Below are 63,181 nucleotides of genomic sequence, written 5' to 3'. Positions count from 1 at the left end.
AACGACGCCAAATTCCGGAACGTCTTAATCGCACTGGATGGCTCATCAAGAACATGGTTGAAAAACACGGCATTTTCTCGACTACGTGGGAGCGTTTTAAGAGCGATCTACCAGGAATGTGTAGACGCGTCCTGCAAAAAAAAAGCACAGCTCTGGCTTCAGTCCTGTACTCAACACACCAAAGAGGCTGTGAAGATGTACGTAGAAGAACGAGTGGTCCTTATCAACGGAACCGACACCGCCATGGCCTATGGTGATGAGGTCAACTCACTCATGAGAGGTGCCAAAGACCACCTTTGAGCCGAGCTTGTGCAGAACTCCCCTGGGACAGTTTATGAGCTTGCCGCTAAACGTGGACGATCGAAAAGGCCACTTCTACTGTTCTCGCACGCCGCCCCCAGACCCAGCCTAAGAACGACGATCCAGCCCCAGGAATTGCGATGCCTGCAGGACTTGTCCCCACCGCCCGCTGCGCTTACATTGCGGCGAAGCCGGCCACATTATTTGTGACTTATCGGTCCTCGTGGTTTTGCCATTGACGCACCCGACCACGCTTCGGCCAACGCCGGCAAGAAATCGACGACTACCTGCGTCGAGAGGAGAATGTGCATAATTACCTTCCTTGCTCACCAACGCCGTCAGCTCCCGCTTTTCGCCGCCACCCCGCAGCTACGCAGCGGCTCTTCGCGGAAGGCCCCCATCCCTCTTAGCGGAAACTAAAGGCGGCAACCTCTGGAGATCAGATTACTCACCAGCGAAGAAAACTACGAAGACCATCCATCGAGCACACCGTATGAAGGCGGCGTACCCGAAATCCGACGCCGTACACCTGCGGCCTTTCCTGCGGCCTTGAGTGCGAACGAACGGACACTACAATGATACGTGGCAATAAATAGGTCGATTGGCGTCTCAGTTAGAGAAGCCAGGATGTGTAAAATTGAGGTTTGTTCCAGCTGGAAGAACATTTTCGGCAGAAGAAGCTAGGCTGCACCATCTCGCTTCTAAAAGAAGGCGCCTCCTGCTCCAAGTGGACTAAAAAAGGGGGCACAAAAAAGGACAGTGGCACCCGGGCGCCCTACAAGAAGTTGACGCCCCACTCCCACTCAGGAGCCGCGGAAGAAAGCGTCGGCGTGACTTCGCTCAGGTCTAGATTAAACAGACAAAAAAATCTTCCTGGGGCCCAGGAGTTCCACGATGAACGAAAAAGGCCCTCGTCTCCAGCTCTCCCATTCTTTTTAACTCCTGAGTAAAAGTCCTTTAGATTCCAGCATTCGATAGGTTCTCTTTACGGTTTACGGTATTTTTTAAGTATCGAGCATCGTTGAAATAAACAGTGCTCCACAAATATATCTTTGATACTGATGCTCCGATATTTTCGTTTTTCCGAACCAATACCTTAAACAAATGCAAAATTTTATCGAAACATAGCATAGAATATACAGGGATCTTCCAGACTGTCGATGGTTGGTTTACGCGTAGATTAAAATGAACGCTAGTTTGCGATAAATCGGCGCTCCCAATGCTGCTTTCTGAGAAGTACCTGCAGGGTGCACTGAAATATTAGCCACAGAAACGGCAGTTTTGCTTGGCTCTAGGAAATTTCATGGCAGAAGCTGATGTTGGCCCAAATAGCATAAACATAGTGATCAAGAATATTTCAGATTCCTTGGCATGCATCCTAATTGTGCTGACACCAATTCGCAGTAAAATATGTTGCGTCGAATTTATCTCAAAAAGAAAACGTTAATACGGCCGCATTGCCTTCGAATCAGCGCAAGAATACTATCTTTTTATTACAGTTAATGAAATATTTAAGCACATAATTTGTAAAGTTTAATTGCCTGAGCATAGCGAGATTTCTATGCAGAGCTCATGCGGAGACGCTTTATTAGCACTAACCAGGGGATGAAGCGTTCTTCATTTTACTCGTAAAGAACATTATTTAAAAAGGGAAATTTAGTACAAACCCGTGACGATGTTCCTTTACCTCGCAAACTGAAGATCCTAACAGTTTCTGCGTTTATAGCCGGCAGTAGAGGTCTGTATACCACGTCATTCTTCCACGTCAGTATTCTACCTCAGTATTCTCTCGTTTTTTCCTCTACTGCCTTGTCCAGTGACTTATCACGATCGTGAAGCTCTCTGCGATCTTTTTATTTCTCTTTCAGTTTGCACAAGCAGTGCCTACCTGAGAAAGGTAAATGGCGATAAATCTCGTATGCACGTACATTATCCTCGCATGCTATTTGCACTGCGTTGTTTTCAGCAATTATAATATTACCAGAAAGCAGTCTAGAGTGCTGCATACGTTTAACATCTTTCAGTGTTAATGCTAACAGGTGCAACTAGGTACCATAATTCCGACCATAGCAGAAAAAGAGCTCGGGTAAGGGGAGCTAAATAAAAATTAAATAATTTATTTTTACAAAAGAAAGCCACTACGAAGAGCTAGGCACTAGCGCAAAGCGCCTGGTGAGCTCCGATTGCTTGCAGGTTTTAATAGAGTTCAACAGTAGGAAATTTGTTTAAGATCGGAGGCAATCATGTATGCTCATCACTCCCATAACCAGGCTGAACTGTCCTGTGTTTTGGCACTCATTTCGAATGAGTTTCGCATAGAGAAGGCGAGCAAGAACTGTGATTACGTGGAACGACTCAAATGCCCTTATGTCATTTAAGGATGTAAATTAACTATGCATAAAAATTAAGGTAATTAGTAGGGAATGATCATCCCTAGGGCTTTCAGTCAGATATGCTACCCCGATGTCCCTGAGATATGAGCGTTCGACTGAGTTAAGTGAGATCTTGCGTCTTTTTCTTTGAGGCATGCTGTAATATGCCTACTGATGTATGCAATGCGAGGTTCAAACAACATATATTCCGCTCATATAGAGCGCCAGTTTTTGTAGCCTGTTTCAATTGAGGTACAAATATTGCGTTTCCAAAGAAGCAAAATCCTCGTACTATTTTTGCGAAAGGTGACCACGGAATGGGATTTGAATCCTAGTGCTTAAAAACGCACTTAGGACTGCTAAATACCAACAAGTGTAGAAAAGTAATACTATGGTTCCTGTCACCTTAAATAATTAAGTACTGCTACAAGTGCTCTAATATACGGCCAAGAGACATACGTTGTTCTTCCCCTATTGAAAAATCCGGTACCGCGGCAAACCGGATTTTACCGGAACATATCGGTTTCATACCGGTCCAGTATCACTCTCATACCGGCGAGACCCGTCCGGTTTGATCGCTATACCGGTTCATACCGGTCCGGTATCGATCCCAAACCGGACAGACCGCTCCGGTACGGAGCTCATACCGGACAGTCCATTCCCGGTTCGAAGCTCAAACCGGACAGACCAGTCCGGTACGGAGCTCAAACCGGACAGACTAGTCCGGTACGGAGCTCAAACCGGACATACCTGCCTGTATTCAGAGCTATATGTGCTGCGGTTTTGGTGCTTGGTCTGCAGATTGACTGTTGTACGCCAGCAGATATTTTTAAGGGGAAGGGGGGGGGGGGGGGGGGTAAGCGTGCGCATAAGTGCGATAATTAGGGGTGTGCGAATATTCGAAATTTTCGAATATATTTCGAATATTATATTTTTAGTATTCGAATTCGATTCGAAATCCAAGTATTCGTGTTGTTTCGAATATTCGACCCGACGCGAATATTCGTATCTAGCCGAATATTCATTGTGAGTACCGGCGTGCATTTCGGTCCACAAGACCTATCGACAGATATATAACAACATGGCGGCGCCTACACGGAAGGAAAATTCTTTCTTCCTCCAAGGGCCATGCCGTTGCTGACTGCGCTGGTGAGCTTTTTTGTGGTTATAACTGCGAAGCTGGTATAGTCAGAGCTGTGCACGAAGTACCTCGCAATACGTGCCAGGTCAGTGACAAGTGAGAAGAACCTCGCAATACGTGCCAGGTCAGTGCCAAGTGAGAGGGCATTTTCTGTGGCTGGAGGAGTCGTTTCAGTTAGAAGGGAACTACTTTTGTCTGACCATGTGGTGCAGCTGGTTTTCCTTCACGACAACCTTTTACGTCATCCCAGCAACGCGCTTTTGTGCTGATGGCAATCTAGCCTTAATCAATGCTGTGTACTAGCCATCTTCTCTGATATTTCCACTCTTCTAAGAATAATGTTCCAGACTTTGATACTTTTTGAGCAGCCACACACACCTTTTGTGTTCATTTAATAATCGATAGTTGAACTGTGATGTTCTTGGGTGCCCAAATAAATGTTTTGTAGTGATTAAATGCGTCTATCCTTGATTATTCGATATTCGATTCGATATTCGGAACTAAGTATTCGTATTCGATTCGTATTCGAAAAATTTGATATTCGCACACCCCTAGCGATAATCAACACATACACGGTTTTGTTGAAAGGGTTAGTAAAAGAAAATGGCTAAGCGTGGCAAAACATGCAGTTTGTGTATGCAAGGCGGGGGCTGCATGAAGGCGAATGGCGCGCAACCGCCATATTGGCTTCCCGTGCAGCACCCTGACAAAGCCAGGGCTGCTGTGTGCGGGCAAACGGCTAGTATACATCCGCCAGCAGTCTTCGTAAGTCCTGCGCAGATTACTCTGGGTTTCACAGTGCAGAACTTCACGACTGGCTGATAAACATGGCGAGCCTCCGGTGACTGCGCCAGAGGCTCCAAAAGGTTTGTTACTGTCGCGTTCATTGCAGCAGCTTTCTTAATGTTCGCTAGCGGCAGTCTGTAGCGACGCATCGGTGAAATAAAATTCTTGGTTTTCGTGCAGGAATTCTTTGCACTTCTTCTTCATCAAGTGATAGTCCATTGATAACGCAACTTGTCCAAGCGCCATCGCGAGCGGCCCCACCCTTCACTCCATCAGGAAGACATACTAATCACAAATCGCCCAGAATATTTCTATCGACGAAGAAAAGGTTAATTCAACGGAGCCGGCAGCTTGGGTGTTCCCTTAAGGGCGACGCTTCGTGCTAGCTAAAAAATACAGCGCTCGAGAGAACAAAATAAAAACAAAAACCGCCTGTAGAAACCTTACACGAGTAACCCGTCTCTTCGCAATTTTTTTTAAGCTTTTTTTTCTCTCATCACTACCTTCTCTGCTTTTCCTGGGTCTGAGAATTCTCAAGGCATGCGCGCTTTCCTTTCCCCCCGCTCTGATGTCAGCCACTTTGACCGCTGACCCCTCCGCATTCCTCCGACACTGAGACGTCTCCTTTCTTCCCTCAACCAGTTCTGCACCCTTCCGTAGTCGTGTAGCCGGACATGTCAGCGTGCGCTGCTGCGTTTTATTGCTGTTGCGTTCGTGAGTGCTGGCTAGGAAATTGCTTGTCATCGTGATACCTAAATCTTTGCGCGTCGTGACCTGCTGTTGAAGCAATAGGTCGCTGCTGCGTGCCCAACTGTAGAGGAAACTATGACAACGGACCAAAAGTGCTTGTGTTTTAGTTCCCAAAAGACTCACGTAGGATTACGTGGGAGCGTGCTGTTCGCCGCGACGACGTCGACATACGGACTGTGCGAGATTCTAAGGTACTGTACGTTGTGTCTGCGCATCGAAGCAATCGTTGAAGTCTAATAATTTATCACGGTGCTAAAATATGGACAAGGTGCGGTTCTAAAATTCATGGGACGCGATGTTTGCCCTAGACTGCTGGTATCTGTAAATATATCTTTTTCTCTTATGTACCAGGCAGTGTTCTTGTGTGGTTGAAAGATACAAATTTTCAAGTTCAGGGCGGGCGTTCATGTCATGGTTAAATAAATATGCCTATGAATATCATCGAATTTTGCATTGAGCATACATACACTAACGAGATATATTCTTGCATCTTGATTCAACGTTTCGACTATATTTAGTGTGCGTAGTGTTTTGGCTAAAGAATGCTCAGTATATTTAGGTAATTGAAGCGATTCTATGCATTTGCGCAATGAATAAAGTAATAATGGCCGTAAGTAGCATGTCACAGTGCTCAATGCATTATGTTGTGTGTCAGTGCCCAATTAAATGATAAGCTGGGGGCATTATGTACTACCAATCATATTTACTTCTCAGCAGGTGCTTTTGACTACTTCATTGGCCAGCACCCTGTAGAGACCCCAGCGCCGGTAGATGGTCGCAAAGAGTTAAATTATTACCTCAGTGAGCTGGTTCAAGACATGCGAAAAAAATAAACATCTTTTGGACTTTTTGATGCATTATAATACTCACCAAGCTACCAATACTTGGTAAAAGCTGGGAGCAAATAACACAATTGCACATCGACTGCAATACGAGTCGCTGATAATCGCAGATTACCAATTTCTGAGGCTCTGTATATTGCAGCATTAGGCATGTACACTTATGGCCCCAGTTTTTGGGCAGATTTAGTCCAAGTGGGATATATTTGAAGCATTTTATTCCTGTCTTTGTCGTGTGATACAGGGCCCTCCTGTATAATACGGGCCTAGCCTGTAGAATACAGGACTGTCCTGTATGCCGGTATGAATTTTAAACCGGAACCGCATACCGGGTTATTGTACAGGATTTGCGATACCGGATTACCATAGTATCCTGTACAAAACAGGGGAGTCCTGTATTAAACAGGACTGTCCTGTTTTATACAGGATATTCCGGTAATCCGGTATCGCAAATCCTGTACAATAACCCGGTATGTGGTTCCGGTTTAAAATTCATACCGGATTTTTCAGTAGGGTCTGTATTTCAACAAAGGCATCTTCTGATTCCTGGAGGCACATTTGGTTAATAAGGGACAGGTTTCAGGGGATTTTAATTCTATCAGCTGTGGAATGAGGACTCAGATACGCTGGACATTGAGCCTTATAACTAATGTTTATTGCATTACTCGGAGGTTACATTTGCTGGTCACTAGTGGCTACATGTTTATCTCTTACAGTTCGTTACCAAGAGTCAGTACGAATAGTTCGTCTCATAACAGCAGGGATGGTACTGACTCCTGTAATAGCATCTGACAGCGGAGTGAACTGAAGCCTATACCCCTTTAAAAAAACGCCGCGCGTTTTAAGAAACGTGTGGGCGGCACCTGCGCTGCGTGGCCACACAGGAATACACGGCCACCTCATGATAACCAGATGAAGTTAAACGAATCATACGTTAAGCAGGGAAATTTACCGAACTACACGGTGGCGCCGAAATCTTTTCGACGAGGAAAATGGGCGCCAGGAAGTATCTTAGCTCACTAGAAGCTAAATATTTCCGCACATTAAGTTCACCTCCTGGAGACATCAAGGAAATAGCTGATGGGAACACAGAGGCTGTAAACTGCACGCTCTGGACGCCTGAAAAGCAGACACTGCTACTCGTTCACCGTAATTATCACGTGTACGCCACAGGAAATGAACTTTGGCCATCGACAGCTTGTGTGTTCTTAACGTCTACATATCCTAGGCATCCAATTTCGCGAGTAACATGCCATGCATTATTTGTTTTTGACATTAAATTTAGCCTATAAATATTTTCTAAAAAATAAATATTCCGGAAGGGTACACCCCAGGGAAAGTAGCAATGCATATGTATCTCGGCAAATTGTTACCGTACGATATTCATGACAGCGACAAAACTAAAGGAGAATCTTAAAGCAGCATCCCGAGTGTTAGCTGTCGAGCCAGTTTTCTTCGATTGAAACGTATTTTTTTGTTCTCCAAATAATAAATCACAGTTTTGGAGACCAGTTGCTGTCTTCTAGGTATTAATGGCAAAACCTTCAGGAATATAGAAAGTTTCAATCAACCCCAGTCAGTTTACATTTCGCGTGCGAAAAAAAACATTTTACATTATTTCGACCAGCGTGCTGATATTTTTGGCACTGAAGGCTTACGGTTGAAGGCATTTTCTTTATTTTGGAAAATTTATGAAAAAGTACGCGTTGTCGTGTAAAAATGCTCATCCTTCGTATCTCGCCCTAAGGAACAAATAGGGCACCCGATAAAGTATCCTTAAAGAAAACACAACTTCCATTGTTTCTCCTGGTGGAGCACCTATCATTGTATTGCAGTTTTTGGTTCCGGACCCTTGGTTTTGTTTTGTTTTTTACGAAAGAAAATGGCGCAGAATATGTCTCACATCTCGGTGGACACCTGAACAACACCGTAAGGGAAGGTATAAAGGCGGGGGCGATAGAAGAAGAAGACGATGATTAGTGGGCCGGCTGTCTGACACCGGTCCGTAATTTTCGGTTTTATTTTCTCACTTCAGACGTTTTTCAGTTTTTTAAGCGGAAGCCTTTAATGTCTCATCGTTGTAAGCAGCAGTTGTCGACAGAAAATGTCACGCTTTTCAATTGGTGGAAACGGTCGTGACGTCACAGTGCGCGAATTTCAAACGGGGACAATTGTACTTTGGCTAGTAACCATGCAACCAATTGAAGGGATCGTATAGTGATGCCCCAAGTGGGACTGAGCTTAGTTAATTGCTTAATTACCTAATTAGCTTTACTAGTCAGGTCATATAAATAAATAAAACCGATTAAGAAATTGGTCGAGCTCAGGATTCGAACCCCGGTCTTCGGGTTGAGAGACAAGCATGCTATCCACTCCGCCATGCCAGCTCGATGGTTTGGAATGAACAAAGGCGCGTCTAGTGAATACGGTGTCTTCGCTCACTGTCATCCTCCTCCAGTCCCTTCCGGCGAGGTTTAGGTGTCCACCGACAAATGAGAGATAGATACACTTCCTTTCCTCAAAAACCAATTTACCGACGAGCGAGGCGTAGAACCGAATGGGCGATGGCGTTCTATGGACTCCTTGGCAGCGTTGCAAGACGCTGTCGCGTTCCACTCTTAGCGGCGAAGCTTAACATCTTAACCACACATTAGTGACCACACTTTAGGTCAAAAAAGTGCCCCCCTGAATTTTGTGAGACAGTTACTGCGTAATTTCCTTTCCTCAAATACAATTTTCATTTTCTTCATTACGGCTCCTCTTTATCTATCTTCTTTCACTCCAACTTTCTCCCTTCCTGTAAGGTGCGGTTCAGGTGTCCACCGAGATGACAGAGAATTACTGCGCCATTTCCTTTCCTCATAAAGCGTTGCGTTCAAAGGGCAAGGCATCGCTCCGAACGGGTGGTGGCGTTCCGTGGACTCCCTGGCAGCGCTACAACGCGCTGTCGCGTTCCACTCCTAAAGGCGAAGCTTAAGCGTCATTAATTAGCAGTTAATTAGTATTTGGGTATTAATCAATAATTAACCATTAATTAGTGATTTGTCATCACTTAGTAATTAGTACTCAATTATATGTGACGCCACCAGTGCCACAGAAACAGCGAAGGTGGTGCGGAAAACGCTTCCGCCTCTACCCACTTTAGACAGTCAAAGTGCCCCCTGAATTTTTTGGCGTGTGTCCTCGACCCGCGACGACCTGGGGGTCCCTGGCCGCCGGCAAAGCACGTCAAGCGACCTCCTCGTCGCTGTGTGCCGTATCCACGCCGACACAGAACATCACCAGCTGAACTCCATGCTGCAGTGATGGCAGCAGCGGCAGCGGCGAGTCAGCAGCCCCTGTAGTTGCGGCTGCAGACCAGGGCCCGGCAATCAAAAGACTGCGCGACGACGAAGCCAGCCACGAGCCTCTGACCGACCATCCAGACGACATGGACCAAGCATCGTTTATAGTTGCCCGGTACAAGAAAAAGAGAGCTACCGGTGTTCCTGTAGTCTTCAGGCCCACCGAGGTAGGAGGAAGCCTATGGAAAGCCAACCCTAACATTGTGGCTTCGGCGGTTGTAGCATCGGCTCAAGAAAAAGGCCTCAGCCATCGCATTCACAAGGACGGGAGCTTAATGGTTACAGTATCGACGCTGCCGGCCCCCGACCGTCTGCTCACGGTAACTAAACTGGCTGGAGTGGCTGTAGAGGCCCGAGTCCCATACTCTTACACGGCAAGTTATGTCAAAATACAAGATGTACCTGTCACCTACTCAGACGAAGATCTGCAGGAATATCTACGCGACCAAGGCGTCCTTTCAGCAAGGGGACTAACCGCCTACACTCCTGAGGATGGTGGAAAGATCAAAGACGTACGCCATCGCAAAATTATATTGGAATTCGCAAAAGATCCGCCGCTACCAAAACGAGTAACGCTTCGGTTCCTTAGTTATCCTGTAACTGAATATGTCGGAGCAGCACCTCAGTGCTATAAATGTCAGAGGCATGGCCACATATCAAGACACTGTAATGGCCCCGTGCGCTGCAAGGTGTGTGCTGGCCTCCACTCGCACAAAAAATGCACTTCGAGAGCGCAACCTAAATGCGCTAACTGCGCTGGCCCACACCCTGCTTCCTATGGAGGGTGTTATAAAAAGAAAGCAACTACAGTTGCTCGCACTGCAGAGCAAACACAAGGGAAGCCCCCTAAGCGCCATAAACCACCACCTAACCCCGACGTGGTTTTCGCGACTAGGACAGCTCTTTCCGAGAAACAGTCAACACATCGTGGCAAAGCAGCTGATAAGACCTACGCAGGTGCGGTAAAAAATAAGCGTAGGAAGTCCGTTGGCTCTTCTCCTTCATCAAAGCTGCTGCAACTCACTGCACAAAACCCGACAAACAGCGTCAGTCGCTCTGAGCCTAAGGCGCCACAACATGACAGGAAGGTCAGCGACAGGCAGCTAACCGGAAGCTCTGAACGAGATATCACATGCCTACAGATTCCGACGCTGTTTGCAGCCATCAAGGCTCTTATCCGTGCAAACCTCTCCTCAGGAGGACTCCGAGAAGTAGAAGCTGTCCTTGCAATGGAGCCGTTGGTGTCGGTCTCCTACGCTCCGCAGGGGCGTAATACCACACTTCAGTAATCATGGCTTCAACAGCGAGAACTTCACCACAGCTTTCAATCCACAACATCTTTCGTACATGCATCATTTTCCAGTGGAACGCTCGCGGGCTACGCTCTAAACTCTCGGATTTCCGACAGCTCGTGCGAGCGTACCACCTCCCCTTCGTAGTCATCTGTGAATCACGCGTCGAGGAAACTTTCCGACTCCATGGATACTATTTCCATCATTCACAACGACCAGATAACGTCAGCAGATTGCTGATAGGCTTTCGCAAGGATATCCCGGCCTCATCGGTTGATGTCCCGCCTCACAGCGACATTGAATACGTGTGCGCTGTCACAGTTATTGCCGGACAACAGTACACTCTGATTGGAGTATATATTGAGCCAGGCACGCCAATTGATGCTTAGAGACTTGAAAACTTGTTAGCAAGGACGCCCTCTCCGCATAATATTTGCGGAGACTTCAATGCCCATAATGAAATTTGGGGCAGCTCACATATATGTTCCCGAGGTGCCAAGCTTGCAAAACGTCTCTCCAAACATTCAGTTCAGCCATTAAATTACGGCAGCATAACCTACCGGCGAATCCCGACGACTACCAGCAGCGTCGACGTGACATTTGTCAGAAGTTCATTCGCCCGCAACTTTGGCTGGTGCACTGATTTGGAGACACGCGGAAGCTACCATTGCCCAATCCTCATATCAGCTTTCCGTACGCAGAGGAACCGAAAGAAATTCCTTATAAAATCTAGACTGGGACGCATACAAGGACGCTGTAAGCAGAGGAGTTACTGCGGCAACTCGCAATGAGGAATTAGCATCGACAATGCCGTGCTGCCTGAGAGCGAGTACACAAATTACAGCTAAAATGATAGCCTACCTTCAAATGATGACACATTTCAAAGGCTTTGCGCTCTACGCTGGCGAGCTGAAAGGAAAGCTCTGCGCACCAAAACCCTCGATGACCTACGTGCATGCCGACGGGCATGACGCCACATTCGACGCTACATGGATAAACTCAGTCAGCAAAAGTGGCGTGACATTTACTCTACGCTGGATGCGCGCCAACCAGTAACCAATATTTGGTGGATAGTTAAAGGTATGCGAACGCCACTTCAACAACTGCACCCCTTCGCTGCACTCTCCCTTCACGAACAAAAATCTATAAAAGAAGTCTAAGCTTGATTGATTGATTGATTGAAAACATCTTTATTTATTCAGTATTTTCAGAACATGTGGGTGGGCCGCCTAGTCCGGTAGTCCATTGGCTGCTGCTGCTGCGGTGGCCCTCCCCACCAGCCAGTGCTCACGGTCAGGATCATCGCTGAGCAGAATAGCCTCCCACTGCTCCTCCGAGGGGTTGGGAATGGGGTCAAGTAAGGGATTAAATTGGCATGCCCACACCATATGGTAGAGGTTAGCTACCTCTCCACAGTGTGGGCACTGCGGAGAGTATAGTGTAGGGTACCACAGGTGTAATTTAGCTGGCGTTGGGTATGTGTTGGTTTGTAGTCTCCTAAGGGTGTTCTCTTCTAACTTATTGAGGGATTTGTGTGGTGTTGGGTACTCCTTTCTGGCTGTTCTGTACGGCGCGAGATTGTCAGTATACACTGCTAAACCTATCAGGTCACGGCACCCTTCATGGTCATCAGGGGGAGACGCCCGGTATAGAAGAGCTCGGGCATGCCTGTGAGCGGCTTCGTTTCCTCCTGGTAGTTCCAGGTGACCGGGAAACCAGATGATTGAGGCTTGGTTGGGTGGATGCTTAGTCAGCAATGACAACCCTGACTTATGAATTAATCCGGAATTGTAGTTGCGACAGGCGTTCTGGGAATCAGTGAGCACAACGGCGTTGGGGTTATATGCTACAGCTAATGCAATAGCTGCCTCCTCTGCGTGAGTGGGGTTAGATGTTTTCACCGAGGCGCAGTTAACCATCGACCCTGAAGGCGTTGAGACTACAATAGTCATGACTCCATTCTGTGGTCCTGCTGCGTCCACGTAAAGGGTGTTAGTCTGCTTGTCCCATTTCTTCTGCAGGGCTTCCCCTCTTGCCTTCCTCCTCTCGATGTTATATGCGGGATGCATATTCCGCGGAATGGGGTGCACGTTGATGCGTCTTCTTACATCGCGTGGGACCTCTTCCCTTTGGTCAATTGTATAGGGCTGATTAACATGGATCTTCTCGAGCAGTTCTCTGCCGGGTGTTGTGAGTGCGAGCCTATTGAGTTGTGAGAGCCATTGTGCTTCCCACATCTCTTTGAGGGTATTATGTATTCCTAGAGCCATGAGCTTGGCCGTTGGCGTGGAGTTCGGTAGCCCCAGTGCCGTCTTGTAGGCTTTCCTGATGAGTGTCTCCAACTTTTCAATTTCCGACCTGGAGAGGTTAAGGAATGCCGTCCCGTACATTATCCGCGAGATCACGAAAGCTTGCACTAAGCGGATGGTGTCCCTTTCCTTCATGCCATGGTGTTTATTTCTGATACGATGTATCATCCGGAGGATTTGCTCGGTGGATGTTGTAAGCTTCTTCATTGTGGTGGTGTTCTGTCGCCCCTGCGGGATATACTGCCCTAGGATCTTGATCTCCGTGGGTTTCTGTACTGGGTGGCTCTCTATATACACCGAGATGTTCTGCGCTAGGGGTGTCCTCGGGTTCTTCAGAATTAGCAACTCGGACTTTTCCGGCGCACACTGGAGGCCTCTCTCTCTGGCGTACCGGGCCACCGTGTCCGCGGCTGCTTGAAGACGCTCCTCGATCTCGGCGTCACTCCCCGAGTTGCACCAGACAGTGATATCATCCGCATACAATGTGTGTTTGATGCCGGGAATTTCGGAAAGAAGGCCTGGTAGATCTTTCATAGCCAAGTTGAACAAGAGGGGTGACAGTACCGCCCCTTGCGGAGTTCCCCTCGGGCCTAGAGTGATGGGATCTGATTTTATTCCACCGAAGTTTATAGTGGCTTGCCTGGCTGATAAGAAGTTTTTGATATAGTTGTAGGTTCTTGCGCCACAGTTGGTATCGGCGAGGCTTTGCAGGATATTTTTATGTAGAACGTTATCGAACGCTAAGAAGAATACTGCAGGCTACTGTCGGCAGGGTAAGGGCATTCGACACTCTCCGCAGATGGTCAAACAGGCATCCCAAAGGCGGCAGTGCTAGCGTTAGACCTGCCTTTCACAATGGGAGAGCTATCCACAGCTATCGCGGAGACAAACAGACACACGTCTCCGGGTCATGATGAGGTGACCTATGACGCAATTGCAAAGCTACCCCACACCTCCAAGAGTACTACAATTCTTCCTGGATGGCTGGTGAGGTCCCCACGGAATGGACGCTGGAGAAAATTGTGCCCGTTTTGAAATCCTGTAAGCAGCCAACAAGCTACACATCATTCCGGCCCATTGCCCTGCTGAGCTGCGTAGGTAAGCTCATGGAGCGCATCATCTGCAAACGCATAACTTGTTTCCTAGAAAGCCGAAATGAGTTCCCCCAAGAAATTAACGGGTTCCGTCAAAACACGTCTGCGACTGACAATATCTTCGCCCTCGTCTCATCACTTGAGGAGTAACTTCATGCTGGGTACATCCCGACAGCCGTTTTCTAGACATCAAGGCTGCCTTTGACTCTGTCTTTCACCATGCAATGCTCGCAGCCTTTGCCAGTCTTGGCCTTGGAGGAAAGTTATACAAGTGGATTGGGCATTATTTAAAACAACGGCAAATATTTATGACTACTCCAAACAGTCCAACACGCTTTCACGCAGTGGAGAGGGGTGTACCACAGGGAGCGGTGCTCAGCGCTCTCCTGTTTAATATTGTCCTTATACACATCAGAAGAAACCTTCCGCGAGGGGAACGCATAACAATTTATGCTGATGATATCTGCATCTGGACCGCATCAAGTTCGCGCTATATTACCCAGCAACGTGTTCAGAGAGCGCTATTGAACATTTCGGTGTACCTGGCTTCCAGATATCTTCGTCTCTCGCCAGAAAAAGTGTTGCTATGGCGTTTACAAGACAAATGATGACTCGATATCCGCTGCTCCTAGGCGGACGATCGCTACCATATGTACGATCTCAGCGATTCCTGGGTGTTGTAATCGACTATAATCTCGCATGGTCACCTCAGATAAAAAAAAACTCCGCGGGAGGATCACAGCAGCGTCGCAAGTGTTCAGGTTCATGGCGGGAATAAGGTGGGGTAGGAACCGCCGATCAATGCTTTTGCTTGAAAAAGCCTACGTTGAAGGAACCTTGCGCTACTGTCTACCAGTGCTTAAAAGATTATCTACATCAAGCAATAAGACTCTTGTTGCCGCACGGAACAACTGCCTGCGAATATGCCTTGGCCTCCCAAAGGGTTCCTCTGCATCAGGAACAGTAGCGGAGGCAGGATGTCTCCCACTAGAGATGATTGCCGCCCAGGAAACTATGCGTACCCATCTCCGCCATGTCCTGCAAGGGAATAAGCACTTCCTACACCTTGTCCACCTAACTCGCCGCAACTCTAGCTTTGGACAGAAAGTACAGCTCCTGCCCCTCCCTACTCTTAATCAGCCACAGAAAGTACTACCTCTGGCCTTTCCTCCATAGGCACTCTCTCCTCTAAAGGTGAAGAAGTTTGTGCCAGGCGTGAATGCAAAGAGCCGCATGCAACAGGCAGCGCTTCTGCAAGCTACTCTCGCCTACTTAACTGAGGAATATACGTAGCACACCCATATCTTCACCGATGGTTCAACTACTAAAGAAACCTCTTCTTGTGGCCTTTATCTGCCCTCAACACCATGCCCTTTTTTACCGGCTGCAGCGGACGACATCCTGTACGACAGCTGAGCTTCACGGTATTAAGGAAGCTGTTTCTTACATCATGCGCTGAACCGCCGGCCGTTGGGCTTTCACCGATTCAAAAGCATCTTTGCAGATCCTGGCCAACCCACTGAAGAAAACAAATCACCAGCCAGTTTGCCTAGATGTCGGGTATTTACATCATTTAGATATTACCGCAGGCCACTGCATAACATTTCAGTGGGTACCTGCTCACTGTGGCATTCTGGCTAATGAAAAAGCAGATGAAGCGGCCCGTAAGGGCCATCAACATCGGAGATACATTCGAACTTTCTTCACGAAATCTGATGCGTCCCAAATCGCTAAAAGTTTTGCTTCCGAAGAAACGTATCGGATTTGGAGTTTGCCGACACATCAGTACCGATTTCTTCATTCAATCGACCCACATCATAGATCAAGACACTCACCGAGAATTCCTCGCCATCTGGAAACACTTTATCACCGACTTCGTCTGAATGCTGCATATACAAACGGCTTGCGATACCGTTTTGGACAAATGAACAGACCGCATTGTGACAACTGTGCCTCGATAGAAACTGTTGAACATACCCTGCTTGAGTGTCCTGCATATGCTAACGAGCGTGCATACTATGAACATTGCTCTGCCCAGTGCCCCTAACAATGGACAAAGTTTTAGGTCCCTTAGCCTGCCTTAGGCAACAGAGACTTGCAATGAACTTTCTACTTACGTATTTAAAAGACATTGGACATCTCGATAAGCTTTAAATTCACTTGCACGTTACCTTCATGCATTCTTCATGCAGTGAACTTCGTCAGCCCATTTGTCGGACTATGCACTCCATCATTTCATAGGTTACAGCAATACTCGGCGTTGCATCCTTAGTACCCATTTCATGGCCGCATTTTATCTTCGTTTTTTTTTCTTTTTTTACCTCTTACACACCGCTCTCCTTCTGTCTTTTATCTCCCAAATTCCCCTCCCTACGCAGAGTAGCATGCCAGCGATTTTTAAACGCCGGCTAAATTCTCTGTTTTTCTTTAAAGAGTTTCTCTCTCTCTCTCAGGAAGAAATGATGCCGTAGGGAGGGGGGGGGGGTTCACGGAATACTTGGAACCACCTGGGGATCGTTAGCAGGCACTAGCATCTCACAGCACACGGGCGCATTTTGATTTTCGCCTCTATTGAAACCCAGCCGCTGGGGACGGGTTCGGACTCTGGATGTCCGGCTCAATAGGCGAGCGCTCTAATCACTGAGCCACTGCGGCGGAACCTTTTTCATCAGCTCCATATCAGACCGTTAGTCCCCACAAGCTCGTTCCTTATTTTGCGCCGTCGTCGTCAAAGTCAGCACCTGCAGCGCTGCCATCTGTCACAGTGAACAGAGATACCTCTCTGCCCTATAAAAGAAGGAGAGAAGGTAGGAGACAGAAACATAGGGAGAAATGGTAGGCGGCCACAGGAGACCATATACTCGGAGAGGTGAGGGCAAGCGAAGTGGGCTGTAATTACTCTCTAGTACTTAAAAAGTAAGTCTATGGTTGGTGTAGAGCCGATCATTCATCCTGGATGGCAGACTAACGTAAAGCATAGACAATGTCGAGAGATGTACTGTATGCTCTACTTTAAGGTAGTCCTAACGCTAAGCAGAACAAGAGGTATAGAAATTGCCTTGCTGACCGTATCGGGTTGCACCTTCAAGGAATTCACTGAGGTTCCGATGAAACTATTTGACCATGGCATTTGCGATAGGTTGATAGGCTGTGGTGCTAATCCCGCACTTCCAAGCAAGGCCATGAGGTTCTGGAAAATGAAACAGTCGAACTGTCGACCGGGATTGGTGATGGCTGTAGAAGAGACGCAGAAACGTGACACCCCGCCGAAAAGAAAAGCTTTAGTGATGGTTTCACTCCCCACGTCTGGGAGGGAAAATGCATCTGGTCATCGAGTAAACTGGTTAGTGCACGTGAGCAGGTAGACGTTTCAGTCTGATGGAGGCCACCGTCCAAGAATGTCAATACAAACCTTGTCGAAATGTTTCGAAGGGAGCGTGAAAGACCCGTAAGGTGGCAAGGAGTGGGTTGTATCTTGGACTACTGACAAGGAAAACAAGTACGGATCTCTTTAGGACTGATGCTTGGGCGAGATAGTATGCCATGTTCAAGAAGAACAGAGCGAAAAAGACAAGGACTAAAGGATTGCGTATATCTTCCTTAAAGGTGCACTGAAGAGGAATCTGAACTCGCCTTTTTGCCGCGGGAACTCGATCTACACGTTCCGAGCATTCTTAGAAACTGCGACTTACTGCCCTGTGTGGCCGATTTCTCTAATTAAATCGAATTAACGTCCGGCTCCCGCCTTTATTTTTGAATTCTCCCTCGTAGAGTGGGCGGAGTCGACCAACGCGTGAAGTGCCTTTCAGCCAGCTCCGTGGAGGCTTTGCTTTCGCTTTGTGTTGTTTTTCAGGTTTCCCTGAATAAATACTTTCATTCGGAGATAATATAGCCGCACAATAAGCCCGCAGAAATAAAAATACGCGCGGACTATTTGCTTCTGCGGATTACTACGTATTACTCCGCCGATGGCAGAGCGGCAAGCCGCCACGGGACTGGGTGAAAGGCACTCCGCGCGATGGCCGACTACGCCCACCTTACGAGGGAGAATTAAAAAACAAAAGGCGGGAGGCGGACATTAATTCAATTTAATTAGGGAAATCGGCCACACAGGTCAATAAATCGATGTTTCTAAGAATGCTCAGAACGTGTAGACAGAGTTCCCGCGGTAGAAAGACGACTACAGATTCCTCTTCAGTGAACCCTTAAGTCCTTGTCTTTTTCGCGCTGTTCTTCTTGAACTACGCATCCACGCACGAACGTCCTTGTTTATGCCTGGCCAGACGAAGCGCCGTATGATAAGGTGCTGTGTGGTGCGGATGCCAGGATGGGAGTAGAAGACAGAGCAGTGGAAACAAATCGGGTCATGAGGTCGGGGGTTGCTAGTGCAAATGTTGCACAGAACAGGAACGGTGCAGGATGGAAGGGCAATTTAATGAAATTCGACGTTTCCAGGCGACATGCGAAGCTTGGAGTCTTCTGCGTCTTGAGCTTCTGCTGCAGCTAAGGCGTTGAAATCTACAGGTGCTGCTGATGCGGCGCACAATTAGAACAATGTTAGCAGAGAGAGTGCATCAGCGGCAGCGTTCGCAGCTCCTCGTAGAAGGTGGATATAAGTTGTGTATTTCGCAATGTAAGCAAGGAGACGGCTTTCACAAGAAAAAACTTTCTTCTGGCGGATTTGATGTTGACTGTGAAAGTCTTGTGGTGCGTGGCAATGAAAAAGCATCCAGCCTCAAAGAATTTGCAGAAAAGACGCACAGCCATGCTTGCACAAAAAATTTCATGGTCGAATGTGCTATAAATGCTTTCGGTTGGAGAGCTTTTGCAAAAATAAAGCCATTTGCTACCAAGATGCCTCAACGCTCTGCTGTACGGCGGCTGCAACGGCCACTTAAGGCGCGTACGTCATGAGGCAGAGTGGAGCGTGTGCTTTTAGGTGGGAAAGAAGGGTGACGTCTGCGAGGAGTTTGGTAGTTTTAAATTATTTACCCTGCAGCAGATCAGTGAATAGACGAATCAGCATAGCGGAGAGGTAACAAAATGCCAATAGAAGTTGACCAGTCCGAGTAACTCTCGTAGCTATCGGAATGAAGTGGACTGCGGAAATTCATGAAGGACATTAACTTTGGCTGGAAGCGGAAGGATGCTATGGCGGCCATTGTGGTGTCCAAAAAAATCAAGATGAGACCCGCGGAAGGGCGTGGCCAGGTGCTTTCAAGGAAGGAGTCATAACATATAAAGCAGGCGAAAAGCACACCTTTCACCTGGAATATTTGGCGAATAAGTCAATCAAAAAGCAGCGCCGCCATAGCGTCTAGCGCACACTAACACCACTGCGCGTAGCCGCTCATAGCCGGAGCCTTTCAGCCGGCTGTGAAGACGAGAAAAATCAAAATGAGCGGCGCGTTCTTTGTCCGTAAACACGGTGTAGAGGGATAGCATGCGCCATGTGTGTTTATTCCCCCTCCCCCCTCCTTTCTTCGCGGCTAAGGAAGGGGGGCTTTGTCGTTGAGCGGGCCCCAAGGAGGTCCGTGGATGCGCGCGGTCTCATTAGGAGCGCCCATCTTTCTGTCGCCTTTGGTGTCGCCGCTGCGGAACCCGGAGAGCCCCCGGCGGGGGGGCTGCGAGGAGAGCGCAAAGCGGGCAGCAGCCAGAGAGGGAGCGGCCGGCTCACCCAAGCCTCCCATTGTCCCCTTTTGGGGGAGGACGCGTGTTTCTCGCCGGGGCCGCTTTGTGCCAGTGCACAAAGAGCCAAGAGCCATAAAAATGTCAACGCCGCTGTTTCATCGTACGCTGATAGCTCACCGCGGCTTCACAAACACCACTTGCGGCCCAATTAAGCTTCGAACAAAGCGGGGTCCGGTGCGTCCGGATGAATGGGAGCTGTGGGCGGCGGTGCAGCTGGCTGGCGTCCGGTATGGCCCCGGGGCTCGACAACGCGGGCTCAAGAAACGGGCGCGCGCAGAAGACGCCGCCGCACAGAACGAGCACAGCCACCTGCTTAATTGGGGACAGTGGCGGCCACTTGACTTATGTCGCCGCCCGTACCCTGGAGGACGGCAGGGTGGTCGGCACTCTATTGTGATCCGACTCTTATCGGAAAGTGGATCTGCGCTCTCGGGTGTTGTTTGCGACAGTCGCAGCTGGTTTGGGGCCGAGAATTGCCCTAGTGCCGGGAAGCGTCAAGGTCACGGGTACTGGGGAGACAGACGCACCCGCGGAAGTGTCTTGCTATTTTGTTTTGTGTGTTTTGCTTCTTCTTCCTTAGGGGAGAGAGTTGGTCTGATATATTGGGAGTGTTTTGCTATGTTGTTTGTAAGTATTGTGCTTTTCTTTCCATAGGGGAGAGAGTTTGTTTAGTACGGTGGAAGTGTGGGGCGGGGCGCGTAACCCAGGGGGCCAATCCGTATGTGTGTGAATTCTCGGAATGTACTATGTTTTAGGTGAAAATGATGCCCTTTTTAAAATATGTACATTTGAGAGAGGGCTATGTGCCCTACGGAAGTTGGAGGGCGGGCCACACGCCTAATAACCAAATCGTGTTAAGGGTTTGACACGATTGGATGCTGATGAATGTGGGTCGGGCCCATGTGTCTTTAAAACTGGGTCCCGGAGTCCGGAAAAGGGGTTCTGGGCTACGGAGATGTAACGCATCTTCGGCTATGCCGATTTAGGGGCCTCCCCTAAATGTTAGCCAGTTCCATGTTGTTGTTGTGCTCACTGCTCAACTTGTATATATATGTAAACTATTGTATATAAAGCTTCAATTTATACCCCCTGCAAGTTCTCTGTGGTTTGCAAGTATCGTCTCCAGCTAGACCTTCAGCCTTCAAGTCATTTTCACAAGCCGTCTCCGACGGGGCACCCCTGGTGCAAAGGAAGAAAGAAGAGGAAAAGAACCTATTCGCTTCTGGTAGAAGGAAGGGCGAAACTTTACTCACGGGCACGGACAGTTAAGTTCCAAATGGATGCCGAGCAGCTTCTCTTTTAGTTGCGCTACGCTTCCACCGTCTGATTCCAGCCAGCATCGACTCCGCCTGAGAGATGAGCGACCACAGCAGCTTGTGCCGTCACGCGACCTTTTTATATCGACTTGGTGGCAAGCTGTGTGCTCGCCCATCAGTATGGCGTGGTCAACGCCACCAGGTCGTTTCTTTTTTTTTTCTCCAGCCTGTTGCGGGAACTAACTACGAGGTGACCTTCGAAACAGCTTTGACTGACTGTACTGATTCTTACACTTCTTCTAAATGTCGGGTGGTAACTGAAAAAGTAAGTTATCGCTAAGCACACCGAAAGTTTGTAAAGCCTCATTGAAGCCTTCAAATTTCCCAGTGACATTGTTCCTTGACATATTTGCCACTTTCCAGCAATCACCGTGATTATGTGTACGCCAAATTCACAAAATACGGCTAATTTTGAACGTTCGCTTTTAGTTTATATCACCTAATATGTCTGTCGCCGTTCCTCTTCCACTGACCCCGTCGCCAGTTGAGCTACTCATTACGTGCAGCAGTATTTTTGGCTTACCAAATTCTGATGATACTAGGCAACTTGACGAAAAGCGTGCCAGGGATTTCAACGCGAATATAGATTACAACAATATTAAGGTGCCGGATTTTGCACTAAATATTAATTTGAGCGGTGAATAAAGCGGCATTCACACTTGAGAGGCGAAAGATCTATGCGAGGTGAAAATAGTCGCTTGAAAAAAAAAGGAAGAGAAGATACACGCAGACGTAGAAATGAGAGAGTTTAAAGAGCTGAAGTCAGTCAAAGTGAAAGCCGTTCCTCCTCAACTGACCCCGTCGCCAGTTTATTTATTTATTTATTTCGTGTACCCTCAGGGCCTGAGGCATTATAGAGGGGAGTGGTTACAAAAATTTCAGAAAAAAAATGTACAGTGCAGCAAACTAATTAGTAATACAAAAATGATTGCTCCCAGTTATACATTATTAGCTGTTGGGTTCTTGGTGTGCTGATTAATAGTATATAATACACAAAATAAAGCGCAGCAATACAGTGAAAAACAAACAAACAAAACGCTCGTACAAAAAACAACAAGAATATAGAATTAAAAAAAAAAGATGATGCTCCTACTTATACAAAGTTTTCTAATGCTGTTTTGAAGCGTGGGTTATCAGTAATGGTAGCGGTAGATGCAGGAAGGTGATTCCACTCAGCAGCTGTGCGCGGAAGAAATGACTGAAACATGGCATTGGTATTGCAAAATGGAATTCCGACTTTGTTATTGTGATCTAGCCTTGATGAAATGTACTGGGGAGGGGAGATCAGTTCATGGCGAAGTGAAGGATGATAAAATATCTTGTGAAAAAGTGAGAGTCTAAGGGCTTTACGGCGAGATGCTAAAGATGGCAGGCCGAGATTTAATTTCATTGCAGAGATGCTGGCAGTTCGGTTATAATTACATACAATAAAACGAGCAGAATTATTCTGGACCATTTCTAATGAGTGAATTAGGTTTTGTTGAAAGGGATCCCACACTGCTGCAGCATACTCTAGCTTTGAGCGGACCAGTGTCTTATATAGAAGTAGTTTTAGGGAAGAAGGTGCTTTAGAGAAATTACGTTTTAGATATCCCAGCATGCGATTAGCATTATTAATTACGTAAGAAGTGTGAATGGACCAAGTGAGGTTGCTGGTAATATGGATACCAAGATATTTGTAAGAAGAAACAGGATCTAGAGGGACATTATTAAGGTGATAGGAAGGTAGCTGGCCGGAAGTTCTTGACACACGCTGAAATTTACATTTTTTGATGTTTAATTCCATTGACCATGATTGGCACCAAATACAGATAGCGTTAAGGTCTGCTTGAAGAGAAGATATATCATCGTCGCAAATTATTTCCCTGTAGATGACGTAATCATCTGCGAATAAATGAATGTTAGAGGAAACACAAGAGGGTAGATCATTAATGTAAATTGAAAAAAGTAGAGGACCAAGTACCGACCCTTGAGGTACGCCGGACTGTACTTTACTTGGCTGCGAGGTTGAGTCATTAGCAGAAACAAATTGCGAGCGGTTAAAAAGAAAGCATTCGATCCAAGCAAGCAGTTTGGGATCAATGTTAAGTTGATGTAACTTAAACATTAGAAGGTTATGGCATACTTTATCAAATGCTTTCGAGAAGTCTAAAAATATACAGTCGGCAAGTGAACAGCGGTCAAGGATGACGTTTAGCTGATGCGTGAATGATACTAGTTGTGTTTCACATGAATAAGTCTTGCGGAAGCCATGTTGCGATGATGAGAAAAATGAATTAGATTCGAGAAAGCTAGGTAGATTTGAGGCAAGGACATGTTCTAGGATTTTACATGGGATGCAAGTGAGCGAGATAGGCCGGTAGTTAAAAGGACAATGCTTGTCCCCTGATTTATGGAGTGGGATCACCTTCCCTACCTTCCATTTAGCCGGCGAAGAACTTTTTTCAAGCGACTGCTGGAATATCTTTGTTAGAAAAATGGAAGAATAACAGCTCGTGTTTTTCAGAAATTTCGCGTTGATTAAATCGTGCCCAGGAGCGGAAGATGGTTTTAGAGATGAAATTATTGATTCGACGCCTTCTGCTTCAATGGTTATGGGAAACATTGTTGTGCGTAGATTGGAGCGTAATATTTGTAGTTGAAGAAAAGTTGCGCAGGAAAACTTCGTTAAGTACAGACGCGCATTCGTTAGCTGGAATAACATTGGAAGAGCTGTCAATCAAGGTTATCATGTCATCTGCTTTGGGGTTAATCACACGCCAGAATTTTTTTATGCCGGTTTTAAGCATTGATGGCAAGGTATTATGAAGAAAGTTATTCTTTGCTTGTTTAAGCGCGGTTAAATACTCATGGGCTGCCAGTTTGTATTTAGTCCACCGTGTTATGCTAACAGAACCTTTCGCAGATTTGTAGAGACGCTTTTTTTTATTAGACAAGCGCTTGAGACAGGTGCTGTACATGGAGCGTTATGGTTACAGACAAGGGTGCGAAGTGGGATGTATTTGTTAATTCAGCAATTTTGGAAGAAAACATAGTCCAGTTAGACTGAACACTACGGCAGTCAAAGTCTTGTAGAAAGACGTCAAGGAAGACTGATAATTCAGTATTAATGGCTTCAAAATTAGCTTTTGCATAATTTCAAAACGGTTTGAATTTTTTAACGGTTTTTCGTCGCAAGATATTCAAGTTGAATGAAAGGGCCGAATGGTCGCTCAAGCCGGGTAAGTACGTGATGTCGGAAACAAGACCAGGTTGCGCTGTTAATACAAGGTGCAGTGTGTTTGCGACAGATTCCATAATTCTTGTAGGCTGCGTAACAAGTTGTGAAAACGAAAAAACAGAGCACATTTCTTAGAACTCATTGGCTAATGAAGAAAAAGGCTGTAAGGTTGGAGATCCAGTGTTCCATACTAAATTTGGTAGGTTAAAATCGCCAAGCAGAAATAAAGGTAACATGGGATAACGGCATGTAACGATGTTAATGATATCATGTACCTCATTTACGAAGTTAGATGAATGGTTTGGGGGGCGGTAACAAACACCAATGATTATCTTCTGGTGGTTTAGTTCAACGATGGTCCAAACCATTTCTAAGTCAGTAGATACATGAATACACTGGGATGCAAAATCTTTCGAAATGGCTAAGAGCACGCCGCCTCCCTGTCGCATTGTTCGGTCACAACGATAGAGTGAAAAACGATGAGCGGTCTGAAAAAGTTCATGATCTTGAACCTGTGAATGCAGCCACGTTTCTGTAAGCACTAAAATATCGGTATTGCAAGTATCTAAGACAGAAGTTAAGGAAGCGCGTTTATTCATGATGCTACGAATATTAGTAAAAAAAACTGATACGTGGGACGCGTCTTGTCCACTTCCCCTCGCGCTTTCCTAACTTGGGACGTGTTCACACTCAACATGCTCGCCGCTATCTCGTGGTTCGTACGCGGCATTTTCGTTGATGGTGTCTGTTGCCGGGTCATAGACGAACTGTTTTTTATTCATGATTAGTTTAGTGTATCTTAACTGGAAAGGACATGGTTGGGGCTGGCTTTTAGCGCACTCAATGAGTTTTTTTCGGGAATGGCGTGTGGCGGGCGAAAAATCTTCGGAAATAGAAACATCATTTTCTTTTAGCTTTGCTCGCGCGGAAAGTACTTTGTCTTTTGTTTTCGTGCTGGCGAACTTGACAACAATTGGGCGACACTTATCGGGCGTGCAGCGACCTATGCGATGGGCGCGTTCTATTGCTGTGTCGGGTAGGCTGTCGATTGCTTCGGCTAGTGCTGCCGTTACGTTCGACTCTGACTGTTCCCATGATTCGCGAGAATCAGGGATTCCATGAAAAATTAGATTATTGCGTCGAGATCTATCCTCAAGTTCGTCAACACGCAGTTTTAAAGAGTCGAGCCGATTTGTCTGGACTTGTGCTGACACTTGAATTCCAGCAATGTCATCATCGAGACGGTCTAATACCTTTGTTTTTTCTTCAAGATTGTCTAACCTCGTCTGGATTGCCTCAATTTTGGTCTCGATGTTCTTTTGACCAACCTTAATTGCCTTAACGTCGCTAACCAACTCGGCCTGGCCCTTAGCGGATTCTAAAGATCGTGCCTGGAGGTCCTTTAATAGCCGAAAAAGAACTTCCATCTGCTCCGAAGGATTGGCGGGCAAATGTTGCAATTCAAGTAATGCTTCAGTATTACGCGTGGTGGGCCCCGGATTAGTCTCTACATCACCGGAGCGCAGTATGAGCATCGCCATTGAGAAACAATCGCAGACAATTTTATAAAGAACTTGTTGGCACGGGAGCAATAGCAAGAACGGGTCGTCACTTTTCTTACCATAAAGCGAAACGTTTTTACACACCTGCGAAAGGGTAAAGATGCGCTGCATGAGCCATGGTGTTCCAAATGCTGCTTCCGTGCCAACTAAACGGACTGTCGCTCAGACAGCCGCATAAATTGCCAGTGCGATGTGACGTCAGAGTCGACGATGAAGGTACGTAGAAAGCCGGGCGCATTAACTGTAGTGGATCCAGGTGAAGATAGTTGAAGGGCTGCTGGTAGAATGCGTCATCGCTTGATTGTAGGAGCGGTGTGGAAATGTCATCCGCCGAGTATGCTGGGGTCGGGGGCCGACACAGGTGTACCAAGAACGCGAAGATCGTCTGCGAAGGGTAAAGATGCGCTGCGTGAGCCATGGCGTTCCAAATGCTGCTTCCGTGCCAACTAAACGGACTGTCGCTCAGACAGCCGCTTAAATTGCCAGTGCAATGTGACGTCAGAGTCGACGATGAAGGTACGTAGAAAGCCGGGCGCATTAACTGTAGTGGATCCAGGTGAAGATAGTTGAAGGGCTGCTGGTATAATGCGTCATCGCTTGATTGTAGCAGCGGTGTGGAAATGTCATCCGCCGAGTATGCTGGGGTCGGGGGCGGACACAGGTGTACCAAGAACGCGAAGATCGTCTGCGAAGGGTAAAGATGCGCTGCGTGAGCCATGGTGTTCCAAATGCTGCTTCCGTGCCAACTAAACGGACTGTCGCTCAGACAGCCGCTTAAATTGCCAGTGCAATGTGACGTCAGAGTCGACGATGAAGGTACGTAGAAAGCCGGGCGCATTAACTGTAGTGGATCCAGGTGAAGATAGTTGAAGGGCTGCTGGTATAATGCGTCATCGCTTGATTGTAGCAGCGGTGTGGAAATGTCATCCGCCGAGTATGCTGGGGGCGGGGGCGGACACAGCAGTACCAAGAACGCGAAGATCGTCTGTGAAGGGTAAAGATGCGCTGCATGAGCCATGGTGTTCCAAATGCTGCTTCCGTGCCAGCTACTCATTACGTGCAGCAGTACTTTTGGCTTACCAAATTCTGATGATACTAGGCAACTTGACGAAAACCGTGCCAGGGATTTCAACGCGAATATCGATTACAACAATAAGGCAAAAATCACAGCTCGCTTGCGAAAGAAGCGTAACTATAACACCGCAGTTGTCCATGATTACGCGGATAGCAGAGCGAGAAATATTTTGCAATACGATGAAGTACGAATATTTTCTGGACTTCCAACGATGTTAACCACTTATTGGCAATTTTTATTTTGTTTATTTTATAATTAGGTCCTCTTTAAGCTCTCTTCTTAAGATGATATGTGTAGCACATTGATGCCGACCGCTGTGATGTGTGAGGTTTTTAGAGCAAAGCTACTACTTCCTTACAAAAGCTCAAGAACCAGGCCATTACTTAAGGCTCTTTCTTCACCTTGCATAAATAAATAGGTAAATAAATAAACTTTAATATGGGGCTTTGTTTAAAGGGACTAGGAAGACGTAAGCAGCGGGGAAAACAGTCTGAGGTCAGCCTGGTTCAGCCTGGACATACGTTGCGATAGCAATACGGCTGAAGAGCCGAGCCAGCTTCGTCTTTGCCATGAGTGTGCATCTTCATTTTTACAATCACCCCCCGAGGGGAAGAGGAGACATCCTGGCGACTTACGGCGACGGTAAGATGGCGGGGTTGTAGTAAGGCTTGAGGTGCTGGACATGAACTTTCTCACGGCCGCGGCGGCGCAGATCGGAAGACGGCATGAAGGGATCGTCGACATAATTAACAGGACATGTGCTCTCCAAGACGCGGTAGGGGCCGGGATTCTGGGCGGCGAGAAATTTTGAGGACAGGCCAGGAGTACTGGTCGCTATCCACAGCCACAAAAAGATGCCACGAAAGAAGGGCGAAGTGATGCGAGCCTTTTCTGGAAAGACGGGCTGTCAGTCGAGAGTGAGCGGGGAATTTGGCAACAGTCTTCTGTGTGATGCGCGGGTTCGGAAGCAGAGGTATATTTGGAGCCATCAGATTGGTATGGCAGAATTGTATCTATTGTAGCAGACGGATGGCGGCCGTAAAGAAGAAAGACAGGAGAGGAGCCCGTAGTGGACTCCTGAGCAGTATTATATGCATAAGTCACATAATGAAGGACGAGATCCCAATTTGAGTGGTGGAATGCGACGTATATAGAGAGCATGTCCACGTGGGTGAGGTTAAATCGTTCGGTGAGGCCATTCTTCTGCGGATGACAGGCGGAGGAGGTTCGATGAGATATGTTTCATTGACAGAGCAGCGATTTGACGACATTAGACAGTCCGCACACGCTAAGCATTTCACGAGGTGCACCGTAATGAAGGACGATCCACTGTAAAATAGAGGAGGCGACGTCTGTCGCTGCGGTAGACGGAAGTGCGACGCTTTCGGCATACTTCGTCAGATCATCTACCGCAACGACAGCACAACGGCTGCGGCCGCAGTGTACGGAAGTGTGCCGCAGAAATCATTGCCGATGTGGTCGCAAGGGGTGGTGGGCAAATGAGCGGCTGCAACTCTCAAAAGAGCAATGAGGTGCCTTGCGACGTTGACAGGAGAAGCAGGAGTCTAGGTATTTAAGTACGAATGTGTACATGCCGTGCCAGAAGTAGCGGGTGTATGTCTTGAAAACTGCAGCGTTACGGAACTGTGGGTCGGCGTGGAAATCAGCGCATATTGGCGCTCGCAAGTGTCGAGCAATAACGAGAAACGATAGCGGCTGTCTGAGCCGCAGTTCCGGCGATATAAGCGATTTTCACGCACCGCGAATTGGGAAGCATGGCGGCAAATAGAACGTGATGGAGGATCTACCGTGCAGTAAAAGAAAAAAATCAAATAGAAGCGATCCAGGGGTCGGTACGTTGCACTACGGGCATATCGTTTATGTGAAGCGGCGGAAGGGAGGCGTTAGTGGTGGAAAGGCTAGCGATGTCGGCTGGAATTTGGCAGCGGGAGAGGGCACCAGCGGCATGATTGTTACGGCCGGAACGATAGACAAAGCGGATGTTGTATTCCTGCAGACGAAGAGCCCTCCGGGTAAGGCGGCTGGATGGGTCTTTCAAGGAGGAAACCCAGCAAAGCGAATGATGGTCCGCCACAATGTCAAAAGAGCGGCCGTAGCGGTAAGGGCGCAGTTTGGCAAGGGCCCATACGATGACCAAGCACTCTTTTTCAGTGACGAGGTAAATAGATTCTGCCTTCGTAAGTGAGCGGCTACCATAGCCAACGACGTATTCATCGTAACCAGAGATGCACTGGATGAGTGCGGTGCCGAGGCCAACACCACTGGCCTCCGTGTGAACCTCCGTAGGAGCGGTCGAGTCAAATTGCCGCAATATAGGTGGCGCTGTGAGGCGGCAGCGCAAGATGTAATAGGCATAATCGCGCGCCGAAAACCACAGCGATACATCGGAACTTCGGAGAGTGTGCTGAATGGCCAGCAATCAAGGCATGGTCGCGAAACCGCCGAAAGTAAGAGCACAGACCTAGGAAGCGGCGCAGGTGTCTCATGGAAATAGGTTTTGTGAATGCAGCGACTGCACGACGTTTAGCGGCGTCGGAAGAAACGCCTTCCTTGGAGACAACGTGGCTAAAGAAAATTAGCTGATGCGCAGCAACACGTCATTTCTTCAAGTTGCGCTGCAGGCCGGCGTTAGAGAGGCAGGTCAAAACGTGCTTCAGGCGGATTAGATGGGTGCCACAATCGGGGGAAAAGACGATAATGTTGTCGAGGTAACATAGGGACATCCTCCACTTTAAGCAAAAAACAAATGGTGTCCGTCATCCTTTCGAAGGTTGCAGGGGCATTACAAAGGCCGAATGGCATCGCGGTAAATTCATACAATCCGTCGGGGGTCACAAAAGCCGTTTTGGGGCGATCGGCTGTGTCCGTGAAAACCTGCCAAAACCTAGAACGTAACTCGAGACGGGAAAAGTGCTCTGCCCGTTGCAAACAGTCCAGAGCGTCGACTATGGGTGGGAGCGGATAGACGTCTTGCGCGTAATCTTATTAAGACGGCGGTTATCGACATAGAATCGTATGGAGCCATTTTTCTTTTTAACGAGGGCAACAAGCGATGCCTAAGGGCTACTTGAGGGCTAAATGACGCCGTTTCGAAGCATCTGGGGGGCCTGCTCCTCAATAGTCTGGCTCTCTGTTGCAGATGCTCGATAGGGGCGATGCCATAGTGGCGCGTGAGCACCAGTGTCGATGCGAAGGGTTACAGTGGATGCTCGGCCCAATTAAGTATGATAAGCCTCGAATGAAGAGTGGGACTGATGAAGGAGATTGAGAAACTAGGTTCTGTGCGGCGGGAGAAGGTGGGCGTCGATGAACCGTAAGAACAATTTGGTAGAAGAGGGATCGGCGCACAGGCAGGTGAGCTGAGCTCGTCCATGGCGAGGTGCGGTGTGTCGTCGGTCTCCACGCGTATGGGCAGAGATGCGATGGGCTGCACACTGCAGAGTCATTCACCAAGGCGCAGAGCGTTAGGGTAAGAAAACGGGTTAGAGACCGAAAGCATCCCGAGACCGCTTGCGGTGCAGAAATGTGTGGCCTTGAGTAAAGACGGCAGTGTCGGCGCTGAGGGCGTCACAAGAGAGGGGAACAAGAACGGAAGAGCATGGGGGAATGTCGATTTCTGCGGCGACGAGGACTTCAAGACAGGCAACGGGAGGAGTAGCGTCCAGCAAAAGGATTGGGCAGAAAAGGGAACCCGACTTCCGCTCAAGCACAGTGGATGATAGCTTGATGGAGGGAAGGATATCGCCGCCCAAAATAACAGCATGCAAACAGGAAGGTAGCACGACGAATTCTATCGGGTAGAAGGAATCCTGAATCACAACTCGAGCGGTGCACGCAGCGCACGGCATGAGGCGCTCAGCGCTTGGCGTGCGCAGTGAGAGGGCAGCAATCGGGGTCGTTACCTTCTTTAACGAGCGACAAAACTTTTTGTCCATAACATAAATCGCAGCACCGGTGCCCACAAGTGCCATGACAGACATGCTCTCGACAGAAACTTCGATCAGATTAGCAGGTGATACGTGAAGCCTTGTAAAGTTCGACGGGGACACAGTTCTCGGCTCAGGGACTGCGGCACCTAGTTTTCTTCCTGAGGTGTATTGGGGTGACGTTGCTTAGAAGAGACGGAGCGGCCCCTCGGCGGCGGTGAACGGTGTCTTGAAAGGGCCGAACGATCAGGACAAAAATGATGATTGGACGGCGTCTGAGCGGGCACGGTGTACTGACTCTTGGAAGGCCAGTACGCGGGAGCTTGAGAAGGCGGCACGTAGACTGGGAGACGCAGACGGCAAAGTCGTGCCACATAACCAGGCAAGCCGCAAGTGTTGCAAATAGGCCAGTTGTCGATGTTGCGCCAGGGCACGCTGATTCACGGAGCCCGTCGAAGAGGAGGAGCCCCAATCCCGTGCAGATACTGAATGCAAAGGATAGGCAGGCGGTCTAGGGCTGGCGACGACATCCTGGTAAGTAAAGGGAGCGGCGACACGGGGCGGCGGTTGGGCGGCGACGTCGGCGTATGACAGCGGAGCGAGAACAGAGGTTGGCGGATGGGCGGGCGGATGAGCCTCGGCAATCTGCTCTTGGATAACACGTCGAAGATTCGGAGCCAAATATGGATCTCGCTTGAAGAGAAAGCTGACGCGCCACTCCATCACGAACAGTCTTTGATCTGTTGCCGCAACGACGAGGTGTAGCATTTGGCGTCAGATCATCAAACAACTCAACCTGCCAGGGGTGCTGACGAGTCAGGAGCCTCTGCTTGCGCAGTTTCTCGAAGTTTTGGCAGAGGCTGACGACTTCAGAAACGGTGACCAAGTCGCGCCTAACACCATCTGAAAGTCGTCGTCGTCATTACCCTTCAAGAATGGTTTACGCTTGTCAAGTTCCGACATGGTGAGGTTGATACGTTTGCATAGGTCAAGAACTTCGTCGATGTAGCTTGTAAAGCTTTCGTCAACCTGCTGTGACCGTTCGCGCAAGCGTGTCTAGGCTCATAGTTTCTGGACAGCAGGACGACCGAACACTTCGGAGCAGGCCGTCTTGAAGGCAGACCAATTTAGGATGCCCACCTTATGGTTCCGATACGTTGTTTAGTTTTGTCGCATCGTCCGATTTGATGTAAAGGCTCACGCGCTCGTAAGACGTGAGCCAGTCTCCGACATCCTGCTCATCGGTCCCGCTGAAAATGGCCCGTTCCCGTTTCCGATGGGAGCCGGAGCAAATAACAGTGGGCCCACTTGCACGGCTTGATGTTGAACGTCGTGAGGCATCGCAGGTGGCGGGACAGTACGGCTGCGGAGTTCCAGGGCTGTTAGGTGGCAAGTCAACCAAATTTAAGACGGAGTTCATTGAAAGGGACTGGGACATGGAAGACGGAAGCAGCGGCGAAAACAGCCTGGGGTCAGCCTGATTGAGCACGGATATACGTAGCGATAGCAATACGGCTGAAGAGCAGGGCCAGTTTCGTCTTTGCCATAAGTGTGCGTCTTCTTCTTGAAAAAATAAATAAATGAATATTGCTGCTGCCTGAGATTAGAAACCTTGCCGGTGCGAATAGATCAGCCTCGCTGGCCACTGCACGAGAGCACTATGCTATTGTCCCTTTTTTTCTCTTTAACATGGTATTTATTACAATGATGCGATGTTTTATGTACATGAGCCGTCTACAGACACTAAGGAGACAGTGGCACATCAACACACATAAGCAACGAAGCACGAGAGCTGTGCTATTGCCGCAACCGATCACGCCAGCGCTAAACTGTAGTTGTTGTTGTTGTTGTAGCCTTTGACAGAATGGCACATACCCACACTGGTGGATCAGCCAAGAATCGGGAGGTAGCGCTGAACTGCAGCACTTTTTCGCACTATGGGTTGCACTTCTTCGTCTTCATCAAATGCATATGCGGCGCGAAAAGGTGAGATGAGCTTAACCTCAACCTGCGTCTAATATCGTCGCCAAATATGTCGAGGGCTCACAATAGCAAAATCATGAGCCAATTTGTCTTAGCAAATGCTTTGGTTTGTGGGGGTTTAAGGTGCAAAATGACACGGGCTATACAGGACACCGTAGTAAAGGGCTCTGGAAATCTCGACCACTTGGTGTTCTTTAATATGCACTGCCATCGCCATATACTTCCCTCTGGAATTGCGCCTCCAAAAAAATCGACCGCAAGAGTTTTGTCATCAATGCGTACATACTATGTATCTTTATCCGCACATATCCCAACCCCTGCTTAGCACTCTTGATAATAATTATCAGGCTAATTACGCCCACTGCACGGCGAAAGAAAATTTGAAAGCTTTGAAGTTTCAAAACGCTTCCATTATTCTTTCTACTTGTGTTCTGTACATTAACATATCAATTTAGGAGCTAGAAAATTTAGCATAATGGAGGCAAAGATGAGTAAATTTCTTGGGGCTTTTGTTAGCATAATTTTTGCCTTTTTTGGGACTATTGATTCGTAGGCATCCTTCCTGTGTTACCAAAATGCGCTTTCCATGAGCTTCACAAAGACTTCAGGCCTAGAGATGCGAGTTTCCAGCCGCTGTTTCATGTTAAGCAATGACAACAGTATGGCACTTCCATGCACTCATTCGTTTTCGAAAGTTGATTTTTGCGAGAATTATGCTTTCTGTTTTATCCCTACAACGGTAATCTCCTCGAGATATCAGCGATGTCATAGTTCTATGCAAAGATCACTCATTGCTACACTGGGTAGAATCATTGGAGAAACGCCTGGAGTAGACGTTTGCCGAAGCTGTCTGCTCCAGTATAAGTAAAGCTCGATCTGCGGTGCTGCCTGATTGACCGCAGTTGCGAGGCAGTCGCTCTCTTTTCATCTTACCCGACGCTTAGTGAATGCCAACACGAAGAAAACCCCATAATGAACGTGAGATCTCAAAACAAAGCATAAGGTTCGGTTTGGTTTATAGGTGTTTCACGTCCCATAGCTGCTCACGCTATGAGGGACGCCTTAGTGAAGAGCTCCGATAATTTCGACCACTTGGGGTTCTTTAACGTGCACTGAAGTCGCAAAGTACGCGTGCCTCTAGAATTGCGCCTTTAATCTAAATTCGACCGCCGCTGGCGGGATCAAACACAAACTAATTACTAGTATGTTGGCAATGAAAAAGCATTAGAATAGTGAAGCCTTGAATGGCATCGACTGGTGGGGCTTGGGAGATTCAGGTCACTTTTCTGGAATGCCACATGCTTGGCAGGAGGCTTTTCACAAACGCACATTGTTTGGTGGCGTTACTTCCCTCTAGACAGTGGGCATTAACTGGGCTGGTTACGCCACTGCCCTTCTGGTGACGTCTCACCCTTCCAGGCAACTGGATTTTTCCGCTCCCGTAGTGGCACTGATTATGTTACTGCCCGTAAGCCAACCAGGAGCTTTCTGCACGGTGCCGAGTATTTGCTTCGGTGAAGGGTCTTTGCTGTAGCATGACATTTTTTTCCCGTCAGGGGCAAACGAAATTAGTTTTCTACGTTTTGGTCAGATCGGGGTAAAAACATTAAGTGACGCATCTGTGAAGGGCGAATTTATATTCCATGTGTGACCCAGGACTTGTAATTTTTCTCTTTTTCAGCCCCAACAAATTTGCACTGCGATAATCTGTCAGTGCACGTTAAAGAACCCCAGGTGGTCGAAATTTCCGGAGCCCTCCACTACGGCGTCTCTCATAGCCTCAGCTGCTTTGGGACGTTAAACCCCAATAAACCAAACCAAACCAAACCAATCTATGAAGAGCTCATGAGCGATAGCTGGGAATTGAGTAGCCTCGAATGCAAATCAATAGTTTGAAATGACGAAAGCTATAATGACTTTTCCTGGAATTCTTCAAACTATTATCTGCTCTTTGGGAACAGGCTACCCTACGACGATTTGATTCTGGAATGAATAAACCGGTGTTTGAAAAAGTGACAAATGGTTGCGCTTTTCTGTTTGATGCGAAAACGTAGCTGTAGCTGTAGCTTTGTGGTACATAACGAACTTGATACTTGATATCGTACTTGATATCGCGCCGCCAGTGCCACGCACTCTAGCGTAGTGCCGCGGTCCCTCATCTCCCACCACGTGGCGCTGTTTCTCCGAAATGTTACCCTCGGCTCTGTCACTCTGCATTCTTTCTCAAACCTTAGCAATCCTTGTCTCAACTCCACCTGTACTGTTTCGCACCTACCACTGCATTCATTCTCTAATTCATCCCGTACAATTCTTATTCTCCTGCAACCGCCACACTTTTTGCGAACCTTACGGTATGTGGGCGTCTATGTGAACGGCGCTAGTCATCCATTTATTTATTTTATTTATTTATTTATTTGAAATACTGCCAGTCTCTGGTAGAGACCTTAGCAGGTGGGCATTACATGTATAATACATGGTAAAGGATAAACATTTCAAAAAGCGGCTGTGCAAAGGACAACAATAATGTAGACAATTCATAGCTCAGAAAACCTGAAAAGAAGTTTGACAGATTTCCACAAGCAATCCAAAGAAAAAAGCATGCTAGTTCAGAAACATAAACATAATATAAACATGGGCATAACACATCGTATACTCCTTGAAGTTGAAAAAAAAAGCTTTCTAACTACAACTCTAGTTTTAAAACGCGCCTTCTAGTTCAGAACAAAAATTTGAAAATGAATCAGCGTTAGTTATAGATGCATCTATACGGTTCCATTCCCTTGTTGTTAGCGGGAAGAAAGAATCATTGAAAGTGTTACTGTGATAAGGATATTCGGTTAGCGTATACGCGTGGTGGTTTCCTAATGCACGTTTTTGTGACAGTGAAATATACTTTGATGAATCGATCTGAAAAGTGTTGTTAAGAAGCTGATAAAGGAATTTTACTCGCGCGCGCTTTGCCCTTGTTGATAAAGTTTCGAGCGCGGAGATTACAGCAAGTTGTGTTGGTGAGTCAGTTTTTTTGTACTTGTTGTGAATAAATCTCACTGGTTTACGTTGAATTTTTTCAAGTCGTGAAATATTGGTTACAGACTGAGGAATCCAGACAGTGTTAGCATATTCTAGAGCAGGTCTGACAAACGTTTTATAAGCTAAAATTTTAGTCTTAGTTGGCGCAAGACGAAGACAACTTTTAAGAAAGAACAGCTTTCGTAATGCAGTTGAAGTGATGTTGTCGATGTGTTTGCCCCACCTAAGATCGTTAGTTAATGTAACTCCTAAGTATTTGTGTTCGTTGACGAAGGACAGTGGAGTACCATTGATGTCATACAAGAAAATTGATGGTTGTTTTTTTTTCTAGTTACTGTAATTGCTACAGATTTCACCTTCTTAATTGACATTTGCCAGTCATTACACCAGTCCGAAAGTTTTTGCAGCGATCTGTTAAGTATGGCTTGATCTTCATGGCTTGTGATTTCTCTGTAAATTATACAATTCTCTGCGAAGAGTTTGATGTTACAGATAATGTCGTTAATAAATATAAGAAACAACAGTGGCCCAAGGACAGAGCCTTGAGGAACTCCGGATGTAACTGGTACCGTTTCAGATTGTATGTTGTGATACAAAACGAGTTGGGATCGTTGCTGCAAGAAATCTTCAATCCAAGCCAAAAGTTCCCCATCACCGATGTAACCCGGTAGTTTTACGATTAGTTTGGAATGGCATACGCAGTCGAAGGCTTTAGCAAAGTCGAGTAATATGATGTCAGTTTGGCTGTTATTGTCAATACCTAAAGCTAGGTCATGCACAACTTCAGTTAATTGAGTAACTGTTGATAAGCCGCGGCGAAATCCATACTGATGAGGCAATAATAAGTTGTTGTGCTCTAGAAACTCTGTTAGGTGCTTTGAAACTATATGTTCTAGTAGTTTACATGCGGTACTAGTGAGTGATATAGGCCTGAAGTTAGAAACCGAAGAAGTATTGCCTGATTTATGGATCGGTAATACCTTGGCGACTTTCCAGTCCTCTGGTAGTCTGGAGGTTGCAAGACATTTACGATAGATTAGACCTAGGTACCTGCTGCAGGGTTCAGAATATCGTTTTAGAAAAGCGTTTGGAATTTCATCTGGGCCACTTACTTTTTCACTGTCCAGAGCAAGCAGAAGATTAAGAACACCAGCGTCGGTAATGTTAAAGGGACCAATTTCCGAACCACTCCATATTTTCGTTCTGGGTATTACACAGTTATCTACTGTAAAAACTGAACGAAAGTAATCATTATAAGCGTTTGTAATAAGGGAGTAATTACTCATTGGCATCCACCCGAGCGCAGCCATACGGCTACAAAGGAAAGCTATACAGCTTTCTCAGAAACTTCGTAGTTAAAGAAAAATTCGTCCTGGTCCGGGGCTCGAACGCAGGACCACCGCTTCACCGGAGCAGTCGCTCTACCAATTGAGCTAACCAGGACAGCAAGCTTATGGTAGGGGGAGAGCGAATTGATCAGTAACTCGAAGTGGGAACTGTGTTGGTCAACTGTTTAGGGGAATCCCCCAAGGTGGAGTAGATTTGTAATAAGGGAGTAATTACTCATTGGCATCCACCCTAGCGCAGCCATACGGCTACAAAAGAAAGCTATACAGCTTACTCAGAAACTTCGTAGTTAAAGAAAAATTCGTCCTGGTCCGGGGTTCGAACCCAGGACCACCGCTTCACCCCGGACCAGGACGAATTTGTAGCCGTATGGCTGCGCTCGGGTGGATGCCAATGAGTAATTACTCCCTTATTACTAATCTACTCCACCTTGGGGGATTCCCCTAAACATCTGACCAACACAGTTCCCACTTCGAGTTATTAATCAATTCGCTTTCGTCCTACCATAAGCTTGCCGTCCTGGTTAGCTCAATTGGTAGAGCGACTGCTCCGGTGTAGCGGTGGTCCTGGGTTCGAACCCCGGACCAGGACGAATTTTTCTTTAACTACGAAGTTTCTGAGAAAGCTGTATAGCTTTCCTTTGTAGCCGTATGGCTGCGCTAGGGTGGATGCCAATGAGTAATTACTCCCTTATTACAAATCTACTCCACCTTGGGGGATTCCCCTAAACATTTGACCAATTATAAAAGTTTGCTTTTTTAATCTTTTCTTCAACTGGCAACTGAGAGGTATTATTTTTGTTGGTGCTAAAATGTTTCCAGAACCGTCGCGGATTATTTGTGAGGAAATTAGGAAGTGTAACCAGAAAGTACTGTTGTTTCGCCTTTTTTGCTTTTAGTTTAAAGTCTGAAATAGCATGCGCCAGTCTACGTGTTTCAAGTGTGGTAACTCCTTTGGATTTCTTGTGCTGCCTGAGCCGTTTAACTCGTCGTTTTGCATGAATAACCTCACGTGTAATCCAAGGATTTTTCGTTCGAGGGCGTTTTGTTAACAGTGGCACGAAATGAGTTATACAGTGAGCTACACTGTAAGAAATGTGTGTGAAATGACAGGCATTTTTACGGAAATTTTCTGTTGTCATACAGAGAATATCTGTTTTGCGCCCTTAACAAAAACACGTTCACGCAAAAGAAAGTAATTTTCTGTTTTTGGGGCCGCAACACGCCCATTTCACCGAAAGTTGGTGACGTAAGCACCGCCGTTACACAAAAAAGAGATCCGAAAAACCTTTGCTACTTTTCATCAATCACGTTACATATTTTAAGCGTCAAAAAGTTTCTACGCGCAATATTAGCGCGCAGAATGAGAAGCCGTACTATTTGCTGCGATCCTGCATTCATCGATTGACGGCATCATGGAGGACGGCATGGACGTGAGCCGGGAGCTAGGATAATACCGGCGTGCTGTGTCCGTGATTTTCACCGATCAGACCGTTCGCACACAAGGTGAGTGGTGCGCATTTTTACCGGCATGAATGATACGCTTTTTGTCGTCTTTTTGGAGTATTGTTGCGGGCTTGTACTGCTGTTGAACAGGGCAGTGAAGATAAATCGCCGGCGGACATTGAGCGTGCCCACCACAGCCGCTTCACCGCCGATGCGTCACTGCTGCTTTACTGTCTCTCACAAAAGGTGCACAGCGCGCGGAAGAGAGAGGAACACAAGCGAGAAACACGGAAGAGTGCGATAGTTTGCGGGAAAATGCACAAATTTTTGCTTTGTCTGGAGATATGCACTCCTAAAAGAACCGAGTGAGTAAGCGCGGGAAATTTTAGGCCAGGGAAGTACGCGATTGGTTAGCGGAGGAAGACGTCAAAGAGCGCGGGATTTTCAAATTCGTTTCTCGTCTAAGAAAGGATCTTAAGTGTACGTTGTGTCTTTTTATTTTTATTTACGTTTATTCATGCCGGTACAAGTAATGCAGTAATTGTGTTCATTTTGTAAGATTTAACTGATCTTATCTTTGGGCCGAAATAGCGTTGTACGGGTCAACGCAGGCTGAAAAGTTTCTACACAGGCGTTTCAAATGCCGTACTTGCGCTGTCACAGGGAAGTTTTTCAATGGCACTGATGTCATTGGAGCCGACATTCGAGATTTTTGAGCGCCTTCGACACGCGAGCTCAGTCTGTATCCTCCAATGTCAATCGCATCGCTTCGGCCAGCCCGTGGAATAGGTCAAGGGAGGAGTAACTTTATGAAAGATGGCCAAATTATGCATATTAAAATACAAATTAAAAAGGGGGGGGGGGGTGGAATCCTAGGCTGGAGGCGCGAGCCACCGCCCGATACGAAGGGTTAAGCCACTACCATCCATACATCCGACCGCCCACAACCGTGCCGCGCGTGTCTGCTTGGGCTCTGTGGCTGTTGAATACGATATCTGCTGCTTGAGTTTTTCTGGTGCTTCTTTAGAAAATAGTTCGTGTACTCGCTAAATGGGCGCTTCGAGATAACAGTACACCATTCAGCATTCACTACGCGAGCTCGAACTTTCCGCAGCACTGCGCCGATCACGACGACTGCGCACCTTAGTACCTCGTACTATGCTACTTAAAACGTAGTCATTTACAAACAGTTTGCTCGGTTGCTTGAGATAAAACGCAAGCTGCGCTCTACTTATGTTAAATAATTCCCCTGTGACCTAGTAGTGTGACATCTGAGGGGGCTGGCAGGTGCAAGGTTATTCACTACCGGTCTGCCGGGTCAACTGCCATGCTAGGAAAGTCTCAACACCACTCGATGGAGGGCCTCTTTTGCTCTTGAGAGGCATTTACACTGTGTTCTTGGGCTGCATTTGACTAAAACGGTGCAATGTTTATGTATTGTAGATAATCCAGCACTTGTAAATGCCTATGCTGATTTTTAGGGCCTTTATATGTGGTTAACGCTTATTTGTATACACTCCAAAGCATTTCACCACGCATTGTTGGGAAAAATAAGAGCCTGAGCAAGCGCAGAAATGACTTATTTATGCTTATACTCTGCTGCATGCTTATGCTTATTTGTAACTGGTTTAAAGTTGCAGCTTTCACATGGTGCTACTTTAGCAGACAATTCTTATACGCATTTAACTCCCTCTTATGCCAGGGATCTGCCAGTGATGACGACATCGGGGACATGCCATGTTCTCCTTTCATCATTGCAAAAGGTATAACTCTGTGGTACCGCACTCAGGCGAGCATTCCTGATTTAGAACTTGTTTGTGCAGGAGGCAGTTTCCTTACTGCGAGGCGCTTCACCATATGCATCGACACCCTGCCAGTGATGCACGCAGCCAACCCATGCCAGGCTTTCAAGCTCATGTTTTTGGTGCACTTTGCTTTAAATGTTGTGTACCCCAAGGAAACAAGCCTCTGCCTGGAGTTCACACAGCAGTAAGTACCTATCTCGCTTGTTAACTGAGTTGTGATAACCTTTCTTGTTTTGGTTTTGCCACTTCTCAAATACGCAGTGATAATAAAAGTTATAGGTACATACCATTTTATCATAAGACCTTTTTATGAAAATGCTAACAAAGTGCAAAAGCAATTTTTAAAAAGTAAGAAAATGTTTGCTGAACCCAGGCAACGAATCAGCTATGGAATGAAATTTTGCTGCTGCTGCTGCTTGGTTAATGCAGCTGGTAAAATAGCGCTCTGAAAAAATCTGTGGAAAGGAAAGACAGATAAAACTATTTTTTGTGGAGTTGATCTTCAACCACTTCCTCACAGATTATGGCTATACTACCTGCATTGCATGGCGCCCAGTCACTAATATGTAAGGGTTGGAAGGGGTACATGGTACTATATTGCTTCTGAGATTATGTAGCAGTATATGGCTATTTTGGTGGAAGTCATACACGTTGCTTGCTCATAGGGGTCATAGATACTAGCCCAGAGGAGCACATCACCTGGGAGAGAGGATTTGCTGAAGAGTGCATATGTGCATGCAATGCCAGTAACCCTTTTGTGGCCATGTAACCATCCATTGTTTATGGATAGATTTGAATGTGTCGCCATGCAGATTTGATGGATTTGACGTCGTAGATGGTACTTCGCAGAAATTGTCAGCATTCTTTCGCTATTAGTAAGTACGAGGACTTGTGTTCATGTAACTGCGATGAACTTTGTGATGGTTTGATCGCATTTACACTACGGCTGCTGGAGCTTCTTTGATCTTGAGCTCTGGCAGCTGATGTGGTTCTGGCGTTATTTGGAGGGTATGCTATATTTTGCATTTTGTTTTTGTATTTTGTGGTGCTTAATCGGTGTTCGGATAGGATAATTGATGAGGATTTAAATATTTGTCCAATGTCTGGTGCTTTTCATTGCTGTATTATGTGGAAACACACTTGTCTTGTAATCTAAGCCAATTTTTAATACTCTGCACTTTAAAATAAAAATTTGAAATATGAACACACTTATAGTGGAGACAACTTACGCTCAGAAGAATAAAGGTTATGTTAACCATTTGTGTTAGAGAAATGGAACAGAAAAAGCAAAGATAGCTTCATAAGTCGCATTGAAGCTGGACTTTCTTCAAGAAGAAATCAGCTGCCCCAAATAAGAGCAAATCTATTTTGATTGCAGCTTTTGAAGTTTCAGTATATAGTTTTTTGCTGTGAATAGATCACGTATACTGTACATTACCATTGGCCACTGTGTTTTCCCGTCTGTTCAGTATTCAGAGGATTTTGACTTAAATAGTCGGGGAAACCATGGAAAAGTCAGGGAACTGGAAGAAAGTAGCTTGCTTGACACCCTGGTTTAGTGGCGGGCCATGCATGGTGTTTGTACTTATCATGTCAGTCAACATATCTGGAATCATGGTGTAAGTGTACAAGCCTTTGCAACCACAGTGCTTCATTTTTGCAGCCAATGTTATGAGCACACGAAGTCAATGAGGCTTCCTTGTTCACGTTAGCAGTCATTTTGTGAGTTCTGTCAAAAAATAATCTTCTTTAGCTCCAGCATTTTTTGGAATTGCATCCATCTGCTAAGTCTTTTGTTTATATAACTCACAATGGGGCTATTAAATAGAGCAGTGAAATTTTTGTATGGTGTGCTCTCACTACTGACTGCGAGAGGAGGCTGTGGCTAAAGGTACGCCGGATGGACCCGGTGCATTTCCTCCCCTTAGTACGTTGGGTAGACCCGGAGCATTTTTTTTCCAAATACATCGGACAAATCGGACTTTTTCAAAGTCCGGCCATTTGATTCTTGCCTGGCAGTCTGCTCGATTTACTCTCATAGTTCTCCTTTGAATTCTATGAGGATTAGTCATACCTTGGGCTCAAGAATGTTTACTCACTGCCCGGAATGCGCCAATTGGTGTTTGGCGCACATAATCTGAGAGCTCCATGCAATGAACTGCTTGATCGCATGACAAACACCATGTTCTCCGGTTGCACCGTTCACCACATGTCGTTTGATTAGGGTGTGTGAACTGCAAAATTATTCCTGGCTATTTCCATGCAGTTTGGTGCACATGTGTGCTTTTCTGTTGTGCGCTGAAGTCGCTATGTGAACTTGAAGGTTTGTTTACTTGCGACGATCCGCTGTCCCTCAGTCGAAGCTGAGTGCGTGTGCAGGATCAGTGCTCCAAATACACGTGTGGTGTGTGGCATTGGCTGAGAGGGGCTCATTGGCTCATGCTAAGCTCGAACCACTCAATATGTGCAAATTTCCGCCTGAAAGACCAAGCAGCGAGCTAGGCACTTTCCTTGTATTCCCCTCAAAAATGTCAATGTTGGCCCGGAAGTGGTCTGTACATGCTTCCTGCTTTGTGGTTGCTCCTCCACAATGTTCTTGTGTATTGTGGTGGAGTATATCTTCGAGTCACCTAGGTCAACGCTGTAAATAAATTCCCCATACTATTGCTTTTGCATGGCTGTGAGGCATAATATAAATATTTTAAAGATGAATATTATATCAGGGCGCCGCGGTGGCTCAGTGGTTATGGTGCTCGGCTGCTGACCCAAAAGACGCGGATTCGATCCCGGCCGCGGTGGCTGGAATTTCTTTGGAGGAGAAATTCTAGAGGCCCGTGTACTGTGCGATGTCAGTGCACGTTAAAGAACCCCAGGTGGTCGAAATTTCCGGAGCCCTCCACTGCGGTGTCTCTCATAGCCTTAGTCGCTTTGGGACGTTAAACCCCATGAACCAACCCAACTAACCAATATTATATCTGGTGATAAAAAAGAGCTAGCATTATGTTTCTTATGTAATACGGATAGGTGCATCTAGGAATATGCGTGCTGTGCAGAGCATAGGCGCTCGATCTAGCAAACATTCTGCTGTGCTTCAGTGCTGGTGATAACTTGCTTAAATTATGGGCAGAGCTGACAGATTACAAGACCAGTGCGAAAGCACCAAGCTGCTGGTGCACGCCGCGTAGCTTGCTGCTTATATATGTGAACTGGTGCGAGCGATGGTAGTGCTATATATATGCACGTGCAACCGGGTGTGAAGACATATATCGGGGAATTTTTGGGAGAGCTGGGCTTGTTTTACTTCATCTGAATGACAGCCGGCGATATAAGAATGGGAAAACTTCCATTTGAAACTCCTCACAAGTCACAATATGTGGCATGCAACTTGCAAATGGTTCGCAGAGAAGAGTGTTGCACGCAGCAGTAGTGCACTGGCTGGCAGCATCCACTATCATGTTGGATGAGATTTAGCCATGGGCCGGCAGCTACATCCTCCATGCGCTCAGTGAGAATGAACAGTCTTTGAGGTGTATCTTTAGACACTGCAGCGAAAGAAAAGCGGAAATTAGAAAAGCGGAGAGTTTAGCTAGGCTTGTGTTGGATACATTGTGCTGCGGGAAGGAGGAAAGAAGAAAAAGATGGAAACAATTCTTTTTACACTATATGATATATGCAGATGCCTCCAGAGATGCGGAAAAGAGGGAAGTGTGCTTGGTATGCGTCCAATGTCTCATAAACAATGGCCGAGGGCAGATCTCTGAATGACATGCAACTTTTCATTTCCAGCAGTTTGTAGCTTTCATGCCAGTTTCCTTGCATGGAGTGAAGGACCCCATATTTAACTAAGTAATCAGTGATAACAGTTACCAAACAGCGCTTTGCCAGTAGCTTCCCTGTCTGTGTGCACAGGCGTATACGGTAGCAGAACAGTCCCTCAAAATACACAGTGATTCACAAGTACCACCTTAAGATGTGTCCCAGCCTCTCAGTAAGTGTAACCCCTGCAACATTGCGACATTGCCAGGTAATTTTGGCAGTATCACGTTGCCTCAGGGACGACCTTACCGCACCTTGTGTGAGCCCTTGCTGAGGCCCATACTTGCAAAGCCTCTCATTATTTCCTTTTGTTTATATTACCTTTTTACATTGCAAATTTTTTTCGGTATTTTTCAGAGGGAAGCCTAATTGTAAAACAAAATAGAGCTTTACAGTACATTACCGCAAGCTGTGCCCTTAGATGGCTGCAGCCTGAAGGGATACTGCAAACCAATAGCGGCACCCGGAAGTCGCCACCACAATGCCACCGAAGGTCACGGACCACCGACTTTGCAAGCAGATAGTACGGTTTAAAATATAGAAAAGCAAAGAGGCTTGCCACTGAAAGATGAGTTTAGTTACATGAACTGAAAATGCTGACACCTTCAGCTCCTCTTCTAAAAGTGTATGCATAAGCAAAGCATAGATATTATATGTCTGATTAAAATTTCTCTAATAAATCAACCAGTCCAAGGGACATAAATAGAATGGGCATCAAAGTGACACAAGTAGTATAGTTATTCAAAGAGAAGTGGCAGCAACAAGATCCCAGTAATGAAGGGACTGATAAAGTGCTTATTTGGTAAGAAACAGTCGCATAGAGTGAGCTCCCGACTTATCCAAGAGAGCCAGTTGTTGCTGTTGCAGTGCCCCAGAAGCACTTGCATTTGCGTTACGGGAAAAAAAAAACAGTACTTATTAGATGGCGCAGCATGATGCACTTTTCACCAAGGTATCTTTGCCACCATAGTACACATTCCTTTTCCAGTACTCATGAAATTGCTAGCCAGAAGGGAGGCATCAGAGGCAAAAAAGCACTCACTTCAGTCATTTCATTTTCTGTGAAATGCTTGATCACATTCTTCACCATCACGTGAAATATTTTATTCTAATTTGTTTTGCTGCAGTAGTGATCTACCACATCTGGCACACACCTAAGTGCTCTTTTATGACTTTGTCGTATTAACCAAGAAGCTCAGGTAATCGCAGAAAGTTTTCATTGTTTACAGTGAAAAGCTAGAGCAACACTTTCTGTTGGGCAAAGAGCTGCACAGAAGGCGGCAACGTGGATGCTGAACTGCCAACTTTTATATCAGAAGAAACGGGGACAGCTATTTGTACACCTTCCTAGCTGTCAGATACACGACGAAAAAAGCTATGCAAGGTCCATTTGATATGAAAGCTTGTATCACGGAACACCAAAATAAGACAAAAACATTCGACAAGGAGATTTTTTAAGGCGGAAAAGACAGGGAATGGGCCAGCAAGAATTTGCGCAGCTGTATCTATGAAGCAGCAAAAATCCAAAGGTTGCGAAGAATGGCCAACAAGAAACATGCCAAAAACCACGATGAAAACAAGTGAAAAAATAAGACTTGCTCTTGAAGGTTACAAGTGATAGAAGAGATAAAGAGCTCAGAGGGGAGCAAGTAACAGGCCAAAAAGCTAAAAAGTTAAAAGTGATAAAATTTGACAATGAGGGAAAAGACGAAGTGTAAAACCAGGAGCAAATGGTGAAGGCAAAAAATTTAAAAAATACTGCTGAAGGCCCAGGATACACATGATGAGACAAGTGTTGTGTAGCTAAAACCAGGCATTGGATGGCAGGTAGGCTAGTTCTTTTTCTGATAATGAGTAATGCTGCCATCTTGGCATTCACTGTCGGAACTGTAAAATTTTGGAAACAGGACGTTTATCCGAATTTCAAAGAATGGAATTCATAGCGAAGAACAAAAACTCACTGGCTTGTGAAATCATAAAAGCAGGCAAGGTACTGGCAATGAAGGACCAGTGCATAAGGAAACCTTCAGTTTCATTATTTGAAAAAGTACCAGCCTCTTTGTCATGCAATACCAGTTTTTATATATGCAACACTTGTCTCACCATGTGCACTCTCGGCCTTCAGTCGTATTTTTTATTTTTTGCCTTCACCACTTCTGGTTTTTGCATTTGGTCTTTGACCTTATTGTCACTTTTGCGACTTTAATCTTTTTAGCCTTTTGCCCTGTTCTTCATTGGCCTGTGACGTTTTTATCACTTTTATTGGTTTTAGCTTTCAAGACCATGTCTTGTGCACTTGTTTCCACCCTGGTTTCTTCTATGTTCCTTGTTGGCCATTCTTCACTAACTTTGATTTTCTGCTGTGTCCTAGAAACAGCTGTGCAGATGCTTACTTGCGTATTCCCTCTGTTTTTTCAGACTAAAAAAACCACTTGTCACATTGTGTCGGGGTATCTCCTCATATGGTTTCACCTTTTTTTGCCATGTGTGCTGACAGGAAACTGTACAAAAGTTGATCATTCAGTGCTTCAGTCCATGTGGTCCTCCTTCTGTGTAGTCTGTTGTCATTTTTTTTTTGCCCTGGTTCCTCACAGATTGCAAAAAGCCAGTCTGAACAGCCATGAAATATCGTATATGCTTTTTATCTTGATGAGGTGCTCTAAGACATTCTTGAAGAGTTTCTTCGCTTGTGCCATGATGAGTTCATGCTCCTTGTCAGTGCATTTGCTGTGCTTCATTCTTAGACTTGCCTCTGTGCAAGCGTGATATGGTGCGAAGTGATTTGTCAAATATTCGAGGCTTCTAAGAATCTGTGCCATGTGCCTGCAGTCACTTTATCCAGTTGCCGCTGGTGATTACATGGGATCCCTGTCAAAGAGCTTGCAGCAGAAACAGAATACTCTGTCTTAAAAAGGTAAATATCCAGCGTCCACTGAAGACTGTTGTTTTTGAGGTGTCTGAGAAACCTTGTTTAGGATATATGGTAATGCTCACCTAGGAGAAATTGATTAAAAGGAAAGGATTCCCACTGGAAAATATTAAATAACAGCCATGTTGAACCTCATTTCTTAGATGAAAAATGTTCAAGGAATACATGGTTCTAATGTACCCCACCCCCCTCCTTCAAATCCCCCCCCCCTTCCAGTTGCACCTATGAATCTGCCCCTTCAATAACCACTAAAATGTCTTGAATGGTTGTAATATTCGGTCATGGACGGGACCGGCCGGATTTACTTTGGTGTTATCGTAGTCAACATGTGTTACGTTGGTGTACATATCCGTGAAGCAGCAGAGAAGCGGTATCCAGATTTTTAAGTTGTGCGTTAGTTTCCTAGAACCATGAGCACACTCCACCTGTCCCACTTTTCATGCAATCTCTCTTCTCTGGGTCGCTGTGTTTCACGATACTGGCCTTCCCAGGGCATTTCCGCTTCTTTTGAAACCATTATTTAGCTCATGAAGCTGATGTTTTAGTGTTGCCTGCTCCGCTTTTAATAGTGACTACAAAAAAGCCAGCATAACAAAATTTTGATAGCGTTAAATTGGGTGACAGGAAAATTGAAACCTTTTTTCAGTTGGATATGTAGAACTATGGGCTCACAGTAACTATGGGCTCATAGTGCAAAATCCTGTGAGTCTCAAAGATGATGATTAGCAAAAAGCCCAGTCTACATTTAGGTCTGTAATTAACGCCTAAAATCAAGCAGTGCTGCTCTGCAGCACTGGGTGCCTAAAAGAAGAACTAGCTATAAGGAAATTCTCACAGAGCAGAACATGCAAAAGGGAGAGAAATGGTGCACACATTATTTCCTACCACCATTAAATGCAATACAACTTGACACAGTCAGATGTGTTCCGATTTAGATAATGCACAGGGCGTGCTGAAGGTAGTATTAAGTTCAAAGATAGAAAGAATCTGCACAACTGAGACGGGACAAGGGCTAAGCAGTGAACTGAAAAAGCTCTCTAAGCACAACTGTACTCCCCTACCCGTTTCCCTTCTGCCGCAGCAGAGCTTACAGGTGGAAAGAATGTCATTTAGATGGTCCTGCCAGCAACAAACGACACCTGAAACTATACCGCGTCTGTAAGGTGCATGCACCCTTTGCAACCCTCTACAGTAGCGAGTTATGCACTCATTTTGGCATGCTTCAGGCATACATATTGTCTCCCTCATTCTGAAGAGCTCTGGAAATGTCTCTTTTGAAGGTCAAGGGACAGAGGGAAGGCGGGTAGAGGATGGGAGGATGTAGCATAACACCCACAGGGCAACTCAGCATCCCCATTTTGGTGACGTCTTGTGCGATTGCACCGGTCACCCTCCCCTAAGGCTGGCATTGCTCCCACTTGTCAGAGACAGGTTCACTGCTAATGGGAAGTTTGGGTTTTTTCTCTTTTGTATTTTGATTTGCATTCATTTGAGCGTGAACTGTTAGGCAATGCTTCATATTGTGACTATAGCTGGATACAACTGAAGAATGCAGCAGCAAATGCCCCTATGGTGTTGAATGATTCTGACGACTTCATTGTTATTTCCCATGCACTTGCTAATCCATCACACCAGCTGGCAAAGGGAAAGGATAAACCACAAATTAGCCAAAATAACCACAACATCGTAATGGTTGGTTGGTGCCGTCGACTGGAAGACTTCCTTTTTGCGGTATTTGAGCCTACAGTCTTGAATTTTATACTATGCAAGATAACCCATGCATACAGCATTGCATATTGTTGTGGCATATACCTCGCTATGTGTGCCTCAATAAACTGGCTCCTCAGTCAATTACGTGAGGATTGCTGATGAGAGATACAGCATTGTTATTGCTGCATTTGACATGAAGCTTTCTTGATGGGTGCGCTGTAAGCCGCACATATTTCTTCCAAAGTGCATCTGTAGGGGGGAATTTATATGTGGAAGGAGTGAGGAGCCCAGGATGCTGTACAGACACGCTCAGCTGTGTTGACTAGCTTCGAGGACTGCTATGCGCGATAGTGAAAGTACCTTTTCCTTGCAGCCCAGTTCAAACTGAGCATAAGCCAGGATACTGAAAAAGGCTGTTAGTACTTGCATTGTTGAGGCCTGCATGTGAGCCGTACTAGCGGCGTATGGGGAAAATGCTACAGCACTGAATATGTGCGACTTCCAATGCTCAACGAAAAGTTTTATGCGAAGCTATTGCTTAATTTTGTTTTGATTCTGCCTACAGAGAATATTTTGTGTGCATTCTGCATTTGTCTTTAGCTGGGTTATTGCTTGAGGTTGTGGTCAGAAAAGTTTTTTACTCAGGGCAGCAGGCACTTTGCACTATTCTTGGACAGTGGAAGCTGAGTGCAGATTTAAGAGGGTAACATCACATTCACGTAACAGCTTGCTCTGCAGCACTAGACCTCATTTTAGACTTGCGTATCACTAGTTGGGCATTAGTAATACAAACAAGCCTCTGCTCAGTTCTGTTAATTCTATCTTCACTAAAATGTGCATATCCCTCGTCATGCATCTGAATCTCTGTAAAGACAAAGCACGTCAATATGTGCTGCAAACTTACTTATTACCTGTCAAAAGATTTTTGCTTACAGCTGTACTTTCGGGTGACACAGAATAGGCATGCTGATGATTCGGCCTGTGTATACATAGACATTGCTACTCTGGTGTCAGAGAGCGCTTTGAAGGAACATTGAATGGAAACTGAAGTTGGCCTTTGTCGAGAGGCTACTGTCTGATTGCAAGGAGACTGAAATGGTGCTTTTACAAGCTACATAAAATGAAGAAACGAAGTGCAGGTGTTGTCATCATTGCCTCATTTTCTAAGTAGACTGCAATCTACTGACACGTCAGATTTCTGGGTGCAGATAACAAGGCCCTAAGCAGCCCCGCAACTACCTTCAAAATGTGGTCATGAAATCCTTTTCGGCGTATACATCAGAATTTGAATTTAGTGACCGGCAAATTTCTAAATGTAGTTTTCTCAGCAATAAATGCATTTTTTCGCTGCCACACTGACGTCAACAAAATGGTTTGATTCGGTTTATTGGGGGTTAACGTCCCAAAGCCACTTACGCCATGAAGGACGCCGTAGTGAAGGGCTGCGGAAATTTCGACCACCTGGGGTTCTTTAACGTGCACTGAATTCGCACAGCACACGGGCCTCTAGAATTTCGCATTCATCGAAATTCGGCTGCCGCGGCCGGTATCAAACCCACGTCTTTCGGGCCAGCAGCCGAGCACCATAACCACTGAGCCACCGCGGCGTGCAACAAATTGGGAAAATGCAGACAGAATGAATTTTTCCCAAGAACAACAGGTTTCATGGAGTTGTTTTTGCATCCCTTTAAAAACTAGTGTTGGAGTTCAGTGAGCAGCTTTCACGCAAGTAACAAAACACTATGGTTGTTAAAAACCTTATTAAAGTGAACATTTAGGAAAGGTTTATTTTGGCTTGAAGTCTGGTTTTGTACTGAGTACTAAAGATTACTGGATATATTCACTAGTGCACACAATGAAACTAAAATGTGGGCTACAAAGGAATTAAATTTTGGGGTAGGTGGAGGGGTGCAGTCTTCTTGCAATGCTTATTATTTCTTTGAAGACAGTATAGATATGCTCACTGTCCGAGGAGTAACAATGTTCTGTCCTTGTTTCAGGACCATTGCAGCTGTGAATCCTGTCCGGGGAACGAAGGCAGAGCACTCGAAGAAGAACCAACACTGCCCCTCTTCAAAAGTTCCTTCCCTCATCATGCAAGACTTTGACTTTTAACTGTTCTGAAATTTGACAACTTTTTAAATCAATATTTTGTGTACGCTGTGATAAACCAAACAGCCTGTGGCATGACTTATCATGCAGTAGTCACAAGAGTGGATGTACTATGTATAGAGAATCAATGTTATATGTTTACACTGATAAGTCAATTAGCTTATGGCATGCTTTATGTCCTTTTGCTTCTATCTCACTTCATTTCGTACTAGTGTCAGGCAAGGCACAATTTGCTTAACATGCCTTATTTATGCATATACTTGCTGTTACACTTCAGTGGCTGGTTGTATGAATTGTAGCACTACTTTCTATCTTGTCTGTGTTACTTTTTTCATTTTAAAGTTATTCTAGTCTCAAGATAAGACGTACTAACTGGAGTGAAAAAATGTTTTGCAGTTAAACTGTGATAAGGCAAACAGCCCACAGCATCCGTTATGTCCTGTTGCTTTCATCTTGCTGCTTAATGCAGCACTAGTCATGAGCAAAGCATATTTTTCCAATAATCTCCTTTTGCGTATTCTTGCCATTAGTTTAGTGACTGGTTGTGTTCATTGTTCAGGTATTATTACTTCGTGTCGTATTCATTGTATTGTATTACTATTTTAGAGTGAATCATGCCATTCTGTATGACAGAAAGGCAGAGGTTTCGTTTCTACTCTACTTGCCATTACTGCATATTTTGCATGCTTTTACTGTATGCCTGTAGTGCAGGCAGGGCAACGTAAGTTTCTTTTTTTCTTCGGCCGCCCTCCTACCGTTTAACTTAATTCAGTGATGCTGAAAGATATTACTATATAGTAAAATATCAGCCATGATTGCATTGTTTAACACTGCATATTTTCCAATATTCTTGAATACTCACTTGCCTTATCTTTTGATTGTTTAAAAGCGGTGAAATATTTTATTCTATTGAAATGTGGTAGCAGTCCTAATGTTCTGTATCTGTTTTTATGTCAGTCATTAAAAGATGATGTAAAAGAAATAAAGTGTGTGAAATGACAGAACATGGAGCTTCACAGAAAATTTCTGAGTCATGAAAAAAAAGCTGTTAAATGACAGAAAATATGGTAAGAGAAAATGGAACATCACAGAATTTTTCTGTTAGCAGCAAATCGAAAAAACCTGCGAAATGGCAGAAAAAAGTAAAAACAGATAATTTCTGTCATCCTCACAGACATTTTCTGTTAATTGCCAACAAGAAACCCTGTGAAATGACCGAAAAATTAAAACAGAAAACATACAATAACAGAAAATTTCTATCGTCTTAACAGAAATTCTCTGTTAGTCGAAAACAGAAAAGATCTGTAAAATGGCAGAAAAAGTAAAAAACCGAAAACATAGCATAACAGAAAATTTCTGGCAGGCCAGCTGCCAGAAAATTTGTTTTTTTCAATAAATATTTTTTACAGTGTACACTGTTCTTGAACATAAGCCAGAGAGCATTATTATCTTTATCAGTATTGTATGAAAGCGCGGAAAAAGAGCGAAATTCATGTTCGAGATAGGTGAGAATGCTAGCATTGTCAGTTTTTTCAAAATTACGCACCGTTGTTAATTCGGTTCGAGGCGCGTAGTGATACGAACTACTATACCAGTACTATACCAGTGAGTACTATACCAGCTTTTGCTATGGCTGAAAAGCTACTTACAGCGAAACACAAAACGAGGGACGGTTAAAAACCCTTAAAATTGCGATAAACAATTCCAAAAGCCGAGATGTTTCTGCTGCTGACGTACCAGCTTGTCAGTTTGTCTTCGTGTGTATCAATCCATACGGCATTCATGCCCTACGGTTCTGGACAGTTGCAAAGTTAAAATGTATGCACAGCACAAAAATCTTCTTTGAAGGAATGCTTTCATGGCAACTACCTTCGTGCACAGTGGCGAGTAAAAAATACTGGCACAAATGTCTGGCGACCGGAGCTGTGTTGTCTGACCACGCGGCCCTGCAGTTCGCCGACCTGCCTATGGGGCCGTTCGCATGCTTGCAGGACAGGGGGGACGACAGGAAGTAACCTTAATGAAGCGTGTCACCGCTTCAGCGTCGAAGGGCCGGCTTAACGTCCATGTTGAGCTTCTTTGATGAAGAACTTTCTTTTATTAATGTTTTTTTTATTTCCGTGATGGCTTGTCAGAAAAAAACTCGACGGAACAATAGATGGCAACGCTGCTTTTAGACAATACTAAACAAGCTTGGTTTTGTTCATAAGGTTTAACGGCCCAAAGCGACTCAGGTCATGAGGAACGCCGTAGTGGAGGAGGCTCCGGAAATTTCGAACACCTGGGATTCTTTTGGGTGGACTGACATCGCGCAGTAGACTAGCCTCTAGCCTTTCGCCTCCATCGAAATGCGAGCGCCGCGACCGGCATCGAACCCGTGTCTTTCTTATCAGCAGCCGAGCACCGTAACCACTGGGCCAACGCGGTGGCCTACTAAACAACCTCGACAAACACACAGAGCTTATTATTTCAACGTAACTAATTCACACAAGTCACTTTGTTAGGAAGGTGCAGTAAGAAAATTAACAGAAACGCAGTCCCGTCATTTAGAGAAAAGAAATCAGTGCGATAGCAGACCCACTATAAAAAAAATCAGTTCAAGCCGTCACTCTGTTATCGACTGCAAGCACGTCATTACAATAATGGCGTGCATAGGCCCCATCGACTCTCACGACGTTTTCAAAGCGCTCAGACAAGGAGTCAAGCACGGTGCTTGCTGTGTCAGTAAGCGCCCGGAGCCTGCTCCATTCCTCTTGAACCACCCGTCGAAAAGACATCCGGCGGTAGTCCGGGCAGTTGCCTTTTAGTTAGCCGCTTAATGATCCTCGAGATATTATCATTGATGTGAAAATCTCTCCTCCTTTAGGAGCACATGACAGCGCCTGGATTCAGAGCTCTTCGAGCAGCTGCAGCCTAGGCCTGAAAAAAAAAACTACTATTACACGCTGCAAGCAAGGATTCGTGTTTGCATGAAGGTAATAAAAATGAATAATGCGCTGCAGAAAATTAATAAAACGTGAAGAATGATTCTCTCAGTTTGAATGCTTTTGTAAAATAAAATCGCATCAAAACCATTGGCCCTTCGAAAACGTGACTTTTATTGCTTTTAGCGCATTGTCAAATTATAGGGAAAGGTTCATATAGGAACAACAAACGGTTATTACTTCAGAAAAATTGAAATGAGGGCTAATATGCTGGCGGTGTGTTCTCTTTTGCTGTTCATCTTGTAGTGGCCTACCACGCGATTGCTACGGTGGTCCGACCGAAAGAGAGGAAGAGGAACGACAACTAACGCGTGCGCGCGGGCAGAAGGGATGCGGCACATAATCTGGTTTTCCGCCTGGCGAAGTGGGCCTAAAAATATGTATATTTGTGGACACCGGGCAATGATATCTGCCTGGTTCTCATACAACACAATTTTTTCCAAGTCTTCCCTAACTTGCTCTATGTGCGTTGCTGCTAGATATGAGCTGCTTTTCAGCGTAGCATTAGTTGGCTCTTCACACTACGCAGATTTAGTTCGCAGTCATGATGGAAATGTATATCGTTTTGCAGACACTATCTCGACGTGACATAACCTGAGTTAAATCGTTGTGATGCATGCATGTGTGGATAGGACTTCAGTCGTGCTGAAAAAGGAACCACACGTCCGGAAACATACGATCGAAAACGAAAGGGAGAAGGAAGGTCGGCATAACAACTGCGTAGGAAACAGCAGTCAACGTTTCCTCTACCGTCATCAGTGGCCCGAACCCCTTTTGTGTAATACAACCCCACACGCTAACAGAGCGACGTCCGATGGATGCGACGGCCTGCATGAAGTGTGGTTCATACCTTGTGAAAAAATAATATAAATAAAAATATGCAATTCAGGTGACAAGTTGCACTTCTATTTCCAAATACCACGCATTGTTAGATTCAAATAAAAAAGTGCAATTTCCATTACCTTAAGCATCATCATCATCTGTGTGACGATGATCCCTGATGGGTTGACAGTTTCGAATAAATAAATAAATAAAAAAATAAAAATAATAAAAAAATGATGTCCATGTCTCACCAATTAGACCTGTCTTTTGCCAGCTGCGGAAATCGTATCCCCATAAACTTCTTAATCCCATCCAAGCACCTTCATCATTTTCATTCGTAAATCTTGGTGTTTAATATTACACTGCTGCACATAAATGCACCCAGATAAACTGTTCCTAACCAAGCGGTATGAAAATAACTGGAGCATATAATGCATTTTACTGGAAAAGGGACACAGGCCATAGTCACTGGCCAGATAAACTGCTTGTCCTCGAGTGACAGCAGATAAAAAAAAGTATGTCGAAATGAAATTTGGAAATTTTCTTGTCATGCACTTGTCTAGCACCAACCGGCGTTCAGACGCGCCGCTGCTGGTCCTACTTCAGGGAGGAAGTCAATTCATCGGAAAATACGACTACCCTCCAATCTTGTGCCGCCAAACCGAGGTGGCTTGCGGCAAAGTCGAGACGGAGTCATTTGTGATGTGCTGTGAGAAGTGGCCTCCAACAAGCGACGCGACTATACGGCTGGCCGAAGACGTTTTCTAAGCGTCCGCAAAGAGACTCCCAGGAGGCCCAATGCCTCCTGTATCTTCGCGGCGGTAATGTGGGGCTGCGATGAGCCAGTCTTGCTCCTCAGTGAGGGCTCTCGGATGTCCGCCACTCTCCGCTTCTCAATCCTTCCCTCTTCTAGAAAAGCGCACACGCATCGGCTTAAGGCCCCTACTGCCCACCATGCCTCGGCAGTAGTGCTTTTCCGGGACCTGCCTTCGTGGTCTAATGTCAAGGTTTCCAATCTTGAAGCGAATTTGACCAACGGCATGTCTTCCTTCCTTTTGGCGAGATTGGTAGGGCATGCATCTAATTTATAACACCCATGATTGCTCATCGCGAACATAGTGAACGGTATCACCTATTTTATTCCCTTGCTCTGTTTGCTTAGGCAACATCCATCGGTTGCCTCCATCCAATTGGTTGTGAGCTACTGCGAGCAGGCATATTATTGCGAAAGCAATACTACTTGCACTTTCACGCCTTTGCCGTGCCGCGGCGGTGACCACCATTGAACTTCATTTGACCTTGATTGCATTAGATTGGATTAGATTAGATTGGATTGGACTGGATTGGACTGGATTGGACTGGATTGGATTAGATTATATTAGATTAGAGTAGATTACATTGGATTGGTTTGAATTGGATTGGAGTGGATTGAATTGGATTGTAATGGATTTGATTGAATTGGATTGGATTGGTTTGGATTGTATAACCGATGCATCACCACAAGTCTAACCACAAGCACCACAACCAGCTACACTACCAGCTGTACCATGGCGTAGGTACGGATATTGCTTTCGCAATTACCGGGCTTAAGCAAGTTAAGCCACAACGAATTTTTTAAAAATTATTCATAAATTATAGAATCTAGGCAGAGCTTTCAAATTCCACTCGAATTTCTACGAAGAGTAGTACCTCTACAGATCTGTTGTACTAAAATTTGCCCATCAAGCTCATTTCGGGGTCGCTTTAACAATTCAATTTCCTCGAATAAAAAAGGAAGCACTCATCTTTTCAATAATCTGAAGTTCTGCGTAAAAAACTTTTCCCATTAGCCCATTTTTTGTCCTAATTCTGTATCGCTATAAAGATCAGTTACGAGAAACATGTGAGGCATATCATATACACAAGAGTAGCAACATGTGCGTGCGCACTTCTGTTCTTATATCTCTGAGTGTGAAACTATGTATCTGGACTTCATCAACAACGCATTCTGTATCTTGTTGGGGAAGCCCATCCGCTCTTGGTCGTAGATGGTGTGTACGTTATCCACGTCTTTTCCAATAAACTTTCAGTTGTAGGTAGCGCTTCCCCTTCGTTCTTCGTCCATGAACGCGGCACTGTTTGTAGTCAAACGTTAATAAGCATTTTAAAACATACTACATCTTCAAGGAGAGTCATTCAGCCAGGTAGTTCATGTACGCCCAGTACGTCCTCTGACAGACGTAATACTTTGAAAAGCGCGCACTGCCATCTGCATGTCGATCTGACCTTATGGACATTCTACTTTATCAAATACTGTGGTGTCCCGGAAGCATAAGAAGATTAAACGGTATTCGTCTATATGTCTTTAGCGCTTCTTCACAAATTATTTCCTTGATTATGAGGGCACGCTTTCCTGTGACTAACCCACGAGCCGAAAGCGAATAGTCAGCCAACAAGTATGCACATTATTTGTTATGAGATTCCACTGCGTACCGAGTGAAGGCTTCTTTCTCGTTTGTAACTTCACGCGCCGAACTTTCAAACTTCCAGCAGGATGTGCGCATGTTCCAAGCAGTGGTCTACCACTCGATGTTGGGTCACTGTGTCCGGAGGGAAATGCCGGTTTTATGGGCTTTTATTTAGTAATACGAAAGCAATATATTGCTCGCAAGACGAAAAGTTGTGCGCAGAATCTATCATCGGAAGTTGTCCGAAGACCACTGCACCGGAAGTCGTGTGATGTCAATTTTTGCAGAAAGTAGGGCAAAGGTTATGAAATTAATTCCGATGTAGTTTGTCGTAATGATAGTTAATAAATACCGTATATATTGAACATATTGAACATAAAGAGGCTTATGTTTACGACTCAAGCCATAAAGGACGCCGTAGTGAAGGGCTCCGGAAATTTTGACCATCAGGAACATAACGATGTATTTAAATATATCACAATAGAAACCGCATAAAACGAACTGTAACGTGACATAGGATGACTTGCAATACAATATATAATAAGGTGTCGCTGTATGTCGTAACCTGAAACCAGACAAAACGACCATATTGGATGTAACGAAGTATCGAAGTACGTCGTATTTAGAAACCGGATGCAAAAAGATTGCTTTTTCTTTTATGTTCTTCAAAACAGAGTTCCTTAGTTTTTTGGGCTTTTTTCCGGCCCCTCCTGCGTCAGGTTTTCGCTGCTAGGCCGGCCGGTCATGTCCGCTTTCGTCAAGCTCTTCGTGCGCCCTCTTCATGAACCATGGAACCTCGTCGTCGCCTTCTCACAATAGACAACAATGCCAACTGCAGCGCGGCAAGTGCGCTAATATACAACATCACTTGTTTTGTTCGATGGCCTGCGCAGCGGAATCTCTGCTCAGGGCCCAAATGCACAGCTTTCAACAATCCCCATCTCGCCGCACTAGCTCACACCCATAACACACCGAATCCGACATCTAATACAAAACATTACAACGAACGGAAACACTTCAAAGAATTTTCCTTGTGACAACAGCTCAAAGAGGAGACCTCGCGAATCACACGCTCCTCACTTTAAAACCGCTGAGTACACCGATCAATGTCGGGTTGCCGCTAGCCAATGCTGCTCCGAATAATCGACGCCGCACTGAATTCTATCATCACACAATTAATGATCCATTGTGTGCCGCATGCAAAAAAGCAACTGAATGCCCGAGAACAGCACTTCGCGATCACGTCCGTCGCCAATACGCTACACTGCCTTTTCCCTTCGAAACAAGTGACTAGAGCTGTGTTTTTTGAAGTAGGTGTCACAGTTTGACAGTTTCGACTTTCTACCTAATGATTCATTTAAGAAAAATAAAAAATAAATGAAAAAAAAACAGCCAAGCCGGGAGTCAAACATTGACCCCTTATAAACTGAACAGACAGGATCGTGCTTCGTACCACTTAGCTACGACTCAAGGCGGACGGATACATTTTCCTTTTTTTTGCATCGGACTACTTTCGTACCTTTGCCAGCGTTGACTGCTATGTATGAAACTGAGTATAGTGAATGAAATGGGGGCCGTTATACAAATATGTTTTTCCCCAATATTACGTACCATGATAAGCCGATCATACTCTCGTCTATGGTCAAGGAAATTCATCGATCAGACACCAGAGTGCGAAATCCGCAACCTTTACCAAGACGCCAAAATGAAAGGGCATGACATAATTTTGCAGTGGCTTCCAGGCAACTGCGGTATTAATGGAAATCACCAGGCAGAAGCAGCTGCCCGTTCTGCTCACAATTACGGAATCCCTGTCAATATCCCTGTAACGAGAGCTAACGCAGCGTGTGGGATTCGTTCTTTGAGGCTGGAGCTCACACTTTCAGCGCGGAACACGGGAGAGTTCTGCAACCGTCGCCTCAGGGCATTGTGCCCTTAAGTGCGCCTCTGTCTTCCATGTGATATAGCGCATCACGAAGCAACATTACTGCGCCGCCTATTTCTCGGCGTTGCATTAAAAAATCAATATGCTTTCTGGATCGCGATGGCCGGCAGAACTTCTTGTGTAAACTGTGCCTGTGAAGAGACAATCAATCATCTCTTGTGTGAGTGCCCTGTCTTTGTGAACGAAAGACGTAAGCTGCGTTGTGCTCTGGACCTCCTTGATCCTCGTTCTTTCACAGAGGCCAAGATACTTGGTCCGTGGTCAGAATAGTCGACTGCCGTCAAGGCTTACAAGGCACTGTTTTGTGTTTTGCGAGAGACTTCCTTGATTGACAAACTGTGACTGCATTTTTCGTTCCTTCTCTCTTCCCTCTATAGTCCCCTCATTCTCTTCCCCAGTGCAGGGTAGCCAACAAGAAACATTTCAGGTTAACATCCCTCCCTTTCCTTCCTCTCTGTACCTATCTATCTCTACACTGCACAATACACGCGTGTTTATTCATCTTGCCTCCATCGATGTACGGCCCCCAAGGCCGGCATTTCGTCCTAGCTCAGTAGCCAGGCCCCATAGCCACTGTTTCACCGCGGCAACCCTTAGTGTAGAAATAACCGGTAAGATAGGCGCAGTTAAATATACAAGAATGAAAATTCGTGGAGTAAGGTTCACTAAATCTAAAAACAAACAAACGGAGTCCATGGAAAAACTCTTGTGGTAACAGCTAAATGGCGCATCTGGTGAGAAACTGTGGCACGGGTTTATCACAAGTGCCCCTAGAACGCTTGTACGACTACCACAGCCGCTGACGCAATGTGCCCGTAATGCCGCGATGTTCGAAGTGCAATCCTCTTTTATGTAACACAAACAAAAGCTTCAAGATATGATAGTTCCTATCGCAGAGCTCGCCCTGCAGTTGCATTCTTTGAGGACGCCTGTAGTACACCAGGAAGTATTTCTGTCTCTGCCAGCGTCGATTATCGGCGAATGGTGTGGTAAGTAATGAGACGCCTGGGAACATTCATGTTGGATTAAATTAACAAAAATACAGAACAGCAAGGTTTTGAAAAAGGCAGCGTTGCCGGGTTTCAGTAGTGCGCTCCTATTTCGCTCTAGAGCCCACGTTCGCGCAACTCCCGTAGCGGTTTGAGTTCTGCCGCTTGCGCACGACACCTGGAACGGCTGGAACATCTGCAACGGCTGAAACGAATTAAGGCGCGCTACGGCAACGGCCTATAAACGTTCTCCCGCAAGCATGGATGGTGTATGAAAACCAGGCGCTGTTGAGTAGCAGGTTCTCACACACTCCCCGCTGGGTCGAAAGAGCACGACAAGAGTAAATCTCTGCTACCAGAAATCACGCCCACCCACGGCGACTTTTTTTAATGAAAAAAATTCACAGGACAGCTCGCAGCGTGTCTCATCATTGGTGTACTGCCTTCGCGTAACTCGACTGGTTATGTGTTGGTTGTTTACATAAGCTTCGAGCAGAAAAATAAGCAACTCAGCTGGTAAGCGAAATTTCACACTCTCGTTTTTGAAGGGTCTTCCAGGTTAGATTTTCTGTGTTTTTTTTTAATGCAAAAAGCACTAAAGAAAGGTTGTTTTTGTATAAGAGATATGCGACCAGGCAGACGTGCACTGTGACAATTAATTGTCATTGTAACATATGTAACGAACTAAAGGTAATATTTAACTTTTTATTGACCGCAATAGCTTGCATGTTTATAATGAAAAGTTTCAGATAGTGGCATTTGGTGGCTATTCTATTATCTGCGATGTTACTAACGCGCTTAGTGACCTTTGACATGAACGCCTAAATTTTAGTCCAATCCATCTAATTGCACATATGAGACCGCATAACTCGTCATGAAGCCCCTCCCTGTTATGATGCAGCTGTAGATTGACAAATGACGATCGTTACTTTTCGCTCTTAGCCAGCAGTGCGGTATCGCTGCGCTTGACTGCATGCGAAGTCTGAAGCAGCACCATGTCTTATAACCCTTTCCAGTATCAATCTCTTAAAGAAACGGAGCTCACCTCACGTCACCCGAACGGTCGTTCCTCGATTGCGCTGGCCAAGAACGAAAAGTAAGCACAGTCGCCTGTCGATCTAGATACTAGTCAGACGGAGTGCCATATTCAACAGCTGCATAACACCAGCCAGGAGCTTCATGCTGAGTGCTGCGCTATCGCATGCGTAATTACACGGACTGGGCTGAAATTTTCGACGTGCATGTCTCGGGAGATAGGCATGTCACTAATATTGCACAAAATAGAGTAGTAATCAAATAGCACAGCCCCTAAGTTTTCAATACCAACATGCATGCTAGCTGTCGTACATAAAAAGTTATCTAATCTAGTTAATTACTGACGTTACGACGACAATTATTGCCACAGTGTGCGTGCGCCTGGCAGCTTGCCAAATTTAAAGAAACAACTTTTGTGTACGGCTATAGATATTGCCTTTAGAGATCCAGAGATTCTAACTTTGCACGTCATGTATATTCAATAATAATTAGGGCAATTTTTATTTTGCTGTAGCGCCCAATATACGTGGTAAGTTTTTTCTAATTTTTACACCTTTATAGAATTAATGAAGCTGATGGTCACGTAGATGCTGCTTTCACGGAGAGTGCCTTGGGCTCGGGTGGCAAAAGATAATGAGATGGCAGCCGTGATTCTGCGAATAACTAGCCGAGATTCGTGAAACAGTCAAATATTCACTATACGCTGCATGTTACAACCGCAACCTTGACGCCTGCATTGGTTCGACACAAATGCAATTTATAGAACTTGCAGAGCACAATAGGTCTTTAGATATTCATAATTCAATTCCGTGCTTTTTCTGGTTGCACTTCCGGTTTCATTGCACGCTGAATGCCTAGTTCCGGAATGAAGAGCGAAAAACCAGCCAGGTGTTGTAACTTTGGTGGTTATGTGACTCTGGTGAACTTATGCTACGGGTTCTTTCGTCATTTATTTGGCATGCCGTGCCTTGATGCGACACCATGGCATGGAAGTTCAGTTCTAGTCTTATTCGGTCTCAGTCGTTCTTTTCTCTTCGTGGCGCCCAAGCCTTGCTGCCACACGGCAATAGGTGGGAGAAGCGACGGTAAGCGCAATAGCCTGCTGCGGTAATCGAGTGCAGAACAAGAATTAGACGCAGAACATAAAACCTAGAACACCAATGAGTTTAAGCGCTGGCCTCGAGGAGACCATGCAGCGGAGCATTTGCTGAAGGAAACCAAAAAGTAATATCGACGGCGCTAGTTGCTGTTGCACTCCTACGTCAATGTGGGAAAACACGTCTCAAAACTTTAATCGGAAGCAACTTTTTTCGGCAGTGCTGCTGGGACTAGGCAGGAAAGGAAAGGAGGCGGGCTTCTGTCCCCATGCCGTCTGTGGTGAGCTGCTCATTGTTGGGCTAAGCGAGCGGAGGGGTGAAAGAGCGGAAGCTATGGAGCCGAACCGTGATCAACCAACTCCCAATGCTGCAGGGGTCGGGGTTGCTTGATCATTCTTTTCCCTTTCCTATCTAGTGTATGTAGCATTGCCAAGAAAAAAAATAGGTATTCTTTCTACATAAAAAAAAAAATTAAAATCAAACTCTAGCCTTTAAGTCTAAAATCACAAGCCCGCCGTCGACCAAGTTTTATGCACAAGTGTGGTTCAGAGCTACTTTATCTGATGTTGAGCTCGAAGGGGGGAGGGGGGGGGGGGCGCTTTCTGTTGAGCGCCAAGGCCAATGAAGTGATTATTATGCAGCCTGCA

At 45.8% G+C, this 63,181-nt stretch overlaps 1 protein-coding gene and 1 pseudogene across 1 annotated transcript; one reads left to right on the top strand and one right to left on the bottom strand.

Moving 5' to 3' along the window:
• Nucleotides 1-24,968: 24,968 nt before the first annotated feature.
• On the bottom strand, nucleotides 24,969-27,034 carry LOC149334444 (uncharacterized; annotated as a pseudogene).
• Nucleotides 27,035-38,772: 11,738 nt separating this feature from the next.
• Nucleotides 38,773-51,704, top strand: LOC149334443 (uncharacterized). Its single transcript, XM_089556241.1, has 4 exons — nucleotides 38,773-38,903; nucleotides 40,546-40,606; nucleotides 40,667-40,832; nucleotides 51,104-51,704. The coding sequence occupies exons 2-4, from the start codon at nucleotides 40,576-40,578 to the stop codon at nucleotides 51,216-51,218; spliced, it is 312 nt and encodes a 103-aa protein (XP_089412367.1). The 5' UTR covers nucleotides 38,773-38,903; nucleotides 40,546-40,575; the 3' UTR covers nucleotides 51,219-51,704.
• Nucleotides 51,705-63,181: the final 11,477 nt, after the last annotated feature.

Source organism: Amblyomma mixtum, chromosome 8 (assembly GCF_055824585.1).
Source record: "Amblyomma mixtum isolate Tamu chromosome 8, ASM5582458v1, whole genome shotgun sequence".
Classification (NCBI taxonomy): Eukaryota; Metazoa; Arthropoda; class Arachnida; order Ixodida; family Ixodidae; genus Amblyomma; species Amblyomma mixtum.
The sequence above is the reverse complement of the archived record's forward strand: the minus strand, read 5'-3'. Positions and strand labels throughout refer to the sequence as shown.

Coding starts and splice junctions, on each gene's coding strand:
- LOC149334443 (XM_089556241.1), top strand. CDS start 40,576: ATGCCATGTTCTCCTTTCATCATTGCAAAAG. Junction 40,607..40,666: donor TCCTTTCATCATTGCAAAAG/GTATAACTCTGT, acceptor TTGTTTGTGCAG/GAGGCAGTTTCCTTACTGCG. Junction 40,833..51,103: donor TGCCTGGAGTTCACACAGCA/GTAAGTACCTAT, acceptor TCCTTGTTTCAG/GACCATTGCAGCTGTGAATC.